Raw genomic sequence first — 58,419 nt, 5'->3', positions numbered from 1 at the left:
CATGTTGTTCAGCAGGCCTTAGTACAGATGACAACCACCCCCACCCCTCCCTTCCTTCCTTCAAATTTTAAATCTATAAGTGTTGCCAGAATTTGATATCATTATTTCTTTATAGGTTTAAACGAATATAGAAATAATATTTTCATATTGTTCTGTCATGAAAGTTCAACGGCACGGTCGGTTTTAGAAAAGTCATTAATAAATCCTTAGGCAGCCCCCCTCCCCTACCCAATTTTATTTTCTGTTTTGAATCTGATAAAGTAAATTGCAAGGAAATTGATATTTTGTAATCATAACTCCTCTAAATGGAGAAAAAAAATGTTTTGAATTTCTAACATGTAACTGGATAAATTACATAAATAGAGCTTAGTAATGTCACATAGATTGGACCATCTCCTGTAGTCTAGTTCACAGTGTTATTTTAGGCGTCAAACGTTACAGAAATCTATTTTATATTTTTGAGAAATTAAATAATCAGTGTAGATATAACTTTCATAAAATCCTTTATTTAAATGGTAACATGAAATTTGATGAAATAATTAGCATGACGGGAGAATTTTTGTTCTATTTTTTGAGAAATTATTTTGATAAAAATAAAACTGTACATATAATTTTTCTTACATAGTAACACGCAATTATATGTAACCATATAATCATTCATCTAAGTACGTTGTCAGTATATTAAAAAATAGAAATAGTGATAATGCTAAGCTACAACGTTTTACAAAACGTTAAATTTTTCAAAAATTTTAAAAATATTTTCTCAGAAAATACGCCTTGTTGCTATACCTAGCGATTTCTAAACGTTGGATTTCAATAATATTTGACGCAGTCTTTTTTAAATCAAAGATAATCTAAAAGCAAAATAAAAGTTTTCAAAAAGATGCAGATAAAAATGTACTGTGTATATTGATGAAAAAGCAAAGTTGCCTTTTAGACTATTTATTTTGCATACTTCTTATCTTTTGCAAATTTATAAAATTTATAAATATTTTTACTGTTGTTTTATTGTTGTATATTGCTTTGTTTTGTGTAATTTAAAAATAAAAATGCTACTCAAACTACAAAACACATAAAAAGAATTTAGGATTATTTATTCAAACATCAAACATAAAAATGGTTGGTGGGGTGTAAAGGGGGGGGGGTGCGGAATCGGGAATATGCAATGCATTTAAAGATTTGTTTTTTAAAAGTTTATGTTCTAAAAATTTGGTTTGGAGTTAAAAAGAAATCTCAAAAGCAGCGTTTCCATTTCCCTTTTTTCAAAGTTTCAAATATACCAGTAACGTGGTTCAATTTTTTAACAATTTTTAGATCCAAGTCAGCAACTTTATATATATGTTTTTTTTAATTAGTAAAAATAAAAGCGATATAATCACAACATTTGACTTCCACACATGTGATAACCCTATTTGGCCTGGGGGGGATGTCAATTTGACACCCCTATGTTTTTTTGTGATAACTCAAAAAGCATTTTAGCTGGGAAGCTTAAATTTTCTGGCTTTTCTAACTAATCTAAGCTGAGCTTTTATATCCACTGCCAGAGTCTCCAGGCATACTGTCTGAATGCCTTATTTAACCTATACCAGATTAAATCTATATTCAGATTTTTTGCTGCATTTTGCTAAATTTTGTGTGTACACATTTTTTGCTTAATAACTTAATTTAGCAATAAATATTTGGATTTTTTCAAATTTGTCATTTTTTTGACAGATTATTGAGGTAGAGCCCAAAGGCATTCCAAAAACTTATCAAATGCTATAGATTTGTGTCAGATTAAATAGGGTTAAAGTGCGAGTTTTTACTTTCAGGGTAAAAATATTCTTTATTTGTACCTTTTCCTATCTTGTCTGCACTCTGCATACTGAATCAGCAGTTTTTAATTGCTAATCTGGTGTTTTTACCAGTAATCTTCTTTTACTAATTAATACTTAGCTTTAGAAGAGCACTTTCACTTGTATTTTTATCATTACTAGCTGATGCAATATTATTAGTCATAGTCATAGTTAATCCAACCGTTTACCCGCACTTGGTATTTAATCATCATAAATTAAAGTACTCGGCGATTCACGTGAAATATCAACATTTCAAAATTTTTTAACCTATAGGCTTAATTTTTAAAAGTCGATTTTTTCATATTTGTGCTTAATTGGATGAAAAATCCGCAAAAATGAAAACAAAAATTTTCCAATTCTTACTGTCTGACATTTGATAATTCCTGAAGCTACGCCCAGAAAAATGGTATACAGAAACAGAGTAGATATTGCTATAGGTTCAATGTACAATTATTGTTTGTGTACATATTCTTAAAAAACAAGTTATTTGTCCAGTGCTTCCTTTGTTTACTTTCTTATTTTTTGTTTACATTTTAGGGGAAAAATTTAAATCTATCTCTATTCTATATTTAGAATTGATGTGTACGCAAAATGCCTACTAAATTTATGATCTAAATATAACCCAAAATTTGAAGTTTAAAACAAACCCGTGCAGACCCTGCAGTATGTGTACTGTATGAATCCCACTTCATCTTGGAATCGAGGTTTTGTGAGATGAGTTGGCAGAGTGTCTATCTTTGTCTATGATTACAGGTTTCCCTGAAACAGGTCAAACAGTGTCAAAAATACGTTTTCTCCCAAAATAACTTTTTCACTATTTTACTATTTTACTATGGATGTATCTTTTACCCCTTAGCCGATCTGTGTAGTAAACTTGTCGCCCTTTAACCGATCAGCTTTTCCTTAGCCGATCTCTTAACCGACTTACAAACTTTTTTTGTAAATCCACGTCAGTTAACCGATCTATCTAGTAAATCTGTCGCCATTTAACCGATCTGATCAAATTCTTACCCGATTTTTTCTTGTTTTTTTTGAAAATGAACTAATCACTAAACCTCTCTAAAAAGGTGGCCGCCAGACCTTTACAAAGTCTTTTTACACTTAACCCTAGTATGATTAGATCCTGGGGGGGGGAGTAGGGGGGAGAAAATAACGGTTCATCAAAAATTAAATTTTACACACTAAAACAAAATATTTTCTTGAATAATATTAAATAAAAAATTCTCGATTTACAGATATTGTTTTTCAAATATTAAAGAAGGGATTCAGTGAACACAATTTTTTTTAGCAGAATTCATATTTGAGGCAAAAAAATTTAAATATATTTATCAATATGCAAAAATACTTTTCGTATAGAGAAAAAATTATCTGCGAAACAGTTTTTAAAATTTTCAATTTTTTTTGTTGTCAAAGATACATAAATTATACAAAAAATAAATAATATGAAGTTATTCTATAATGTTTTGAAGCTGATTAAAACCTAAGACAATCGCAATCCGTGGCGCAACTATAAGGGGGGGGGGGGGGCGAATTAAGTTTTGGCATCCCTCTCAGGACTCTCAGCATATTTAATCCCCCCCCCTTTACTTGACTCCAGCATGATGCTACGTGATATATGGCAGGGGCTACTGCATTTTTTAATAGTTTTGACACTTTCCCAACATTTTTAAATTATGAAAGCATTTTTATACACTCGGCATGTGTAAACTTTGATGTTAAATAAGTTTTAAAATGTAGTAATACTAGAAAAACTGTAAATAACAATATTCCTGATCGAATGTCGTCTTCCTCGCAAAGAATTTAAAACCAGATATTTTAACTTCTATCCCTTGCACATATAAAATTTATGTAACGATAATTCGTAATATCAAAATATGTATAGGAATCTATAAAAAGATTTTGTTCAATTTGTGTTTTCAAGCCGAAATACAGTACCCCGGCCCTTTTTTCACGCCCGGGCCAAATATCACGTCACATGTCCTGCAGAAAGAGTAAGGTACCACTTTTCCTAAACTTCATTTCATTTAACTTTCTTGTCCTAGCCGCAGTGGCGCTCGATCCTCTGGTCTATTCTAACCAATTATTGCCATAGTGATCTTTTTTGTAACACTGTCTATTGAGAATCTTTAACGAGAATCTTTTTTTATTCAGAATCTTTTAACGAGTATAAAATTTTTACTATTTACATGGTACACCGGGTCACCAACAAAGAATGAGATATGCCGTTATTGCCAATAGTTTAGATGGAATACACCTTTCAGGGAAATAAGAATTTAAGAAGACTGAGTAAATTCTGAACAGTCGTCTTTGATGACTCGTCCATTTTAGGCAACCCTGAATCATTTATTAAGATTCAGCCAGTAAAGAAATAACTTATTACAGATAGCTCACTTTTTCTAGAAAATTTTTGCAAAATTCTTCAAATTTTTCTCGAAAATTGCTTCAGAATAATGAAATTAACTAACAACCAAAATTACTACACTACAATGGAGAAGAGTGTCCTAATACAACTTGTTTCGGCAAATTTTTATTTTCTTTCAAAATTATATTAACTGTAAATTAATTAATTGTAAAAAAAACTCAAATAACCTAATGTTTTCTTTTTCCACAAACCAACAAAAAACATTAAAAAAATTTTTTTATTAAACCTTTACAAGTTTACATGAAATAAATTAATATCTTGACAATATGGCAGAGGGTTGGATTATACTCCTTTGCGTGATCCTCTAAACAATATGTTGACAATATGGCAGAGGGTTGGATTATACTCCTTTGCATGACCCTCTAAACAATATGTTGACAATATTGCAGAGGGTTGGATTATACTCCTTTGCATGATCCTCTAAACAATATGTTGACAATATGTTGACAATATACTCCTTTGCATGATCCTCTAAACAATATGTTGACAATATGTTGACAATATTGCAGAGGGTTGGATTATACTCCTTTGCATGATCCTCTAAACAATATGTTGACAATATGTTGACAATATGTTGACAATATTGCAGAGGGTTGGATTATACTCCTTTGCATGATCCTCTAAACAATATGTTAACAATATGTTGACAATATGGCAGAGGGTTGGATTATACTCCTTTGCATGATCCTCTAAACAATATGTTAACAATATGTTGACAATATGACAGAGGGTTAGATTATACTCCCTTGCTAGAACTATGATCTCAAGTATACCCTGAGAGAATTGGTTTCTATCTTGGTGAAGAGGGTTTAAAGCTGACTCTGATTGAGTAAAGATATATTGTTGAACCTTGCTCTGCTCCTGTATAGACTGATAATTGGAGTAAAGACTAGAAACCAACCTAACCGCATCCTCAGCTCTATTTCTGTCGTTTCCGTTTTCTGGAGAGGGTTGGGGTTCCGGCTGGATTTGGGACTGCTCCAGTATCCGTCGTTGGGACTGGAGCTTTCGCACCAAGGAGCTTCTCCAGGACTCCAGTAACTTTAACCCTCTCAACTTAAAAAAATAAACAAATTAAAAAAAGGGGGGGGCGACTTTTTGACACAAAATTTAGCAGAGGCTTGTTTTAAAAAGTAACAAAGAAGGCTGAAATTTTGCCAACAGTTCCCGACTATAGTAATTTACACAGATCACAAAAAAATATAAAAATATTAAATACATCGAAAGAATTTATGAAATGTCGTCTTGACAATTATTCAATGGGTTTTATACTATTTTACGTACATCTCAGTATTTGCAAAAATAAATAAATAGCCATGAATATGCGTTTTAAAGAACTCCATGCAATCAATTAATTAAACAACTAAATATCTACAACATTCCATTATCAAAAAGTGAAGAATGCGACATTTGATAAATTCTTGCGATGAATTCAATATTTAGGGTTAAACAGTATACAAGTCCAATTTTAATAGATTTAATACAGTCGCCGTTGTATATATAAATACAATAAAGACAACTTTCTATTTTAATTTTGATTTCTATAAAGCTTTCAAACAGCAGAAAGAGTCAAACAATTGAAGAAAGAGAAAATGTCTTTTAACAGAGCGTCTCAATTTATTTACTTGCAAACTAGATAATAGAATAGATTGAAGGGAGCAGAGTCACATTTCTAGATAACAGAATAGGTTGAAGGGAGCAGGGTCACATTTGTAGATAATAGAATAGATGGAAGGGAGCAGAATCACATTTCTAGATAATAGAATAGATAGAAGGGCGCAGGATCACATTTCTAGATAATAGAATCGATAGAAGGGAGCAAGGTCACATTTCTAGATAATAGAATAAATAGAAGGGAGCAGGGTCACATTTCTAGATAATAGAATAGATTGAAGAAAGCAGGGTCACATTTATAGAAAATAGAATAGATTGAAGGAAGCAAGGTCACATTTCTAGATAATAGAATAGATATTAGGGAGCAGGGTCACATTTCTAGATAAAAGAATAGATTGAACGGAGCAGGATCACATTTCTAGATAATAGAATATAAAGAAGGGAACAGGGTCCATTTCTAGAAAATAGAATAAATTGAAGGGAGCAGGGTCCATTTCTAGATAATAGAATAGATTGAAGGGAGCAGGGTCACATTTCTAGATGATATAATAGATTGAAGGGAGCAGGATCACATTTCTTGATAATAGAATAGATTGAAGGGAGCAAGGTAACATGTCTAGATAATAGAATAGATAAAAGGGAGCAGGGTCACATTTCTAGATAATAAAATAGATAGAAGGGAGCAGGGTCACATTTCTTGATAATAGAATAGATTGAAGGGAGCAGGGTCACATTTCTAGATAATAGAATAGGTTGAAGGGAGCAGGGTCACATTTCTAGATAATAGAATAGATAGAAGGGAGCAGAGTCACATTTCTAGATAAAAGAATAAATAGAAGGGAGTAGGGTCACATTTCTAGATAATAGAATAGGTTGAAGGGAGCAGGGTCACATTTCTAGATAATAGAATAGATAGAAGGGAGCAGGGTCAAATTTCTAGATAATAGAATAGGTTGAAGGGAGCAGGGTCACATTTATAGATAATAGAATAGATAGAAGGGAGCAGGGTCACATTTCTAGATAATAGAATAGACAGAAGGGAGCAGGGTCACATTTATAGATAGTGAAATAGATAGAAGGGAGCAGGGTCACATTTCTTGATAAGAAAATAGATTGAAGGGAGCAGGGTCACATTTCTTGATAATAGAATAGATTGAAGGGAACAGGATCACATTTCTAGATAATAGAATAGATAGAAGGGAGCAGGGTCACATTTCTAGATAATAGAATAGATAGAAGGGAGCATGGTCACTTTTTTAGATAATAGAATAGATTGAAGGGAGCAGGGTCACATTTCTAGATAATAAAATAGATTGAAGGGAGCAGGATCACATTTCTAGATAAAAGAATAGATTGAAGGGAGCAGGATCACATTTCTAGATAATAGAATAGATTGAAGGGAGCAGGATCACATTTCTAGATAATAGAATAGATAGAAGGCAGCAGGGTCACATTTCTAGAAAATAGAATAGATATTAGGGAGCAGGGTCACATTTCTAGATAATAGAATAGATTGAAGGGAGCAGGATCACATTTCTAAATAATAGAATAGATTGAAGGAAGCAAGGTCACATTTCTAGATAATAGAATAGATTAAAGGGAGCAGGGTAACATTTCTAGATGATAGAATAGATTGAAGGGAGTAGGGTCACATTTCTAGATAATAGAATAGATAGAAGGCAGCAGGGTCACATTTCTATATAATAGAATAGATAGAAGGGAACAGGGTCACATTTCTAGATAATAGAATAGATTGAAGGGAGCAGGGTCACATTTATAGATAATAGAATAGATAGAAGGGAACAGGATCACATTTCTAGATTACAGAATAGATAGAAGAGAACAGGATCGCAATTCTAGATAAAAGAATAGATTCCAGAAATGTGACCCTGTTCCCTTCAATCTATTCTATTATCTAGAAATGTGTCCCTGCTCCCTTCTATCTATTATATTATCTAGAAATGTGACCCTGTTCCCTTCTATTTATTCTATTATCTAGGAATGTGACCCTGCTGCCTTCCATCTTTTCTATTATCTAGAAATGTGATCCTGCTCTTTTCTATCTATTCTATTATCTAGAAATGTGATCCTGCTTCATTCAATCTATTCTATTATCTAGAAATGTGACCCTCCTTCCTAATATCTATTATATTATCTACAAATGTGACCCTGCTCCCTAATATCTACTCTATTATCTAGAAATGTGACCCTGCTCCCTTCTATCTATTCTATTATCTAGAAATGTGATCCTTCTCCCTTCAATCTTTTCTATTATCTAGAAATGTGACCCTGCTCCCTTCTATCTATTCTTTTATCTAGAAATGTGATCCTTCTTCCTTCAATCTATTCTATTATCTACCAATGTGACCCTGCTCCTTTCAATCTATTCTTTTATCTAGAAATGTGATCCTTCTCCCTTAAATCTATTCTATTATCTAGAAATGTGACCCTGCTCCCTTGAATCTATTATATTATCTAGAATTGTGACCCTGCTCCCTTCAATCTATTATATTATCTAGAAATGTGACCCTGTTCCCTTCTATTTATTCTATTATCTAAGAATGTGACCCTGCTGCCTTCCATCTATTCTATTATCTAGAAACGTGACCCTGCTCCCTAATATCTATTCTATTATCTAGAAATGTAACCCTGCTCCCTAATATTTATTCTATTATCTAGAAATGTGATCCTGCTCCCTTCAATCTATTCAATTATCTAGAAATGTGACCCTGCTTCCTAATATCTATTCTATTATCTAGAAATGTGACCCTGCTCCCTTCAATCTATTCTATTATCTAGAAATGTGACCCTGCTCCCTAATATCTATTCTATTATCTAGAAATGTGACCCTGCTCCATAAAATCAATTCTATTATCAAGAAATGTGATTCTTCACCCTTCAATCTATTCTATTATCTAGAAATGTGATTCTTCACCCTTCAATCTATTCTATTATCTAGAAATGTGACCGTGCTCCCTTCTATCTATTCTATTAAGTAGAAATGTGACCCTACTTCCTAATATCTATTCTATTATATAGAAATGAGACCCTGCTCCCTAATATCTATTCTTTTATCTAGAAATGTGACCCTGCTCCCTTCAATCTATTCTATTATCTAAAAATGTGACCCTGCTCCTTTCAATCTATTATATTATCTAGAAATGTGATCCTTCTCCCTTTAATCTATTCTATAATCTAGAAATGTGACTCTGCTCCCTTCAATCTATTCTATAATCTAGAAATGTGACTCTGCTCCCTTCAATCTATTCTATTATCTAGAAATGTGACCCTGCTCCCTTCTATCTATTCTATTATCTAGAAATGTGATCCTTCTCCCTTATATCTTTTCTATTATCTAGAAATGTGATCCTGCTCTTCTATCTATTCTATTATCTAGAAATGTGATCCTGCTCCCTTCTATCTTTTCTATTATATAGAACTGTGAACCTCCTCCCAAATATCTATTCTATTATCTAGAAATGTGACCCTGCTCCCTAATATATATTCTTTTATCTAGAAATGTGACCCTGCTTCCTAATATCTATTCTATTATCTAGAAATGTGACCCTGCTCCCTTTAATCTATTCTATCATCTAGAAATGTGACCTTGCTCCCTTCAATTTATTCTATTTTCTAGAAATGTGATCCTGCTCCCTTCTATCTATTCTATTATCTAGAAATGTGACCCTCCTCCCTAATATCTATTCTATAATCTAGAAATGTGACCCTTCTCCCTAATATCTATTCTTTTATCTAGAAATGTGACCCTTTTCCCTAATATCTATTCTATTATCTAGAAATGTGACCCTACTCCCTAATATCTATTCTATTATATAGAAATGTGACCCTGCTCCCATCAATCTATTCTATTATCTAGAAATGTGACCCTGCTCCCTTCAATCTATTCTATTATCTAGAAATGTGACCCTGCTCCCTTCAATCTATTCTATTATCTAGAAATGTGACCCAGCTCCCTTCAATCTATTCTATTATCTAGAAATGTGACCTTGCTCCCTTCATACTATTCTATTATCTAGAAATGTGACCTTGCTTCCTTCAATTTATATAAAAACTTACCACTGGTTTCAGCAATCTCTCCTCCTCCAACTGGGGCTGCTAGTTGAGTAGATCTATTTCATCCTCCAACTGGGTCTGCTAGTAGAGTAGATCCTTTTCCTCCAACTGGGCCTGCTAGTAGAGTATTTTTATCTCCTGCAACCGGGGCTGCTAGTAGAGTAGATCTATCTCCTCCTCCAACTGGGTCTGCTAGTAGAGTAGATCCTTCTCCTCCTTCAACTGGGCCTGCTAGTACAGTAGATATATCTCCTCCATCTGGGTCTGCTAGTACAGTAGATCCTTCTCCTCCAACTGGGACTGCTAGTAGAGTAGATCTATCTCCTCCTCCAACTAGGTCTGCTAGTAGAATAGATCTATCTTCACCTCAACAGGGCCTGCTAGTTGATTAAATCTATCGTCTGATGCAACTGAGCCTGCTAGAAGAGTAATCTCCTTCACCAACTGGACCTCCTAGCATAGTAGATAATCTACCTCCTGATTCTGAACCCGTAAAGTATCCATCTCCTGTGTCAAAAGTTGCTAAGTATTCATCGCATGTTTCAAAAGTTGCAGTGTTATCATCTCCTTTTTCATAAGCAACACTGTATCTATCCATCTCTTGTTCCAGAAGTAGCAGAGTAGCTATATTCTCGTCCGTAAATCCAATAGAATCCAACTGTGATGTCATGTCATGTGGATGTATGTTAATTTGGTTGCTTGGTTCATGGTCAGATTCTGTTTCTAGATTGCAACAGGCTTCTTCTAACTGGTCGAATTCATCAAAACGCTCAATCTTAAAAATATGATCTATTATAATACTTTTTAACCACAAACATCTCGTCCGTTGCACCCAAACTCGTCCCCTGCGCCCCAGTCTCGTCCCCTGCGCCCAAGAATTCTGCCCTGCGCCCCAGACTGGTCCCCTGTGCCCCAGAGTGGTCCTCTGCGCCCCAGACTCGTCCCCTCTGCCCCAGATTCGTCCCCTGAGCCCAAGACTCGTCCCCTACTCCCCAGACTCGTCCCCTACTCCCGAGACTCGTCCCCTACTTNCATTCAATAAATTTGCCTACTTGAATAAATAGTTCAACCCCGCCAAAAAATAGCTCACAAAAGCTAAAATATAGTTCAAATGTGCAAAAATATAGTTCAAATGTGCAAAAATATAGTTCAAATGAGCAAAAATATAGTTCAAGTGAGTAAAAAATTAGTTCATATGATCAATAGTTAAAACGGCAGTAGTTCAAATGCGGATCCACCGTTTGTGGAGTAGGGGACTTTAATTCACTTCAATTTATATAGAATAATATGAAGGTAAAAATGTGTCTTACCTTATTTACTTGATTAGAGATTAATTCAGATTCTTGATTACAGATTAAGCCAAGGAGCTCAGGTTCTTGATTACATACAAATCCAGGGAGCTGAGATTCTTGATCCAACCTAGAAAGAGGAGTTCAAATGTGGTGTCCAATAATCTTTTGAAAATCTGTGTTGTGCTTGTGGGGGTTGGGGGTTGGAAGGTTTTAAAAAAAATATCGACTTCTGCGAGTTATTTGTTAAAAATGAAAAGTTCTTCTCTTACCCTTTAGAGACTAGTTTTCTCCCACAGTTCTCAAGTTCAGCAAATAAGGTCGTCTTACTAACTGGGACTGGGTTGACTAGTAGTTGTAGTCTACGTTTCTCAATCTTCTTTGAATTATGGTCAGGTACATTATAAAAGTTTTCCTTCTGTGTGTCGTCTTTTTCTACTTGAAAAGTGTTTAAGTTCTTCTCGGAAGAGTTTTCATTTATCATTCGTCCTACTGGTATAGCGTTTTTCTTCCCTGATTTATCTGCAGTTAGTGCAGGAAGAGGATTTAACTTCTTTCCGTTGTCTGATAATTTAGATAAAGCAGTTCTGGCCTTCTTTGAAGGAAGGTCTGGCACAACATTTGCCTGGTTTTCAAACAGAGCCCGCTTTACTCGAGCTTTCTTCCTCGACTTCTATAAAAGAAAAATGGAGATAAAATTCAAGCACAAGGCTAAGAATGAAACATGTACGCCTGAACAAAATCAAGACTAATTAAATGCGAGATCGGCTAAGGAAAAGCTGGTCGGTTAAAGGGAGACAAGTTTACTACACAGATTGTGGGGTAATAGATTTAGGGGTGTTTGTTTTTCAGGTCACTTTTAGTACAGAGATGCAAGGTCGCCAAAAAGTTGCAAAATTTTACAAGATTTTTAAAAATAATCGTTTGAAAATTTTGAAATTTTTTTTTCAGGGCACGTCAATTGATTGAAATTGAACCTTTTCCGTTTTTTTTTTCACAAAAATTGTTATTATGATTACTAACCTGTACAATATGAAATGGTTAGCCAATGTTAGTAATCATAATACAACTAGACCGTTTCTTCTAGTAACAGGTTAGTAATCATAATACAACTACACCATTTCTTCCAGTAAAGTTTAGTAATCATAATACAACTAGACAATTTCTTCTTGTATACAGGTAATCATAATACAACTGACAATTTCTTATTGTACAGGTTAGTAATCATAATACAACTTTTTTGTGTATATTTTAGACATGTTTATCGCTATAATACTGATATGCATGTTGATAACTAAACTAAGGATGGTCATATTACAATTTTTGTGAAAAAAGAAAAAAGGTAAAATTTCAATCAATTGGTGCACCCTGAAAAAAAATTTAAAAATTGTTTTAAAATTATTTTTGAAAATTTTTGATTTCCTGAAAAAAATAGTAGCTCATGGCTGCCGGAAGACAAAAAAGCTAATATGTGGCATGGAAGGGGAAATATTGGTGGCTCATGGCCGCATGCCTTCCCCTGGTCACACTATACGCCAAAATGTGTATAAACTTTTCAGCGTTGCTCATTTTTCATTTGCACGGTTAAGAAAAATATCTTCTATCTAGCCATGATTGATTTAAAAAAGAATACACTGTAGCAATTGGAATTTTTACAAGTACATCCATAAAACAGGAGTTCTCAAAAAAAAACGTTGTTTTGTTAACTTTTCTCAATGATCTAACTTATTATATCTTTAAAACCCTTCCAACCTTTTATCAAATACATTTAAACTTCATGATTTTATTCTGGCCCACCATATAAAACAATACTTTTTTGTATTGAATTATGATACAAAAATACCATCAGAATTGCAATGAAAGATTGAAAAAAATGCACTCAACAGATTTACTCTTACGGGCAGGAGGACTTTTTAACTACAAAAGGATGACATATTTCCTTAATTAATTGTGAGAAAGAATCATTCAGTACTTACAAGTATCTTCAGTGGAGTATTGGGAGACTGCTTCAGACGTGTTCCACTGTGAACTGGCGATTCCTAAATATTGACACATTTTCAAATAAGTTTAGGAAAATAAATGTTACAACATGAGTAAGAGCGCAATTTAAGCGTCACTTTTCGCATTTTTACGTAAATTTTGCGTAGAGGTTTTGGCTCTTTTTACGTCATGAAAGACGTAAAATTGCACACTTAGCTACGCAAATTTATTGGTTTTAGTAGACGTAAAATTTACTTAATAATATTATACAAATTTACGTCGAAAATGCACATTATTATTTTCTCAATAACCAAAAATTATGCAATATTTGATGCATGCAGATAGGCCATCCATCCCTGAGTACCGGTTTAGTACTCTCTCTGAACTGTTTCCATTCATCCAGAATACACGTTCAACATAGAAATTATAGCGTCTAGCTATATACTTGTATGAGAGTTATAAAACTTATATAAAACTTTTTGATATAAAATTCAGTGCATTTTCCTAATAAAAATGTTTTATTCAAAAAAATTTAAAATAATTTAAAACCCAAATCTTGACTTCTAAATGATATATTTTTAGTAAAATATTTAATCTGATCCTTATTACTTTTTTTAAATTTTACGTGAAACAAATAGAGACACCTAGCGGTGAAATTTGGTACTAAAAACCAGTGTGCTATATAGCACTGTAAATTCTCTGCCCAATTATTCCCCCCCTTCTCACCCTTATCTACATATCACACGGCTTTCTACATAATATAACATTGCTGCACTCTGCACATGCACACACACCTGGGCCACTCAATTCTTCAATATTTAAAACACTCAAAACATATGCGTAAAAAGAGCGCAATTTATACGCAATTTTAATGCTAACAAAGACAACTTAAATTCTTTTTGAAAGTTTATTTTTTCAATTTTTTTGGAAAATGCTATATATGCCGTATCGGAAATTATAGATATTTCACAAATAATTTAGATTTAGAGTTTTAGGGAATTACGCAAATTGAGCGTATTTTTACGCAATTTGTATACCTGAAATAAAATGATACACATCTCCACAAATTCATGATATTTTTACTTAAAGCTGGGTTATAAAAAATTTTCTTTAGAAAAATTAGATATTTACACTAATTTGAAATCTAGTCTTACGCAAATTTGCGTTTTAATTGCGTAATTGGAGCCAAAATAATATGCGTTTACGTTGCTTACGCAATTTGGAAAGCTGGGGGGGTGAATTTGTTCTCTAGGACAGACTCAGTCGGCTTTAGATAAAAAATAGGGAGGAAAATACTGGCCTAACAACGCTAGAAAACATTTCCTCTATAGTCTGAAATTAATTCCCTTCAGGTTTAACTGATACATATTTTTAATTACGTTTTAATTACTTTCAGGCTTCGAAAACCGAAATTTTAACCCGTTGGGGATTTTGTTTGGGGAGAGTCTGGACTGAGTTGGAAGAACTTTGGATCGGATCGAGGATGTGCAGTACGAGGTGTACCTGCTCAACCCCACATAACCAACCGACGTCGACTAGACGTCAGAGCGACGTCGTCTTTGGTCGGGCCGACGTCAACCCGACGTCGATCTGAAGTCGATTTAAAGTCGTTTAGACGTCGCCTTGACGCAAAACGCACCGTTTTCGACCTTGTAGCGACGTCAACTTGACGTCTCAGCGACCTCTTTTCGACCAACCAAACCTATACTGGCGTCGTCCCCCGTCTATAACCGACCTGGTACGACCTCTCATGACCAACTGTCGACCTACTACAACCTCTAACGACCTACACAGCGACCTCTCTACGACCAAACAAAGCTATCTGACATCGTCCTCCGTCTATGATCGACCTTCTACTACCTACTGGCAACCTACAACAACCTCCAACAACCTCCACAGCGACCTCTCTACGACCAAACAAACCTATCCTGGCGTCGTCCTTTGACCTTGATCAACCTTCCACGACCTACTGTCAACCTACTACAACTTCCTCTAGACCTACTACAGCTTTCTTTTGACCTAATACAATTTCCTTTGGACACAACTTTCTTTCAACCAACTTATAAAAGTACAATGAATATACCCATCAATCAATTGCAACTATAAACAAACCTTCAGTTAAAAAAAATGTTGTTGCTTTAAAATATTTTATATTAAAATAACTTAAATTGATTAGAAACAAACGTAATTCAAACACAAATTAAAACTCGATATAAATTATTTTTCACTTGGTTTCTTTTGTTACAGAATCTTGCTTCTATGAGTCTATTGAGATTTAATATCTTTTGAAGATTTCTTTTCTAATCACTGCACACATTCATCGATTCAGCCTGCTTATAAAAAGTCTCTTCAATAGATGTTAACTTTGGTACTTAAGAAGAATTAGCAAAATTCTCATAGATTTTTGCTTGATAGCGTGAGGCCTCTAGATCAGTGTGAACACTGAACAACAGTATTATTCATAGACGGCAATGTTATCTGAACTTCATTCTGTATTCTGACTCCAAATTTCCCAGTTCTGTCTGAAATTAAAAATCGATGAAAAAATAGAAAAGAAAAGATGGATGAAAGAAAAGAAAGAAAAATATTTAGAAGAGGAAAGAAGAACTGAACCACAACTTTTTCAAAAAAATTTTGAAAAAATAGTTTTATTAAATAACGAACAATTTTATTGAACAAAGTATTTTACTGAACAAGCAATTTTAATGAAAGCGCAACGTTCAGTTTAACAACTAACCCAATAAATTGTGAAAACAAATTGATTTAATTTTTATGGATTGATTTAAAAGATTAACAAAATGGCTTGTTCATGAATGATGAATGAACAAAATTACAAGTTGAACAACCCCATCTCTATCTATAACTGATATATTCATCAAAAAAGACTTTTAAAGGGACTGTACAAGTAAATTCAAGTGACCCTTTATCTGATCAATAATGTGGAAGATTGTTATTTTCAAGTAAAAGTTGAATTCACAAAATTTCCCAGTATTGAAATCTGCAAGTCACTTTAAGAGAGAGACCACAATTGAAAATAATTAATTTTCAAAGAGGATTTAATTAAAAGAGTCGCTTGAAATTATGCCTACATTCCCTTTAAATAAATAAAAAAATATTTCAAGCCAAGTTTATTTTGAAATTAACGAAAAGAAGCAAATGCATTCCACCATTTAAAATGTTTAAAATTAAGAAATTTTCCAAGAAATTTGGCAATTTAAGAAAATCTTTGCAGTATGAAGTTTTCCAAGAAATTAGTCCACCATTTTAATTAAAAGAAAATAACATTAGCTATTTTTAATATTTCTAGATATAAATCTGCCATATTTTAATTGAAAAATGTCAGCCTACCTGGAAAGGTATGAGAGGAATCTCTCGATCTCCGGCCCTGGTGACCTTCAGCTTGTCCTCCTCAGACAACTCATGATCAACACTCAGGATAGCGATCATGTCCTGGAGACTTGTTGTCCTGAAGAATTTTCTCAACTTCTTGAGCAACTCCTGTTGTGTCCATGCATACATTCGGGTAGATTCCTCTCTCGGAACATCTGAACAATAATTATTTTAAAATCAAAATTTAAACATGTTTTCCAGGTTGTTTTTCTTCCCTACAATTTGTAAAGTTTAGACACTTGCAGATAGGGATGTTAACGTTTTCTTTTTTTTGAAAATCGATCGTTTCGTTATGAAAACGACGACGAAAAATCGAAAATAAAATTATAAAAATTTGGTGTTTCATTAACGATCGTTAACGACAACCCTTCGTTAGCAATAGTTTATGACGACCCCTTCGTTAACAATCGTTAACAAAGAGAGCTGAAACCTACCTGAAGGGCTTCTGTACTTCTCATTGCAGAGTAGTTTTAAAGAAAATATCAAGAAGTTTAAACTTCCCTACAACTGTTAAACTTCATGTAAGAATACATTCAATAAATTTGCATGTAATTTTTTTCTAAAAACGACCGTTTTTATAAAGTTTGTCGTTTCGTTTACGATCGTTAAAGAAAACCCTTCATTAACAATCGTTAATGACGACTCTTCGTTAACTATCTTTTACTACTACCCTTCATTAACGATCGCTAGCGATGATCCTTCATTAACGATCGATAACATAATTGTCAATGAAATTTTTTTTCAAAAACAATCGTTTTTTAAAAACAATTGTATTAACAACCCTACTTGCAGAAGATATAAGCAAAAAACAACATGAAAACCAACCTTAACCAATTGTTTTTAATCATTTTATGTTTTTTTTATTTTTTAAACTTTAAAGATTAAGAATTTTAATTTTTTTTAATTGTTTAGGATTAAGATATTTGGGGTCCATCTTAGAATATGAATTTTGGGGTCTTGTTTGGGGTGGGGTGATGAGTGACACAATTTTACTTAAATTAACGGAAAAAATATTTTTATCAATTTTGAGAAGAGAAATGCTCTTTTTGATAAACCTCAAATTCGAAATAATAGTTTAAAATGTCCTTCTGGTCCCGACTTCATATAACCTATAAATTTACTTAAGAATGACCTTGCAAAATGATGCGACCTGAAATGACTTAACCTGACCAAAAATAACCTTATAGATTAAGGTCATTTAAGGTCGGTTAAGGTCATCTGACCTAGCTCAACCTAAAATGACCTTAATCAATGTCGCCTAAGGTCGTTTAAGGTTGGATAAGGTCATCCGACCTAGCTCAACCTAATTCAGACCTAAAACAACCTAGATTTAAGGTCGGTTTAGGTGGGTGGTTTGCAGGGTGTGTATAACTAGGAAAATTAACCAATTTCAATAGCGTAAGCTTTAGTAAGTTGGAAAAAGTGTAAGGAAGAGCTAATCCCTGGTGTGGATTGTCAGCATGGTTGATTACTGTGACACGGCTTACACTACTGAAGTATGTGAGATGTTATGTACAGCGTAAGCTGTGTATAACTAGGGGAAATCAACCCATTTCAGTAGCATAGGCTATTGGTTAAGTAGGAAAAAGTGTGGGAAAGAGCTCTTTCCTCATTAAGCATAAGCTGTGGTTTGCCAGTATATTCATACTTGTATGGCTTGTACTGTAGCATAAGCTGAATTTGTCTTGAATCAAACGTTGTAAATAAGAATGATCTTGACATCATATTATATTTTAATTTAGCCACTTGGTTGGTTATGTGTAAAAGACAAGGGTTGGTTGTTTGAATGAGCGTTGACTGACAAGCTCTGATAACTGATTGATCAGTTGCTTGATTGATTGGTGTAATGGGGGAAAACCTTGACCAGTAGACGCCATCATTAAAATATTAGTAAGAGGGGGAAAAGTAGGCGGTAAAGAATTGTTGTTGGGAAGATAGGAAGAGCGCGATTTAAAGTGTAAAATATTGGTAAAAATATGTGCATTTTACACATTCTCTAGATGAGAAAGATAGATTTAGATGTGTGAGAACATCTTAGTTGAGAAACTAGACGTTTCTTATACATTCTCTAGAAGAGAAAGCATGATTCAGATGTGTTAGGACATCAACATTTAGAAACTAGACGTATTAAACTTTCCTATACTTTCTTTAGAAGAGAAAGCATGATTCAGATGTGTTATAACATCAGCGTTGAGAAACTAGACGTTTCTTATATCTTTTTTAGAAGAAAAAGCACAATTCAGATGTGTTAGGACATTGACGTTGAGAAACTATATGTTTCTCATAATCTGTCTACAAGAGAAAGCACGGTTCGGATGTGTTAGGACATCAAGGTAGAGGAACTAGACTTTTCTTATACTTTCTCTAGGGGAGAAAGCACGATTCAGATGTGTTAGCACAACGATTTTGAGAAACTAGAAGTTTCTTTTACTTTCTCTAGAGAGAGAAAGCACAGTTCAGATGTGTGAATAAGTTTTGAGAAACATCAACTGAGAAACTAGGTGTTTATTTCACTTTCTTTAGAAAGCACGGATGGCATGTGTGAAAAATCAAAATTGAGAAACTAGACGTTGCTTATAATTTCTCTACAAGAGAAAAAAAAATAATTCGGATGTGTGACAACATTGATAGAAACTAGACATTTCCTATACAGACAAGAAAACACAATTTGGATGCTTTGAAAGAATCAATAGACATTTCTTATACTTTCTTTAGACAAGAAAGCATGATTCTGATGCTTGGATAGCATCGATAAAAACTAGACATTAGAATGGGGCGCAAATTTTGCTGGGATTGAAAAGGAAAATATATTCAGAAATAAGACCTGATTCACAGGGTGTACCACATCATATTAGAAATGAACGATGAACGATGGTTGGGAGACCTAAGCCCCAAGTTTCTAGAAGAAATTCTGCGCGTATACATTTTCGAAATGTGTACTAATAACATATAATTAGTTGGCTAAAGGTCGCCTCCTCCTAGTGATTCTGCGGAAATTCTGATAAAGTATTGATTGGCATAATTCCGAAAATAGTATTTTTTTTAAAAACCAACATAAGAAAATTAGGTTTAATTCAAAACAATAAGATGCATGAAGAGTCTGAAAGTTTATAAATTAAAAAATGAACTGAAATAACAAGACCAAATCAAAAAGGCAAAGTTAACAACAAAACAAGAAAATAAGAGAATGAGGAAAAAAGGAATAAAAAGAAAGAGGATAGAGGGTGTAAGAACACAAGGAATCGGAAAAAGAAACAAAGATCAGAAGCAAAACCAGAAGAATTGTTTACAAACTGTGATCAAAAAGTATAAAGTTAATGTTAGAATCAAATTCAAAATTTTGATTGAATATGTTTCAGAAAAAATAAGTAAACCCTGCAGATTTTTTCTGCAATGGTTTTGTAGAAACGGCTATAACTGCCAGTTTGCTCACCAGGAAGTTGTTACAGAACGAGATGGAAACATGGGCAGAACGTTTGTAAATACAGATAAATACGACTACAGAAGGAATATAGATGTTCGACAAAGGTATATACGTAAAGGGTTCAATAGAAATAAATATAAAAGTCAAACTGAAAGGGTATTACATGGGTCTATATAAAAATCAATAGGGTTAAATTTAGTGTTTCTTTATTCACTCTTTATTTTTTATTTTTTAACTTAGATTATTTTTACTTTTAAATTTATGTAATTGCTTATTTAACAGTTCGACAACAGTAGATTTTTATTTGTAAGTTTTTAATTTTATTTTAAATTTTAGGTTTTTAGTTTTTCAAATAGATAAATGGTAAAACAAAGTTGATATTAAAAGAAAAAGTCGGAAAGAGGTCAATGTACTTATGTTTTTTGGTTTACAAATGTTGGATGTTTTTAACTTTTAAACGTCAATCTTACAATGTAGGGTTTATTTTGGTTTCAATTGTTGGGTTTTTCATTTTACACTTTAAATATTAATTTTGATTTTCAGGTATGAAATATAAAAACAGAAAAAAGAACATAAGAAAAGTAAAGTTTCCCTAATAGTAGACGGAATAAAAAGGTAAATGTAAGGGTTTTTAAGAAGAAGAATGAAATGACTTTTATAAAAAAGTTAAAGAAGATTGTAGGTAAATAACAAGTCATAGAACTACATCAATAAATTTTAAATAATTAAATAATACATAAGGATTGATTCATGGAATGACCAAAGAGATGGGGGAACCAGAAGAAAAACAGATAAAGGAGAAGAAGAAGAAGTTCATACAACAAACAGAAATATAAAAGAAAGGTGATAATGGGTTTAGAAAAACACAAATTATATAACACAAGTTTTAAAACAAGATTATTAAATTAGATAAGTTCATATACTAAAATAACTTGATTAGGTCAAATGAATCCAAAGAGTGGGGAAGAGAAAGAAGCTTTAAAGACAGGAAGGTAGACGAGAGGAGAAGAAATGAAGGAGGAGAAGAAGCTTTTATCAGGAACTCAAGAGAAAGGTTAATTCAATTAAACTGTAATAAAGAAAATGTTAAAATGGAAAACAGATAAGTAATTTTTAATAAAAGAGTGTTCCATGTTAAAGTTTAGACTAGAAAACTGATTTAAATCTATACAAATTAATAAGGAATAAAGTGCAATATTCAGAGATGCTATGGTTATGTGCCTAGTAATAATATGGACGGAAAAAGAGAAATAAACTTAATTGTTTAGAAGTAATAATTCAATTTTGAAATTCATAATATTTATTTTAACTAGGATGGAGAAACTTAAAACGAGAGACAATACAACAAGCAATTGGGATTCAAACATCAGCACGAGGGAGCTTGGACTGAGGAAGAACCAAGATTACAAAGAACAAAGGAGTTATGAAAAAGGAATCTGGAATTCAAGTCAAAATGTAAGAAGAGATACCCAGAAAAGTTCGGAACCAAAGGAGGAATCAGGAGAAAGAAAGATCAATACAGGGAGCTTCAAAAATAAGAGAGAGGTAAAGGAGAAAACCAATAAAGAACTTGAAGTAAAGCTGAAAACCTTAGAGAAAGAATTGTTTGAAGAGGATTATGAACTAGAAGAAAGTAAGAAGAAAGGGAAAAAGGTGGAGAAGTATTCATCATCAGGTTCAGATCATTCAGAGAACGCTAAACAAGGAAAGATAAACTGTTTATGTTTATACCAAACTTACGACAATGATATGGTTAAATGTGTAGGATGCACAAACTTCTTGCATGGAATATGTTATGGCCTACCTTTGGAAGCAAAACACACATGTTTCTCATGCTCAAAACCGGGTACAACGTTCGGGAACCCAGAGATAATGGAATACTACAAGAAGAAACACAGAGAACGTCACGATAAACAATCTTTTGTGTTTAAGCTGAACAAGAGAAGGGTTCTAAAATCGATCCTAAATCAAGAGTTTCTGTTGTGCCAGCCAGGAACAGAACCTACAATCGAATTCCTTAAAATTCGATTCGGGTTTTCTAGCTCCTATGCTTCCCGAATCTCCCTGCAGATTGTAAATGAAGGATTCATTAAATTCTACAGAGGATTCTCTTTTGACGGTGGTAAGATAATAGAAGCTTTGGGACTTCACTATGTAGACAGCAAGGTAGAAGAAGATGAATTAAGAAGGGAAGAAGAGATGCTGATGCATGAAATCGGCGCATGCCTTAGTAGAGAACCTTATATACCAAGAAGAGATCCCAAAGATGGAAACACGAAAACAAAGGAACCTAAAAGGTTGAGCAGGTTAGAGGAGAAAGGGAAGGGGCCAAACAAAGGAAAAGGGAAGAGGAAAATAGAGTCAACGGAAGAAGTAGAAGGATCAGGGAAAAAGACGAGGGAAAATTCACCAATTGATGAATTGAGACTTAGTCTAACATCGCCAGAGATGGTTGATATTTCCGAGGAAGAACGTTTAGAAGATGAGAGAAAACACGAAAGCTTCTACAGCAGGTCTGAAACGGAAGATTCTGGTTCAGAAGAGTTAAGAACAGAGAATAGAAAGGATACAGAAGGAATCAGGGTTGAAACGAATGAAGGAGAAGAGGGAAAACTTCAAGATAATGAAAAGGAAGAGAGTACTTCGTCCGGAGGAGAAATCTCAAGGAGCAACGAACTCTCACAAACCCAAACTATGGGAGCAAAGATACACAGGGATAGGGAAGGTAGAAAATATAATAACAAGTTTATATGGCCTTCAAGATTTACACAAAGTGAATCTCTCCAACCCGGATGGGAACCAGAAAGTGTAGCGTTAGTAGGTAAAAAAACTACGAAACCTATATATGGACAGGTGATAAATAAAAGCGAACCAAAACCCAACAAGGATGATTCAGGTAAATGGAATTTCCATTGTGTTCTTGGGATGGATGGATCTTTGTGTCAAGTTTGGGTTTTCGGAAACAAAAAGGATATCCTGGAGATTGAAGGAAAGATTATAGAAGAACAGTACTTTTTGTTCTGGGGAGAATATAAAATACGTGAGAAGTATTCTTTTAAATTTAAATGCACAAACGACTGGGCAATCTACCTAGACAGCAAATGCAGGAGATTTGATACGGTTAAAAAATCCAGAAAATACATAGTTTCTGAAGACTCTAAATCTGAAGAACGGGAGATTTTTGCAGACTGATTTAAACCCCCTTCCAAGAAGGGCAAGAAGCTAAAGAAGATGAGAGAACATAACGCAGCAAGAAAGAAACTTGAGTTACAACCTGGCCAACGGAAGATAACAGAATTCGGAAAACTCTCAGGTGTTTCCAAGAGTTCGGAGGATTCTAGTAAAGAAAGCTCAGCTCTAGAATAGTTAAGTTTTGTTTTAAGCTCTTGAATAGATAAAATTTTGATTAAATTTGCAAAAGCATTGAAATCAAGAGTGCTATCTTTATTATTTTTTAACATGAAAAACGAAAAAATGAAAAAAAAAAACTATAAAATACTGAAAAAAACAAAAAAATTATTTTTTTAAAAAGAAATAAATAAAAAAACAAAAAAATATATTTACAAATTGGAAAAGGAATGTGTCTTTAAGAAGTAAGAGTAATGTTATACTTGTGGAAAAATTTAAGTTTTATAATGTTACTTTCACTACAATATTTAATGAATTTTTATAAAACCGCAATCAGTTATACATGGTTATCTGGATAAAAATTGATGTGTTTATACAAAAACAATAATTCTAAATAGTATGTCTATGCAATTAATGATTTTTCTTTGTGATCAACGTAAATGGAATATGCTGTTTTTACAATAAATTTTTGTTTAACCTTTATTAATTTTACATTGAATAATTTGATCAAGAGAAAATGTTGGGTAAAACTATAATCAAAACTTCACTGGTGTTAAGATAATTAATTGTTGAAACAGTTATATCGATTAAAATTCTTTCTAAAAGAATTTAAAATGTCATATTTAAATTTAGTTCTTAACAAAAATCAATACTGAGTAAATTTTTTTTTATTTTTTCAGAACAATGAATCCAATAGTAAGCATATTATGGATGAAAATTCAAGGGATTGGACTTGTAAACGCAAATACAGGGAGAATGATAATAGAATTAGCTGGAAAAATAGTAAGAATAATAAATAATGTTTATAAAACAGCCAAGGAATTAATTACTGGAAACAACAGTTTTAAGATATCGTCAGGGATAGATTTTGAACAAGATTGGGTTGTGTTTAAAACCAAAATTAGAGAAAAACTGAGTTTTGAACCTAGAGCGGAGTCTATCTAGCTTAACAAGAAATGGTAACGAAAATGTAATTAAAAACCTGGTAAAAGAGCAAGAACTGAAGTTGTTACAAAATTTATATAAAATGTTGAAAAAGAGACTAGAACAGTTGTTAACAAAGGTAGCCGAAAATGAAAGTATTAAAATTATTGGAAATTTGGAAAAAGAAAATTTCTTTAACATGTCTGAAAAACAAGTCAATAAAGAGGTAACAGAGTATTTAAAGTTGGGGAGGAAATTCACTCCCTTCTGCAAAATAGGGGTGCGAGAAGAACTAAGGAAATTCGAGGAAGAAATCACACAGGTGATTAATAACTTATTCAAGATGGAAGCAAAAAAGATAAATACTAAAAATATTTTTGTCAGGATTAGACTGTTACTTAAATCCAAAACTGTAAAACATTCAAAAGAATCAAAAGAATTATTAAATTCTATTTTGAGAAATTATAAAACAGAACGAATATTTTTTAAAAAATTGTTGCAGCTAAAGAATAAAATGGGGTCTCTTAAAACTGAAAAGCAAATTGTAGACATTTTTAAACCTGGAAAAAGTCAGATAATAGTTGCAAGTGATAAAAATATAGGTTATGTGTGCTTGGATAAGGACGATCTATTATCACAATATTTAAAGATAAATGAGAAACAGCATTTCGGGAAAGCTAACATTACAGAAACTTGGTACATTAAAAATGTTTTAAAATTTCTAAAAGAGGCAAGTCTAAATATACCTTTAGAACTAGAAAATATCGTTAAAAAAAACGATTTTAATTGGATAGAAAAAACAGCTGAAATTGGAACACTGAGATTGATGCCGAAGCTTCAAAAGTTAAAAGAAATTAGTAAAAGTACTGTAGAAAATCTTACGTGCAGAGGAATTAAAAGTTTTATGAAAGATCCAATCAAGAGATTACAAATAACTTTTGACAAAATATATAGTCACTTATTATATTTTGTGGAAAAAGAGTTCTCTAGACTAAATGGAATTCTATCCCCATCTGTTACAGGTATTGATGAAGCAATTGAAAGGATCGAAAAATCAAAAACAGGATTTTGGGGTTTATCTATAGAGATAGAAGGAGACTTCGGGGATTTGTATTCGAATTGCAACAGAAGTTTATTAGAAAACTGTATAAATAAAGCCTGTAAAATTGCGGGTTTAAATTCTGAATCGGTATGTTACATAATTAATTTAATGAGATGCTCAATGAATCATTCGTATTTTAAAGAACCCACAGGAATATTTAAGACTCTATAAGGATTTTCAATGGGAGACAATTCAGCTGCAAGGGGGAGAGAACTTATTTTGAGAAATCACGAACTGGTTATCTTTAAGAAAATATATGAGAAAAAGTAACAAAAATCTTTATCTCGGTATTTAAGATTCAGGGATGATGTATCAGTACATGTTCATGGTGACGAAAAATTGATGTTTAAAATAATTAAGATAATTGTAACAGGATACCCTACAGCAATTCAGTTCAATGTCGAAACAAAAGTTGTTTACGGGAAATTTTTAAATATAAAAATAATTAATTTCCCAGGAGAGAATTACCCATTCACAACAGTACTAAGAAAAGAAAATTCCAAATACGATGTTATCCCTTTTAATTCCAATGTTAGTGATAAATATAAGAAGATGGCAGGATTGTGTTATTTCCGAACAAACAGAACACACACGACCAGTAAAAAAGAATTAGAAAACCAAAATAGAATAGTAGAAAGTTTATTAAGAAAGAAAGGTTTTCCTATTAGATTTATCCAAGATATAAAATTTAAAAACAAAGGAGCAGATCAAGGAAAAGAAAAGAAAAAATTCAGAGGAATAACTGTGTATAACAATGTAAGCCAAAGACATATATTCGTTAAAAATGTTGTTAAAAACTCGATCTTAGACAAAGAAACACACTATCTTCCAGCAGAGGTCCCCGGGAAGAAAATAGAGCAATTTGTATTCACCATTAATAAAATGAATAAACAACTTAATTTTAAATAAACTAAATAAACAAAAGTTTTTTTTTCAAAGAAAAATGTAAAATGAGAAGAGAGTTAAAAGACACTAGGACGGAAAATTAACAACAATGATGTTAACTGGAGCGAGGACGGTGTGGACTGGGCCAAGTCAATTGTATTTAGTTGTATTTAGACAATAAGTTTTTTGGAAAAAGAATTGAAATGCAAGACCCAACATGGGTCCAGTGCCAAAGGGGCACTGGACCCATGTATTTTTACAAAAAGGGTCCAGTGCCCCTTTTACAAAGAGCACATTTACCTTACAGTGGTTGTTGATTTATTTGTTAGTTTCTTGTTTTTTGGATTTATTAATGCAATGCAATGTTTTTGCAGGCGAGTTGGCCCAGACCAGACCATGTCCACTCCAGATCTTGTTCCAACTACTCATCAAAGTGGTTTTTGCTGTTAATGACTTTAGTCTTTCATTTTTTATTTATTTTTTTAGTTTTTATTTTTATTCTTATTTTTTATTTTTCATATATTACGAATTTTCACATTCTTTAAAATTTAATATTCCGAAGTAAACCAGGATTAGAATGATTGTTTTATTTACAATTAATTTATCCCAATAAAAACTAGGATGGCGATTTTAGGTATTAATGTCTGGTATTCAAAAGTTGTGAAATCTAGAATATCCTGGAAAATTGAGTTTATATTGAATTACTATGGTTTTGTGTCATCGATGCTGGATTAGTAGATTCGTGGAACAATCTAAGAGAAATCTTGGATGAATGATGGTTGGGAGACCTAAGCCCCAAGTTTCCAGAAGAAATTCTGTGCCTATACATTTTTCGAAATGTGTACTAATAACACATATCATATTAGATTGGTTCCCACTCAAACTTTCTTGGAGGCTAGTCATGAGTTTAAAGAAATTCATTCTAGATGTCTAAGGTTGTCTTGACAGCTTTTGCACAAAATTACCAGGTTTAAAGATGGGGCACTCTATGTGGTAAAATACTTTTTATCTGCTTGAAACAATCCACAACCCGGACCAGACTGAGGGACGCAAATCAAAATATTTATTTGACCAATGAAAATTTTGTATCAGGAGGTATAGTTAATGATTACAGAGTTTCTCAGGAGAGGAATAAACAAACCTGGACCTAGGGACTTAATTTTAGAAACACAAGTACATTTAGTCAGCTGGCTTGCCAACAGCTATACCAAATATATAGTGCACCGAACAGGGTCAATGTTTGGCAATATTTGTCTGACAATTAAGACAGTACTTTAAAATTTTCAATAGATGAAAGGATTACAGAGAATAAAGCTGTCGGGTAGATTAAAAACACAGAAAGTGAGCGGATTGGAGTCCTGTAGAAACACAATCAAATTTGCAAAATATGATTGATCAACTGACGGACTTTTAAAACCGTCGAGCAAAGATATAAACCATTTACATGGAGACAGGGGACATTGGATTGATTGATCCAGTTAACCTTGTTAACCTTTAGTATTTCTTACCAATCTATACTGAACTATACAGTAACCGGAGGGGCCATGGTAGAAAAGAAACAGCACTCAATTGAATTCCAGACATTCAAAATTCACTAATAAGAGTAGAAAAAAGAATATTTGGTTTGATAGAAACATAATTGGCTGTATTTGTCTACCATCATGAATAATGGACGCCAGTATGAAAATGAAGCTTAAGCAATGATACTGCGTATAATTCTCTACTGTGTACTGTTGTTGTTGTAGCTTTATCCTCGGTCAGGATCTTCGAGTTCTTCCAGTTAAAGGAAATTAGAGGCTTTGATAGGGTGGGTCCATATGCTGGTAGTGGGAAGGCTGGAATCCGTGGTTAACTTCAGATGTTGAAAGGTTCGAAAATGTCCAGAAAAAAGCTCTAAAACAGGTTTATGGATTACAAGAAACCGATTATCTAACAAGGGTAAAAGAACTTGGTCTGACTACACTGGAGGAGAGAAGAAGATACACCGATCTTGTACAAACATACAAAATCATACATGGAATAGATGATGTGGACAGAAAGATTTGGTTTGAGCTGTATGGTGACACTGAAAGGAGAGTAACCAGAACAAGTGAACAGTCCCTTTGTATAGTAGCTTCCAGACCCAATTTGGATATAAGAAAACACTTCTTCTCTAATAGAATAGTTCAGCAGTGGAATGCACTACCTGATAGCATCAAAAATGCAAGAAATGTCAAACAGTTTAAAAACATGTATTTGAGCCAAGTGCCCCTACCCAGATGAAGTAATCTGTCAAACCTCTGCTCTCGGAAATGGTATGGGTCACCAGTAAAGCTGACACTTCTTCCTTGGATCAAAATGGTCCCTTAGAAGTTCCTCTTCAAGTAAACAAGTGGTTGGATTTGTTTGGCAATTAAACAGTTGGGTTGTATCATGAGGTGTGGTTTGACATTTGGGACATTTATTTTCAATTTTATCATCTGATCAGTTGAGGTAGGAATTAAGGAGTCTTGAGAAGCCACTCCTGAGTTAGGAGAGTCTTGATCTGGCAATTCTTGTGAGTTTAATTTCATCAGGATTGATTGGAGGAGGGGGGTTATAATCCTGGACGAGAACAGTATCTGCAGATTATTGTTGAATGGTTTTCCAACCTGTTTCTGTTTGTATGTCTTTGAGGACTCTTTTTTAATCTTGTTTGGTTGGCTCTTGTTCTCCAAATCTGCTAATCTATACCTGCTACAAATGCTGTAGAAACGAACTTCTATTTGTCACAAAATTCACAATTTACTGACATTGAGTTTTCCGAAAACATCAATTAATTCCGTAAAAATCAAAATTTTCAAAAATATTATTTTTTCAAATATTTGGGTATTATATCTTACAGATCAATTCTTTTGAAAAAAATTATAATATTTGAAAATTCTAGCCATCCAAGGTCAAAAAGTGGCTTTTATTTAAATTTCAGGTGGAGACATCTAGTGGTGAAACTCAGAAGGTTCCAATCCGACCTAATACAACCTAAATCCGACTTAAGGGCTCATGGTTAGGTTGTGACCAGTTAAGACCAGTTTGGTAATCCAACCACGTAAGACCCAATCTGACTAAAAGGTCAAGTTATGAACAGTTAGGACCAGCTAGGTAAAGCAACCAAGTCCAACCTAATCCAATCCAATCTAGTTAAGTCTCTTGACTTAACTCAACCAATCTCAACCAAATCCGACCTAAGTGGATTGGTCAAGTTAAGACTAGTATGAGACCAGTTAGGTAACTCAACCTAACCCGACCTAACCTGACCAAACACAACCTAGGGGGACTAGTCACGTTCCAACCAGTTAGGTCTCCTGACATAACTCAACCAATCACGACCAAATCCGACCTAAGTCGATAGGTCAGGTTAAGACCAGTATGAGACCAGTTAGGTGACTCAACCTAACCCGACCTAACCTGACCAAACAGGACCTAGGGTGACTGGTCATGTTCCGACCAGTTAGGTCTCCCGACATAACTCAACCAATCTTGACCAAATCCAACCTAAGTAGATTGGTCAGGTTAAGACCAGTATGAGACCAGTTAGGTAACTCGACCTAATCCGACCTAACCTGACCAAACATGACTTAAAAGAACTGGTCATGTTCCGACCATTTAGGTCTCCTGACATAACTCAACCAATCTCGACCAAATCCGACCTAAGTGGATTGGTCAGGTTAAGACCAGCATCAGACCAGTTAGGTTATTTGACCTAAACCGACCTAACAGGACCTAGGGGGACTGGTCATGTTCTGACCAGTTTGGTAATCTGACGTAACCCGACCTAACCTGACCTAACACGGCCTAAGGGGACTGGTCATATTGCGAGCAATTTGGTAATCTGACATAACCCGACCTAACCTGACCTATCTCGACCTAATGGGACTGGTCTTGCAACGTCGCTGGTTTCTAGGGATATTTTGAATTCCTATTTCATTGAGGTGTTTTCTCTTTTTTTGAGTCGTTTCCGCAATAATTTTGAGGCGATTCTTTTTTTTTTAAATCATATTTAGTAAAGGTGTTGACTTTTTTTTTCAGGCGTTTATTTTGAGAAATTTCCTTATGCCAAAGAAACTTTTAAAACCTCAGTTAATTGAGTTGTTTCATCTTTTTTGAGGCGGTTCTGTCTTTAGAGAAAACTGCTTAAACTCATGTATATATAGTGGAGGAGTTTCTGCTAATTTAAGAGGCGTTCCCGTTTTTCCATAAAAGACTCACTAATTTGGTAATCTGAAAAACCTGACCCAATCCAACATATAAGTGGGTTGGTCAGGTTAAGACCAGTATGAGACCAGTTAGGTGACCTGACCATTTTTGAAGAAATTGAAAAAGGGCATGTTTGTTTTCTCTTGATACTTCTTTTAATTCATCCAATAAAACCTACAAATCAAAACTTAAATAGAAAAGTCGTCTTCATTGTATTGATATAAAATAAGTGGTACTGAAGACAACAAATGAAAATAAAGTGGTAAAGTCTCTGAAAAATAAAATGTTTAGTGATATGACATTTTTACGGCACTCCACATAAACAAACATAACTTCTGTAAAACATGACTTTAGTAATCAAAAAAGAAAAGAAAAATTATTTTTGAAAGGAAGAAAGATTTTTAAAGAAAGAAACTAAGTTTTTCTTTGAAACCTGATGGTGTAAATTTTATTTCAAACTTGGGCTTTTTCAGGTTTCACAGATATAGGGATTAGTTTAAAAATATTAAAGATCTACAACATCAGGTTGCACAGATTAGGGATTATAATTTTGGAGTTCTTGACAAAATCTCATTTCCTTTCCCCCTCTGATATCTAATAAACCAAGCAAAGCTATACGGTTCTCTAATATTGAGAAAAAACTTGTTAGTAATTTTGTCAAAATAGGGATTTTTAGGGGGGGCACAACATCTTCTAGGGGTGTGTACAAAAAATATTAAGGTGCCCCCGCCCCCCCCCCCTTATACCAAAGAGAAGCACCTCAACTAAATTCACTTGTTAAAGGTTTTTGGTAAACGGTATTGCCAACTAAATGAAGTTTATATTAATTGGGAATAAATAACTTGATGTAATGCAAAGAATATTAATGAAATTATAACAAAATTTGTCTGTTTTGTAGAACTTTTGTGTATCATTCAGAGTTTATCACTTTATTTTATAAATATATTTATTTTTGTTTAGAATTCTGTTCCAACTGTTTGTGCCACATGTGGAAAAATTATTGCAACTCTTAACTTATTAACAGGTATGCAAGCCTAAAAAATTTTTTCTATTTTTCAAATAAAAAATTTATTTTCATAAATTATTTAGAGTGTGAGCCTGGTATTGAAGTGGTGGTTTCTAACTCACAAAACTTTATTACTCCTAATGATTCAACGGAAGAAAAAGAAGTGGTGAGAATAATATACTTAAAACATTTTATGAATACAGAATTTAAACCAAATGTATTTGTAAAGCCATTTTAGAGCATGTTATAAATAAATTTTTTAAATCTTTTTTGCTTGATTTGCTGAAAGAATTTGAAAAAATTTACAATTTAAACATAAATCTGTTTTTGAAAGGTTTCTGTCGTGAGGGATTTCCCCCTATTAGATGTAAAACCTAAGCGAGGGAGGGGTAGACCCAGAAAACCAAAACCAGGTAGTAATTCTATCGTTTACCCAGCTCCGTAATTAAATTTTATAAATCAATATTTTTTCATGAGTAAAAAATATTATGAAAATATCAACTATATACGATTGCATCGATAAAAAATCGATGATTTTTACGATCCGAATTGAATATTGCAACTCTATCACTTTTTATCTCATTAAATCGGCAGTCCAATCTTTATTTTATGGCTATAATCATCCTCCCCTAACGTTTTTAACATTTCAACATATTGTTTAGCATATGAAGTACAATGTTAAAACACTTGCCGATTTAAATCGATGTATTTTAATTTTTAAAAACAAATTTACTATCATTGCATGTATCGGACAAATAAAGTATTTTACATTCCTGTAAAGGTTTGAATCATTGATAATTGCTTGGAGATCTTAAGATCTCCAATTTGAAGATGTCATCGTCTGAGTGGTGAACCTTAACCTTATCTGATAACTGAGTTATCACCTATTAAAGAATCATTATTTTCAAGAATTTGAGAAAATGAAAATTTTAACATCAATCGGTAAGTGTTGCTCCGCCTTATTGATTCATTTTACCAATTTACAAAGGAAATATTTGGGGTGAAGATTGGGGAGGAATATTTTTAAAGTAAATATATATCCCAAATCTCTGTATATGGATTATTCTTTGTTCACTAATTAACTGCCAGGAAATGTGAATATCTCAAGATTTCTATTTTTATTTAGAATTAACCACTGATTTCACCAACAAGTTTCTGCTCAAGAGTTCAGGTAAAAGCGTTTTGTATTTAGAAGTATTCTCACTAAATGTATCAGAGCTGGGAACTTTTGATTGGTGGATATCGGGAAAAATGCTTGATCCACTCTTTTTCTTAATCTTGAGATCAAATAATGATAGTTCTGTTAATTAACCGATTGGGATTAAGGATATTCCATTCTAAAGTTTTCAGCTCCGATCAAATATTATGAACACATTCAGTACAGCTGCTGTATTTACGTCACTGGAAACATTTCAATTTCAATGTTAGAGAATATATTCTATAGTGTGGATAAATATAGAATGAAGTGTTTAAGTTTGCAGTGAAATTAGTGCAGTGTCATGTGTTTTACCTTTAATATTGTTTTATTAAATGTCCTCTGCATTATAAAAGTGCAAGAGCATACAAAGAGCATATTTTCATTCCTCAAGTACAGAATAGCTCAGCTCTATTTTTGTAATTTGACGCACTTAAAGTAGTTTACTTTAATTTGTAAACAATTCATTTCTTAAAAGATAACATTTAAAGTTTTTGAAATTCAGGAATAGACGGTATTTGCCAGATATCAAGGAATGAAACAGTAGTTTGTTAGGGAGAATGGGTTTAATCAAATCTTTTTATTAAACAATAATTGAATAATGTTTTAGAAAATAGAACAAGTTAAATGATTTTAATTTTGTTTGCACCCATAGAAACTTGCAGCTTAACGGACCTAAGCGTAATTTCTATTGACCTAACATTCAAAGATGACGATTTACAATGGCAGCCGAGTGAAACCTGTATTTAATCAATAGTTTGGAAGCTATTATTATTTTTCTTGGGTCTTTAACAATTTTTATGAGATTTCCTGCAGTATAAATGCGCTAGTCACTTTTGTAAAGAAACTACAATTAAAAATAAACCGTTTCAAAATTTAAGCTTCGTTATCTAACTCATTCTTGATCAGACAAAGCCTTAAAGGTACCATTGTGAATCGGGCAGTGCAGTTATCTTTGTTTGGAGATTCGCTTAAAATTATGCGTACAGTCCCTATTAATCTGTGCTCTGGAAATTGAGTCTGAGAAATGAAAATATTTTGACTAATGTTTCATCTGTGTCCCTGCAGAAAAAATACCGAGGACCCTCATGACAGAAAAATTCTTATCTCGAAGGAAACTTTTAAATGTTTAAACGTAACAATGAATTAAAGGGATTCTCGTCACTCTTTTAAGGGACCCTAGTATGATCTATAATGTGGAGGAAAATGTCGATTTTCTGGGTTGAAAAGTGTTTATTTCGGATTATTTCTCAATTGTTTCTGCAGTTAGAAATGCACAAGTCACTTCTGCAGAGAAACCACAAACGAAATTTAACCGATTAATAAACAATAAAGTAGATAAATAATTCATTTGAATTTGATATCCCATTCTATTTATGGAGGGTCACTTAAAATTAGGTTAACAGTCCCTTTAAGAAAATAAGTTTCACACGCAGGCTTTTACACTTACAGGGCTTAATTGTGCTTAACCCCTTGGGTTGTCTGGGTCTCCCNGTTTCAGATTTAATCTCTTTATCTTCATCTTTAAAAATTCTGGGATAATAATTTATTTACTTTCTGGGCGAGAGGCATTTCCATTTTTAATTTTTCCTTCATTTAGCCTTTTCTTAAATTTGTTTAAAGCTTAAACTTCTTTGATTTTGATCAGTAGGGGATGGGAAGGAGCAGTATGTCTGAAAAATATTTAATCCTTGTTTTACACAACTTCAAGGGCGTTTACAGGAAATCTAGAGCATGCAAACTTTTCAAATCTTGAAGTGAAGAGTTACAGAAGATTTACAGTTCAATATTTGCCCCCATCCTGGGGGGGATATTTGGCCTTCCCCTAGATTTATTTCTGTATATGCTCTTGCACCAATCAAGAAAAAAGGGTTACATTAAAAGTTTTGAGCAGGAAAATTTTTGTTGGAATTGTAAGTCCATGATATCTTATGGTTTCTGGCATGAACACAAGATAGAAAAAGGTAAGCTTATTTACTAGAAATTGATGGATACATGTTAAATGGAAAAATGGTTAGAAAGGTCAAAGACTATGTCTTTTTAGCTGGTCATACAACTGTTTTCTGTTCCTCTCTTCTTTTCTTTACATTCTATCCAAAGAATTATATTAAGTTATCAGCAGCAGTGCTAAGGATTTATAATCCACAACATTTAAACTCCTTGATTTCGGATCTGGTAAAATATGTTGATCCACTATTTAAAAAATATTTTCTTATCAATGCAGGGTAAAATCAAGTTTTTGTGAAAAATTTGTCAAATCTGCACAATTTCTCCTGACTGATGGGGGAACTTTTTTATATATTTCTTTATTTATTCATAAGCTGTATCCAGATCCAAATCAAAATGTAATATCTAATTATCAAATTAAAATCTGCACTAGGTAAGCTACTTTGCCATGACTGTTTCCAGACCATGATGGAGAGGAATATCAGGAAGAAGCTGCAGAATATTGAGGCAGGGAGAAATTTTATTTTATTAATTTCCCTTCTTTAAAAAAAATGTGAAGTATATTTGATTTAAGGATAAGATTATGGTTTTTCAGGTGAAAAAGAAATGTTTTTTTGTTGAAAATTTGAGGCGAAAGTATGAGTTAAAAAAATTACTAGTTAATGTCCAAAATTTCTTCTTTTTCCCATTAAAATTTATTAGGGAGGGATAATTCTTTATAATATTTAGCCCTGTAATAAGGAGAAAAAACAGGACGAATCCGGAGATCCCTATGATACACTGTCCTGCTCTATTCTGAGTAGAACATCTCTTTATAATGTTGAAACAGGTATTAAGAACTATTCAAATAAAGAACTGTTTACTGAACTGAACAGCTAAATGTCAAACCTTTAATGAAACATTACTATTTTAACTCTTCAAAATATTTGTGAGTTTTCCTATTTTACTTAACTTAGACCCCTTCAAGAGGTTTTAGGTAAATACATCTTAGCATTTTAGCTATCATTTACAGCACAATCATTCATATCATCAAAATCGTTTTCGTTTTCCCCTTTAAATGAGTTGTAATTAGGGATGGGCAGTTTTGACTTATAAAAACGTTTTCTTTCGTTAACGATGAAAAAAAATCTGAAAACGAAACGATCATTTTTAAACGATTGTTTTAAAAATGATCGTTTTTGAAAGGGATGAAACTAAGTTATGATATTTTTAAAGATGAAAAAACGAAAACAATGGTTTTCTTATCGATCGTTTTTAAAAATGGAAAACGATACTTTTCAAAACGATTGTTTTGGAATAAAAACCATAGTATTGAAAACGATCCTTGGGGTGGGGTGAGGGGGGTTGGAAGAACTTAATATTTGTCCAAGCAGGGAAGAAAAAAAATCAAATTAGAAAAATGGTAGAAAATTTAATTCAGATTGTTAAAATTCAAACATATCTGAAACAACATTCATAACGATTGTTATTTCTTCAAAACTATAGTTTTGTCATTTCGTTTTTCCTTTTCAAAAGTTTAAAGTTAACACTTTGTTTGTTCTAACAATTTGTTTCTTCTAAAAACGAATGTTAGTTAGTTTTGAAAAATCCAAAACTAAACTTAAAATGGTTGTTTTTCCGATTGCTTTTGTAAACAATGAACATCCCTAACTGTACTAGACATTTATTATTTTTTATGTAAATAGAAGAGGAAGAGGAAGTAGAGGAAATCGAAGATGGAGACAACCAAGACAAAGTGTCAGATGAAGATGAGATAAAAGGGGGTTCTAATCCATTGTTTCACAAGCAAGTGAAAATTAGGAATGACGGTTGGGATATGCTTTATAGCAAGGACCAACAGGAGAATGTTGATCTTGATTTCGAGGATGAGTCTGATACTGAAACTTCTGCCAAAGATGATCCTAGTGATAATGTTACTTTTAGAAATGAAAAATGTTTATCATTAAATACTGTGCCTGGTTTCAAAAGTTTGAAAAAGCTACCTGTAAGGAGTAACAGAAGAGATCTGAAAAGATTTCCCTTGTCTAGATCTGGGAAAGCCAGCAGGAAGAAGTTATCAAGAGGACAGGATTTTCTCCGCGGGAAAAATATTCCCAGCAACCATTATAATCATGACTCAAAATCTAAGCCCTTTAAAACTTTGAATAATTTGTTCAGCCCTGTCAAAGAGCATTTTTGCACAACTGATAGAAGTATAACTGACCCTAGTAAAAATATCCTCAGCACAAATATTGAAGCTAGTTCTGGTAATGAGCATACTATTAAAGAACTCTTAGCTTCAAATAAAGAGTTGTCTTGTTCATGGAAGGAGTCCAGTGTCTTAAATAGCAATACATCTGGAACTTCCTTCAGCACAAGTGATGAACCTTCTTCTTTAAATAGAGACTTCTCTGGAACAAGTGAAGTTTTGAGAACCAGGAATGTAATTAGCAATGCAAGTACTGATTCTTTCAGTAAAAAACCCACGATTGAAACCAGTAAAGAGAATTCATATGAAAATATTGAGCTGTCTAGCAGTAACAAGGGCCTCTCCTTCACAAAGGAAGATCTTACCGTCAATTTTGAAGATCCCATGGCCAGTGCTAAAGAGATTATGGGAAGTGATGAAAAGTTTTTTGGCAGCATGAAAAAAGATGATAAACTTGACAACATAATGGAGAACTTCAGGTTTATTATTTCTAATTTTACATGCATTTTTATTTTATGATTTTATTTATTTTTAAGATATCATTAATTGCAAAATATTATACTAGCTTGGGAACCGACCTTTGCTCGGAGTTTCCCCTTAAAAAGTCCACTGCACTAAATTAAGAATTTTAAGCAAAGATAAAAACTTTTCTGTGGTTTTGCCGAGTCTGTTTGAGGCAAGTCTGTTATGTGGTTCATGTTATGATTGGACATCAAAGCATACAGAAAATTAACATAGAAATCAAATTTGATAAATAATTACTCCTAATTGTTTTGAATATTATCTATTCTCTTCCCAGGCTGAGCTTCTTGTTAATATAGACCAACAAAAAACTTTTCTGTTTTAAGGTCGAGCAGGGAAAAGAACTTAGAGAATATGGATGATTATAGCGAATCCTCAAAAACCAGTGATAAATCCGTGGACGTGGTTGAAAGCTTTGATAAAGTTGAAAAGCAGGCATCCACTACCGATGAGGTTGAATCTGATTTTTCTGATTCAGAAGACGACCTTCAGTTCCTGGCCAACTTCTCCTCAACTAAGAAAAACAATAACAAATTATTGTCTGAAGAGAATCAAGAACAACCCATAAAATACGCTTTTCCAAAGAATGTTACTATATACGAGAAAGATGATGATAAACGTTTGGTATCTGCGTCAGAAAATTATGATCAAACATTTTCGAAATTTTCTTTCTCAAAATCTGATCTAAAAAACTCTATTTTGATCCATCCTAAAAGGAAGAAAAAGACATCTGTTTGCCATCAGAAACTTAACGACTCCAACCTCAAATTGTCTTGTCAAAGTAATGAAGCTTTCTCCGGCAAAGAAGCTAAGCTGAAACTTCTTCATCAGCCTTCTGCTGAAAAGACCTTAGAACCCTCTCTTGCTTCAAAGACATCAACAACAAACAGACAAACCAAAGAAACTTCTGTCATATCTAATGGCTCTCTGTCCCTTACTCCAAATCTTCAAGAATCTAAAGATGCTGTATCACATGTAGTTGCAGAAGGCACAATTATAGATCAAAATTCAAATAAAAATGATGAAAACCAAGTACTAAACATCATGTGTTCGAATGTAAACACAAGGGTGCCTAAGACGGTATTGGATGATGGTATAAATAAAAGCAAGATTGTTGACACCAATACTGATCAAGGGCTACAAGCCACTTCAAGAAGATTACCTCTGGAACGAAGGAGTAAACGGGGATCAGTTGCTGTCCATACTATAAAACCAGCTTTGAAAATAACGAGGTGAATTTTTACATTAAGAATGAAAATTTCGTAGAATTTACTCATTTGGGCTGGGATGTCAAACTGCTAAAAAATGCATTGGGCTTATATGGCAAAGTTCTATAGAACCCAGATTTAGGTACCCAAGGAAAATAGTACATCCTTGTATCGTCTTATGTACTGAAACAAATATGTTCACTATTTTCACTATGTTCACTGTTTTATTTTAATTAATTTTCCCAGTGAACCTTAATTAGAAATCCCACTGAAGCAGTTATTTTAGGAGTAATGGGTCGAAAATGTTTGTCAATGGGGATGAAGCTAGAAATCAACAACTTTGTAAAATAAGGACAGAAGGAAAATAATTCTATTGAACATTTTTTCCCCTTTGACGACAATGTACTATGTTTCCATGAATTAGGATTGACCATCTATTTTTACTCCAGGTCAAGAAAGCATACTGTGAGTCCACTGGTTTCTGAAACTCACAAAAAGCCAAGACAGTGCTCAAAGACGAAGGCGAACGTAGATGAAGATGAAGAGGGTGCTGCTAACAGGGCTCCACATGTGATTCGTCTTCTTCCTAAAACCGAGCAATAATACTGTTTGATAATTAGTGCATTTTGTCTGAAATATCGAACTAAAAGTAATTTGAAACAGAATATTGGAAATATTTGTGCGAACAAAATGTTTGCAATTTCATAATTTTACTTTGGATAGTTTTTTATTTAATAATTAACAGACAGAACGTTTCTTTGGTCTGATAATGTTGTTCATGGCATTCAAAGAATTTCTTTCAATTACATTTCTTCCATTTAAGTTTCTTACTAAATCTTCAGAATAAGGTAATGTCGACACACATTAAATTATACATTCTTAAAATTGTTTTCAATTTTTTCATCCTGTATTTATACTAAGTAAAGTAATTTATATTTATTATGCATAATATACATTTTTCTTTATTTTTTTTCTGTTAATTTCAGATGAAATGAATTATACTCTAAATTAGATTATAAGTTAAACGCGTGATATTTCTGGTAGACAGGAACACCATTCTGAGGAATGCTGATTCCTTTTTTTAGCATTCCTGGATAGTGAGAATCAGAAAATCATAGAAAATTCATTTTGCTTCAGGACTCAATTAATGCTTTTAATTATGCTAATGTTCAATTGTGCAGTTGAAACTTGTTAAATCGACTTAATAATTTACTGGAATAAATATTTTCTTTGCAACAGCATCAAATATTCTCAATTGCTTTTATGTCGTCCTCTTATTCTATAGTTTTCTGGTTCACGCTGTATAAATCATTTTTAGGAATGTACAGCCCCAGGGTGAGCCACAAAAAGTGTGATTAGCGGCGCCTGGTGCAAAATTGTACATTTATTTTGTAGAAACATCTCCTGTATGGTGTTTTTTCAATATTTATAATTTTTTTATATAGTTACTCATGGTCCAAAAGAAAACGGTGAACATTTTTTTTCTCAAAATCAAATGTGTAGATAAGCAAAACTGTGAATATATATTTTATATTATTTCTATCGAATTCTAAAATTTTTTAAAGATTGAATTACAGAATCACACTTGTAATAAGAAAATTCGCAATTTTCAGTTTTGGTCTCATTTTTAGGAAAAAGTTGTTTTTCAGTGGCTCCTCAGGTTTCAACTGAACATTGTGTATTAGAATATACTAAAAAGAAAGAAACTAGTGGACGTGAAGAACTTTTCTTTAAAAATTAGACCAGAACTAAAAATTTCGAATTTTCTGTTTAGAATTTTGCAATTTTCTGTAATTCAATCTGTATAAAATTTTAAAATTTGATAGAAATAATATATATACACATTTTTGCTTTTCTGAACATTTTCTTCCTTCCAAGAGAGAGAACACCCACTCCTTCACTTTTTAAGTTCTATGTTTTGCAATGGGCAATTCTACGCAGCAACCATTTAAAATTTATTATGGGGCTGAATCTCAATGACAAGTACAATCATATGGCCAAACACATTGGTCCACATCTTCATCAAACTGCAGAGTAGGCTGGCAAAGAATCACTTTTCCCTTAAAAATAAAAGAGAATTAATTTTATCTTTAAATTTTTTGTCAAAGAAAAAAAACTTGAAGCAAATCTTATTTCTATTTTTAAAATGTTGAAATTGGTTTCCTATTCAATGTTAATGTCAATGTTAATGTTAATTGATGTTAATTTTGAAATTTATAGACGGAGAAATATTTGTTGCATACCCCGGAAAAACAAATCAAACCTTGTTAAGCTAAAAATTAAAAATATTGGAGGATTTTAAGAAATATTCGGTTTTTAATCTTTTTATGTTAATTTGAATTCTTAAGTACTTACCACTCCTTGCCAGCATTTGCAAAACCTATCTAGACAGCATCCCATTGCAAAATCGCCATCTCCTTTGCAGAACGGAGTGCAGAAAATGTCTGGGTCTTCAGTAGTACTGGTTGAAGGAACAGAAGCATGGCAATGTTTATCGCAATCATCACAGATAAGTCTAAAATACGGTGATGACAACATTGCTTTCTCACAGCTGACATATAGTGCTGATAATTGTTTTGGTTCTCTTTTTAAATTTTCCAACACTCCAAAACTGTATTCGGTTAAACTTTGCGTTAGTTTTGCATATACTTTCTCTCACGGTCATATATTTTTAATAAAATTATTTTAACATCATTTATTTTAACCGAAACAATCAACAACACTTCTTACTTTTAAGCAAAGTGTTCAAATCCTGTCAAATATTTAGATAAATATCTAGGACTTATGGGGTGTCCCACTAAACATGACAGCTGGTAAATAGTTTAGAATGTCTTCTTCCATACTTTGTGAAGTTGTATAATACCAAAGACAATAATAAAAATATTATATACGAGTCATTTTATAGTAAAATTCTTTTCAAAGTAAAGTATATTTCGAAACAAAATAAACTGCACAAAGCCTTAAATATCTAATACAGTGTATGGAAGACGATATTAAAAACTATTTACCAACAGTCGTGTTTCGTGGGACACCTTGTACAGTGTACAATGTACATGCAGTCAATGACGCTCTTCTTTGTAACAATCCAGGTTCAGATAAACAAAACTCGTAAACCAAGTGAAACTGTTGATAAAAGTGAAATATTCTTATATAAATTGAATGGCGTAAAGTCCGATAATGTTAAAAATACTAAAACAAGCTGGAATTTGTAAGATAAAAATGTCATGTTTAACATGTGTTCACAAGTTGAATTCTGTTCAAATGACGTGGATGGGATTACCTAAAGCTGGCGTGAGAAGTTTTCAAAATATAAAACAAACATTTCAAAATTCAGTAGCTTGCAATCATATTATATATTTGACCATACAATGAGTTACCTGGGGACAATATATTGAAGCCGTCACTCAATGTTTATTTAAACCATTTTTTTTTTTTATACCATTTATTTATTTATTTATACCATTTATTTATTTATTTATTTATTATACCATTTGTTATCTTCTGTGCCAAATCAATGATTAAAAGTTAAAGGGAGTGTTCGCCAGGGGCGGATACAGGATTTAAGTGAGGGGGGGGGGCCAAATTTTTTAGGAACAAAAAAATTCATAATTAGGAACAAAAAATCGCGGCGCAGGCGAAAATTTTTTTTTGACTTAAAAGACTCAAAAAGAGTCAAAATTAATGACTAAAGACTAAAAAACTAGATTTTTAACTTTTCACACATTATAGTTTATTAAGACAGATATTTTTCCTGTTTTGCACTAGGGGTTCTTTCCCTTAAGCATGCTATTGAGAAGCTATTCTGAAAATAGGAACAAAAAATTCTAAATTCAGGGGGGGGGCCTCCGCCCCTCCCTGAATCTGTTAGGGGGGCAAATGTCCCCCCGCCCCTGGTGTTCGCGAAAAATGAAAGGGGGTATAGGCTTAATGCGATAAAAAAGCGCTTTTGATCGCTACTAATCTAACTTCTATCTGTTAATTTTCAAACAAATCATTCAGATATTACAACCTATAGTCATCGATTATATTTCGCCACATTTGTATATAGTTTATATTTTATAGTATTTTTGATTTCGTTTTTTTAAAGACATTTCTCTGGCGTTGGATTTTCGAACATTCCTGGAAAATATGAAAATGTCGTCTTCATTATCAAAAATCCTCGAAACAGGAATAACAGTAACTATAAGATCATAAAAAAAGAAAATATTATGAAATATCAACTAAATACGAATGCATCGAAAAATTATCGATGATTATCGGTTGTAATAGCTGAATGATTTGTTTGGAATTAAATTGATTTTTTTACGATCTGAGTTATATGTTGCAACTTTCTGTATTGTATTGACGTTACGTTCTTCGATAAAGTCTGTTTTAACAATTTGCTCCTTAAAGACGCAACAGATAAAAGTAAGATTAGCAGCGATCAAAAGCGACCAATTTTCGCATTAAGCTTATACCCCCTTTCATTTTTCCCGAACACTACCTTTAAGACATTAAAAGACTTTATTCAAGACTGAAGACTTAATTTAACAGTATGTTATATTGTTTGAGTGTTTCAACTTTCAGTCTCATCCTTTGTGGGTAACCGTGTATTATTAGATAACAATGGTAATACTGCTTTTCCCCTATCCTTATTCCTCACAATCTACTATGCCTGGGAAATTTGAATGTTTAGGGTTGCAAGTTAGAAACGTAAACCCAAACACCAGGGCGTTGCAACATTTCAAATTCGACCCGGTCTTGAAAATTGATGCACACGTTTCCTAGTTCTCTAGATTTATTAATTACCTATCCTTGCAGTCAACTCTGTCTGGGAAATCACACCATTTGTTCTGTTCATCAAACACATAATCTTCATCACACGTCTGCTCAATACCAACCCCATCTTCCACATTCCAATACTGCCTGCAGTTATACGGATCCGCATATCTGAAATTTATCAATTAAGAATATGCCAAAAGACAATCAAATACGTTTCTTATTAATTAAAATTTCTTGCTAATTGTGGAAATACCTAAAAACGAACTAGGGAACCCAACTTTGCCTGGAAGCGGAAACTAAGTTTTCCTTATGAAAGTTAGCCTACTTAAATACAATTTTTAAACTAAGGTATAGAACATTCCTGTGGTTCTCCCGAGTTAGGAGTTCCATAATCAAAAATCGAAAAAAAAATCGGTCCAGGGGTTTTCTTATAGTCAGATATACAGGGTCACCTACAAAGGATGAGACTGTAAAGACGACCGGAAGCTCAACTTAAAATTTAATGATGTATTCTGCCTTTGATTTAGTGATCTTATGGCTTAAATTAAATGAATTGGTTTAAGTTACAGGGAATCATGAGCATAAAACACAGACCATAACAATTCCGTACAGTCGTCTCTGAAGTATCATCCTTTGTGGGTAACCCTATTTAAAAACTTACAATCCGTCTGGATGCCCCTGCCAGCTGATTTCATGTCCACATCCACAATCCACCTTATCCTCATCCTCGCACATCTGGAGATCCTCGTCAAATAGGAATCCGTCATCGCACTAAATTAGAACTTTTCTCATCGATTTATTACATATACTTTGCTTGGGTGTCTGTTTGTTTGTTTGTATGGGTGTTTGTTTGTTTGTTTGCAACCTACAAAGTTTGAACAGATCGGGCCAAAATTTTGTTGTACCACAGGGAAGGTTTATGGATAAAAAGAATTAAAAAAATTCCTCTAAAAAATTTTATTTTCATAATATTTAGAAAATCCACGAAAAAATATTTTAAAATTTGGGATTCATATTGTTTTATAAGGTAAATAAAGAGAAAATATTTACAATTGAAATAGAAAGCCTAGAATTTAAATAATTTGAAAAAATTTGAAAAATTACAGTGATTGCCAGAAAGCTTTGAAATGAATGGCGTCTTTTTGTAATTGCATTTTTGCTACTAATGAATTTCTAATAATGTTTAGAGCAATTTTTTGTTCTCTAGTTGTCATTTTTGTTTTCGAAAATCAATCATTCATAAACATAACACTTTGTTCATAAACTTTAAAATAAGAAAAAATTTTAAATTCACAGTTTTAATTGAAAAGTATGATCATTGTTAAAGGCTGTGTTCACGAAAATGAAAGAGTGGTATAAGCTGAATCCGAATCAAATTCGGATACGATCGCTATAAATTTTACTTTAACCTATTAGTGAATATATTAATATGAAAATGGTTGGTGTCGATTACGCTGCTAGAAGCGAAGAAATAAAACTCTCGGATTTACAAAAGTATGATTGAAGGATGCGATCTGTATATAAGTTGGACAATTCAATTTTTGGAAATATAGTATTTATTATTAAAAATCCGCAAAATTGGATTAAATATTTTTTTAAGTTGCACTCGCGTCCAAAAAATTACATAAAAATATTAAGTTACAGGGTTACCCACAAAGGATGAGACTGTAAAGATTACTTAAATCTTTTAAGATATACGATCCTAAGGTTAATTTAAGTCTTTTCGCTCTCACAAAATCTTCAAATGGGTGATTCAGTTATTTGGCAAAGAAGTCACAATTTTATATAGTTGCGTGAATATGAGGAAACAGACAGTATAAATTTCGCACAGTCGTCTCTGAAGTCTCATTCTTTGTGGGTAACCCTGTAAATTAAAGGTATTCGATTGAATAACAGAATAAAATTCAATAATAAAAGCCTATACCCCCTTTCATTTTTCAAAGCTACACAAATAAAATATGATTTTTAATTTGACGAAAGATATTTACAGAAACTTTCTGTGCACAGCCGTTTATACACTGCCAGAAGTCTGAGCATGAGTCAGGATCAGGATATACACTAAACTTCCCTTCTTCACATTTTCCTCCTGAACAATATTTCGTTTAAAGGGACTGTAGACGTAATTTCAATAGTATAGAGTGGCATATCCTTATTATACAACGATACTCTTACAAGCTTTGTTTGATTAAGTATGAATTATTTGGATATATATATATATATATATATATATATTCTGCAAAAGTGACTTGAGCATTGCTTACAGTGCGAATTCTGGTAAACTCTCGAACAGGAAGACGACTTTATGACATGATTAAATTTTAATAGTGAAATGAACATGAGTCTACACACAGACCCATTTCCATTAAACAATGATTTGAAAAGTTACCAATAAAACTGTTCGCTTTGTAAAGACATAAAATACACTTAATTATTGTTTTATGTCGTCTTCCTATTTCAAAGTTTTCTGGTTCAGATACAATGGAGAACTTATCAAGCTAGAAACCGAAGTTATCTGCTACATTTTGATGAGATTAAGGTTTCAAGGGAACTATTGTAAATCGAGCATGTCCCTGTTAAAATGGAGGGTTACATGAAATTACAACTACAGTCTATTTATAGAGAGTGTTAGAAATTCAAAACAATCTTTGAAATCTAAAATTGTCTTTTTTTATTTTCTAAGAAGGCAGAAATTGAAAGTGGACCCCTTTCCAAGGCGTATACGGGGGGGGGGGGGGGGGCAATGTAGAAATGTAGGCCTAGTAAAAATTTTACCTCTGAAAACTAAAAAATTGTGTTTGCCCTTAAATAAGCCATTTATAAGGGTGGCGGCCTGGCGGGGGGAAAATAATTTTTTTACTCTAAAGTGCCCGGCGTTGTCCGTGAAATAAAAAAAAAAATTGAAAACAAATTTAATTTTTTTAGCCATAGATGTTACCCCATTCAGGGTTTCCCTTAAAATGTTCAACCGGATTGGTCCTACCGTTTGGCCAACTACAGCTAACATACATACAGATATATAAATGAGCAAAGAGCTTTACTACAGAACGTCCCATATCATATTAGATTATCTCTAAGCTTTAACGCCAAAATAAACATATAATATTCAAAAAACATAGCATTTCCAACAAGAATATTTTTATATTAGCCTTATTCTATTTTTCAAAATGATTTATTCTTCTTAAGTTTTCTGATTAGTCCCGGAAATTGTAATTTAGACCCATTGACGATCTAATATGATATGGGACACCCCTGTATATAATATTATTCTTTAATAAATAAACCCTGATCCTACAACTTACCTCCAGGTAGGTCTGGACTGCAAGGATTTAATGAACAAACCCTGATCCTACAACTTACCTCCTGGTAGATCTGGACTGCAAGGATTTAATGAATAAGCCCTGATCCTACAACTTACCTCCAGGTAGGTCTGGACTACAAGGATTTAATGAACAAACCCTGATCCTACAACTTACCTCCTGGTAGATCTGGACTGCAAGGATTTAATGAATAAGCCCTGATCCTACAACTTACCTCCTGGTAGATCTGGACTGCAAGGATTTAATGAACAAGCCCTGATCCTACAACTTACCTCCAGGTAGGTCTGGACTGCAAGGATATAATGAGTTTGAGAAACCAACCAGAGAAACAAGAACAAGACTTAAACTCTTCATTGATGACATCTAAATATATAAAGTTCTAATATATGTTTGTCTGTCTGAATGTTTGATCATAACTCAGGAACCCCATGACTGATTTGCCACAAATTTTGATTAGAGAGCTTGGGAGAACCAGGGTAATGGTCATACTTGGTTCTAAGGTTGAGTTGGTCTACTAACTACTTTAAAAGGAAAAAATAGCTAAAACGCGTTAAAACTGTTGAAATTATTTCAACAGTGGCTAATTAAATATGCTATCTTGAGAAAAATTTGATTGAGTTTTGCCCAAATAAATTTTTTGAAAAAGATTTATCAATTCCAGTGGCGTAAATAAGGGGGGTTATTGGGGTTATTTACCCCCCCCCCCTAGAATCCTGGGGGTAAATACCCCCCCCCCTAGAATCCTGGATTGAATATCTTACAAATTTGCACGAAAATAATTTAAATGTGCAGATACTTCAGATATTTCAGATTTTAAGTCAACATATTCCAAATGATTCTAAATTCTAAAGTAATAGTCAATGTCATTACAATTAGATGTTTTTTTGATGATGTCAATAGATTTTTACTTCTAAATAATGTCATTTCCATATTAGATTTTTTTAAGATTTTAACATGCTACATTGACGACAAGAAAATTTTAAAAATTGAAATTAGAATATAAACAAAGACAATATTTTTTTCAAAGTTTTGCAGAGTAGCTTTTATAAAGATTTACAAAATGTAACATCTTTTTCCACTTAGAGTATTTTTATCTTACTTAAAATAAAGTCAGTTCTTTTACAGATCTTTGTAGTTTATGTAAAATGAATGACTATAATGAAGGATATAAAACAAGGTGAAAGCTGAAAGGTATGAAATGAAGCCTTTATTTGATGGAGTTTGTAAATGCCAAAATAAGTGGAAAATGCAAATCATTCTCTGACCACTCAAAGGTATGGATGGCATGATAGTTTCAGTAGAAGTACATATTTCCATTAACTGTTTAGCGCCGATTTAAAGATNAAAATCCTTATTTACGCCCCTGATCAAATCTGTAAAAAAATTGTAATTTTTAGTCTTAATTCAAAAATAGCCTTTTATTATTTCTGGGATTTCTAGAAAATTGTGTTTATATTTCCTACTGCTAATTTAGACAAATTGATTTAGTTTTTCAACAAAGAAAAATAAATATTTACCATGTTGCTGTATTAATTAGTCTAATAAAACTGATTTGAATATGAGCTTTCTTCATCTTAAATAATTTCTTTATCAGAAGACCTGAAGCAGCGTGCCTTGTTAATCCTATCTAAGCTGTTTAGCGCTACTTGTAAAGTATTTTAATCCAAGGAATTTATATTCAATGGCAAATATAAAAATTTCGTCTTTAACATTTTTTGAATACTTCAGTCCTTTACAAATTGGTATTTTCATGTCATTTCATCTACACAGAATTTAAATTGTCATTTTTTAAAAGTTGAAATTTGCTTTTTTCTGTATGAAACGGATAAATTTCTTTCGATGTGCTGGGGGTGGGGGTATGTTTTCATTCATACCCCTGAATTGTGGTTGATAATAAATATACTTTTGATTACGAAAACATAGAGTTAGAAAGAGAGAATGTGCGTCAGTATTAATTCTTTTATTAACAAAATCTTTATCAGCAGAGGTACATTATTACATTAGCACATTATTAGGGTGAGGGGGGGGGAGGGAGAGTATTAATCTTAGCTTTTTTACCTGCATCACGTTCCTGTAGTATATTTCAAAGTAACTGCAAATGTAAAATAATTATTTGCAGATTTTCAGGAGAAAAAATCATTTTAAGTTTTTTTTTGTAAAGTTATACCTTCTCTGTGGTCATATTACTTAAACCACCAAATATTTGGCCCGACCAATTGAGTCGTTTTGTAAAGTTATACCTTCTCTGTGGTCATATTACTTAAACCACCAAATATTTGGCCCAACCAATTGAGTCGTTTTGACGGATCGGACACATAAACAGACAGGAATATATGCAAAATAACAATATTTGGTTTGGGTGTCTGTTGTGTTCTTTGTTGGTTCGTTTCAAACATAGGTTTAAAATATCGTTCAAAATTGAAAATCATTGACTTAAAACTGTTGTTATTATTGGAAATCCACCATAAAACAGGAATTTATGTGCTATCCTTTAAAATTGTGGATTGATACTAAACAATTTTTTATGTTGTCCATTAAACCATGTTCAAAATTTTAATCTTCTTAGACTTTTGTTTTGAGATAGGTCTTTCAAAAGCCTAAGTTGTCAGAATTCAACATTTTACGGAAAATGGTCACAAATCAGTGATTGTTTTTAACTATTTTTGTATAGCCTTTCTTTTTTCTAATTACAAGCTTACAAGAAATAAAAGAGAAGCTCTTTTAATTGACAGCCTCTCCCGACTCCTAAGTTTATGTGTTATTTCCATGCTGTTCAACGAGGGGAGGAAGGCCAATCACATCAATCTCTAGTCCGAACCACATTCTCATCATTTTCTCGTCCGAACCACCTCGATATCCTCGTCCTTTCAATATTTTTTTTTTAAGTGTCCGATCCTTGAAAATAAATACATTTTTTAAAAATATGGCGACGTTAGGGCATAGATTAAATATAAAATTTTCCCAATTAAATTTTAGATTTGTGTAAAAATGAAAATGCTCCATAAACGATGTTCTACAAAAAAGCGTCTGTATCAAGAGCCCTTTCTTTCGCGGAAAATGCTGCAAAACATTCTCAAACTCGATGTAAACAACTTTTTGTAATATTCCAGCTGAAATTGGGTTAGAGATATGACTTACACTTTTTATATGATTAAATACTGTTTGAATTCATAGGGTTGTTTGTGACCAATTAATTGTAGCAAATGATTTGAATAATATAAATTGAACATTATTTTTTCTATAATTTTAAGCATGCGGCAGGCAGTAGTGGGGACAACAAATCTACCTTATTTGTAAATAAATCAGAAATCAATTAATATTTTGTATGGGTTGAAATGGAAAGATTAAAGAGTTCACGCGAATTCTTTGGCATAAATTTTTATTTGTGAAAGTTATCCATTTTGGAGGCAGAAGAGATTCAATTTTTGTGTTTGACATCATTCTCGTGGATTTGAAGATTCCAACATCTCAAAATCCTTGGAAAACTTTATTCTAGTCATGCTTTATGCCTTAACGTCGCCATATTTTTAAAAAATGTATTTATTTTCAAGGATCGGACACTTCAAAAAAATAATATTGAAAGGACGAGGATTTCGAGGTGGTTCGGACGAGAAAATGAGGAGAATGTGGTTCGGACTAGAGATTGATGTGGTTGGCCTTCCTCCCCTCGTTCAACAGATTGATATAAATCAAAATTAAAATAGAAAGTCGTCTTCATTGTGTTGATATAACCGCCTACCACTGAATGCTAAATAATTTTATGAAAAAAATAACATTATTTAATTAATTAAATACTAAATTGTTAACGTTACTGTTATTACACATCATCAAAATTCGAAACTACTGATAAAATATTCATTTCTGGATTTCAAGTGTATCTATCAAATATATATTTTTGTTTGTTAATATTCTTCATTGTTTGTTTTTATCTTATATATGTCAATTCTCACTCCGTTTTGAGAGGAAGGTAACCTCCCCCACGGACAGTATCGGAACCTCATTTTTTATCTATTTGCGGCACATAGGGCTTCCGATCTCCGCCTAACAGTCTTCCGCGAATGTATTTCCATTTATAGGTTTCTAAACTGACAAAAAATAATGAGAAAATAAAAATTTATTTAAAATGATAGCATAAAGAACATCAAAATCAAATATTAAATTTTCTTTATTTTTAATACCTAAACACGAACTATCCTATAAGTTCATCTCGACTAGAGTCGCAACTGGGGGGGGGGGGGTGAATGAAAAGAAAGAATGGCGAATATTCACAGGAATAAGAAAACCAATTGAGTTATTGTAGAAATTATTCTATATAATTTTTTATCTCAATTTTCAATGCTAAAGGCTATTGTAAACATTTAATGTAAAGAAAGTTCCGAACCTAATTGTAATTGTGTTGACATGTGGTTAGCTTCAAGTACTGTACAAACTGTTCAAATGTACTTAAAATATACTGATCCAAGTTCTAACTTATGTGCACCGGATGGTTTTTCCAGATTTTGCCACAAACTCTGATATGTTAATCCCTTTTATCTTTGCAACCCAATGTCATAGATTTTATACTTTGAATTCTTCTGGTAAATAATCTAAGTTTGAAATATCAAAGGTTTACATAACTTCGGTGTAAAAATTTAGGGATAAGAATATTTGAGTTTGTGGCAAAAACTCAGTTCCAAATCTAGAGAACATTCTGAACCTGGCAAATTTCTAATTGATTATCATATTTCATAACTGATAGGTTTATCTTCTTTTACTGAACTTCTATAAAATCGAAAATGAAATAAGATTATGAATGTTGGTTAGAATGATCAATCTAGACTTCAGGAGAAAACGTAACATTATCTGTCCTTTTTCAATGTAGATGAGTAAAATTATATACATAATTGCATCTGTTTTATACAGACTTGAGACTACTTATGGGTTATACGTAATTTGATGTGTTTTTTTTCAGAAAATATAAATGATTATTTCTTATAATTAAACCATGGGTACTTACTTCATGGGCGCACATTAGACTAATTGACTCGTATCGTTCATTTTACAGCTGTTGGAAGTATAAATCTTTTTTAAAACAAGAAAAAAATCGATTTTAATTGAATACAGCCAAATCTACATGCATAACTGAAAATTTCTTTTTTTTCGACTTCAACCCCTTAAAAACGCACTTTTATTTTGAGACAATTTTTGAAAAAGGGGGGCACGCCCTCCCCTAACCCCCCCCCCCCCGACCATTACAAAATAATATTTTGCCTCCTCTAGCAAAACTGCTAGTTGCGCCTCTGATCTCGAAATCGTTATGTGGATAGTAGGACATCCCTAGAACTCTGATCGATTGATTGATTTACCCTAGGGAAATTCAGAATTGATTGATTCTTCAAGAGAAAGGGCACTGAATAGTTGTTTTTCATTTTAAAGATTATCATTATTTTGTAAAAATACCCCTGAGATTTGAGATTTGTCACTCTCCCTCCCCCCCTTCCAATTTATTTTTTACTCTCTTTTGAAACGATTCACCCCCTCTTATATTCCAGACCTTTCAACAGCAAATCTGAACTTTGCTCCTCCGCTACAATTTTTTTATTTTCACTTGAAACTTCAAAGAAAAAGAGATAGTTTTATTTGCAAGATTAATAAATGATTCATGCGCTGGTCAAAGGTTATTTAATTTGATAAAAAAAAACTATTTTTATTTAAAAGATCAAGCTATTTGGTAATTAAACACAATTACTTTTTGAAAACAACTTTATAATAACCATACATAATACATATATGTATTTGCGTAATTTTCCTTTTGAACCCATTAAAAAGTGCATATTTATTTACTTTTCTACAAGTCCGAAGTATCATGTCATCACAGGGAAAATGATTGTGAACTTTGAACTTATTGTGGATAGGTGCTAAATGGCACAGGTCTATTTCTGGGCGTATTCAGACTTTTTTCTTTTTTATTTCCCCACTCAGTTTTACTTCATTAAAGAATAACTTGCTGACTTTGGACTTGCAGACATCTAAGAGAAAAGTTGTACAGTACACATTAAATGTACCCTTCAAGTGAAACTTGGTGCTTGATAGTGGTGGGATTCATTACTTGCAGGTTTTTAACAATTAGGGTTATTAGGCTTTCAGTATTTTCCCACTAAATTTAGCAAAATGGTGACACTGATTTAATTAATTCAGTAGATTTTACATACTTTGCAGAGCTCACACTAGAAGGGAATTTTTCATTTGGTGTCCTGTACTGTCCCGATTCGCCTACTTAGCCCTATATTTGTACTGTACAGTTTGCTCCAACTGGACAACGATTAGCCCGAGACTTCAAATGAACTGCAGTTTATAGTGGGCTACAGGCTAAATTCTTAAATGTTTTAAAAACTGATCATCTAGGATGCCTAGAACTAGCTCTGGGGGTCTAAAAAGTATATTTGCAATGATAAAAAGTTGAAGAACAAAAACTGGGTGTCAAACATTATGGAAATCCTGCGTAAAGAAATCGCTAGGAGAACATTTTTTTATATTTTAGAGAAATTAAATAATCAGTGTAAATTAAGTAGATATACTTTTCATAAAATCATTTTATTTGAATGGTAACACGGAATTTAATGAAATCATATTATCATTACTGGAGAACATTTTTTGCATTTGAGAAATTTTTGTTTTGTAAAAATAAAACTGTACATATCCTTTTCATAAAATAGTTTTTTTTAATAGTAACACGCAATTTTATGTAATCATATAATCATTAATTTATGTTTTCATTACATGATAAATCTGGAGGGGACCTTAAACAAAGTAGAGAGCAGTACAAATGTACATACTAATCTAATATAGTTGTATAGTGTCTAGGGTATGTTAAAAGAAATAGAAATTATGATAATGATAATGATGAAATACAATGTTTTACAAAAACATTTAATTTCTCAAAAATATAAAAATAAATTCTCCCGGAAAATAAGCCTTGTTGCTATACCTAGTGATTTCTATATGTTGGATTTCTTTGACGCCAAAAACTAAACATACAATTCCAACTTTTGAAAAAATGGATTTTTTTTGGAATTTGAAAATTTTAAGTCATAAAAGTAAGTTAAATGGTAAAAACACAGTCGTACTCCTCAGTGAGAAAAAACAACAATTTTTTTAAAAAGTTGAAGCAATCTTGAGAAATAAAATATAAATTTTTGTTGTGATCAGTAAATTGTGCACAATTTTATTGTTTTTTTTTACTTTGCATTCCCCCACATAAGACAGTAAACATACTTCAATATTTTCTTTACAAAGTTAATTTACTCCGTGAATATTTAATCTCTGTTTTCTATTATTGAAGGTCTTATGGGGCTTAAAAATATAGATTTTGTACATTTTTAGTTTCGCTTTATTTACCCCAAGATTTAATTTCAATAAGATTTTAATCGCTGTACACTTCGGTTCATTTCAAGCACAGGGCCCACTTTTATCCAGGCTAGAGCAAGCTGTACAGTACACATACAGACCAAATAGATTCTAGAACAATAAATGGCAAAGTAGAATTTGTACAGTTGTATTATGACGTCACAAGTGTCAACTTTGTGTCCGACAAAATTATTGATGATTAAGTGATAATTTTTTAAAATAAAGTGCTTCTTACAGTAAAATAAGTGCAATTTTTTGTGTTCTTTATTTTCTGTGTTTAGACTTTTGTATTTAATCTTGGAAAACATGTCAACTAATGTGAAATAATTTCGTTTTCCATGTTATAATTGACACTTGTGACGTCGTGTATAAATGGTCAATTTCTTTGTTGCTACCTAATTTACTGGATAAACTATTTGATATAGTCTATATTAGGCAAAACAGGACGGTACACTGAATCAATTATCTCTTTCTATCGATATTTATGTGTAAAAGGCATGAATTTTTTGGTATAAGTTTTATTTACTACATATAATATTTAAATAAATAAATAACAACAATGAACAAGGTTCAGGCAGTCAGGCAGTCATTTGGTATTCTTCGAGCATAGTATTGGCTGGTCTTAACTAGACCAAGCAATCAAGCTTGATGATTTGTCTTTACTGGCTGGCGGAGTACTGGGCAGGAGCAGGAGAGTAGGCAGGAGCAGGAGCAGGAGCAGGATCAGAGGCGTAACTGGCAGGGGCAGGTGCAGGGGCGTACTTGGCAGGGGCAGGTGCTGGGGCATACTTGGGAGGGGCAGGGGCTGGGGCATAGGAAGCAACAGGGGCGGAGGCGGCAGCATAAGGCTTAGCCTCGGGGTACTGAGCTGTTCCCTCGTAAGAGACCTCAGCAACATATCCACCATCACCGTTGACCGAGTAGGTCACCTTCTGTAATCTGCCATCGGGAAGTGCGACGTAGTAAGAACCACTGGTGGCATATCCCTCCCTGGTCTCTTCTTGACCGTAGTTGTTGTTGGTATAGTCATCCTTAACGGCCCAGTTGAAAGCATACTTGGCGGGCTCATCGGCGTACTGAGGGGCAGCAGGGGCGTAGCCGGGGGTGTCAGGGGCGGGTGCAGCGGCGGAGATGGCAAGGAGGGAGGAAACGGCAAGGAAGACCTAAAAATAGAAAGAGTTTTTAAGGTGGATGTTAATGTAAAACAATAAAGGAAAACCTTTTTTAAGCTGAAACAAATCAAGAAAGAGGTTTGGAAACATTTCAATTTTAGAATGCAAAATCAGAGAATAATGTTATATTTTATTAAAAAAAACCTAGTTTAAGCACCCAGGTTAGCCTTGAAATAAAATTTTCAAATAAAAATTAATCCTCTCTATTAAGATTCTTTAAATCAAGGCAATAACATTCCCGTGGTTCTACCAAGTTCCTCAATCAAAATTTGAGGCCAATCATACAATGGGTTCATGAGTTACACATACTCATGATTTGACAGAATAACAAAGATTACTACTTTATATAGATAAATTAGAAATGCAGGTATAATCTTATTTTTTAGTTATTAAAAAGTTAGACTTTAAGGAAAAATCTCGATGTTTAATAATCAAGTTTACTCTTTTTTTAATAAGTGTTGTAAGCATGCACAACAAGAATTTTGCAGTATCATTAATTGAAATCACACGATTTTTAAAGATTAAGAAATTATCAGAAAGAAATTATAATTTTGGAGCTCTTTTAATTCTCTTAAGACATTTTAGTGCAAGATATCAAATATTTATATTTCAGTAAAACAAATGACTTTTAGTTAATACTCTAATAAATGGCAAGAAAAATTAAGAATTTCAGTTTTTATTTTTAATAAGTTGATTTGGTGTTTTCTGTTTTTGTATAAACAGAGTTATTACTCAAAAAATGAAAAGAACTGTTTAAAAAAATTGTGCGTTTTTGAGTATATTAAACAAATAACAAAGGAATTGAGTCTTTGCAACAAACTCTGATTTTCTAATCCTTATATTGTCCCAACCAAACTTCGTAGACCTTAGATATTTCAAACTATGAATAATGTTAGCTCAACTTATCTAAGTTTGAAATATTAAATGTGTACAACAACATCAGGTCGATAAGATATTGGAATTCGAAAATTTAAGTTTGTGGCAAAAACTCAATTCCTTTAGCTTTAGCTTTTGTTGTACCTTCATGTTGTATGATTGAGTAAACAAACTGAACTGATTAGATCTCATCGCCGAGCTCTATATATACGCAACTCTTTGGGCGTCAGCTGACGTCACACCGGTCAGATTTACGCTTCCGACGCTAATAGCACTGACGCTGCTGCCTGCGTGTCCGAACTTCGGGGGAACCCTGAGTTTCCAACGGACATACAGGGTGATTCGACTCTACAAAATAAAAATCTATAAAAAAATTTTCATTCCTTGATCTATAATAGAAATAAATACAAACGCAACATTTCGCCATTTTGAACTATTTCTAATAATGCGGAAGTATTAAGTTTGACTATCTATAAATCTGTGAACATTGATATAATTTATATCCTATACCGCCCAATACAATTCGATATGTGACATGATAATACCTATAGTCCCATATATTAACAGTTACAAATACAATTGTTAAATAAATGTCGGCTTGTAATTTGATAATAATTATTGATTTAATTTCATACAATAAAATATTCAAATTTTGTATTTATCAAAAAAGGTTGAGACAGTTCCAAAAATCAAAAAAATTTGATTGAAAATTTTTAGTTTCCACAAACAATACTATTTCCCGATGCTGATCTTTGTCTGATCTTGGTTTAAAACAAGGAGATAAGAAACATCCTTAAAAGGCTTAAATGCAACCAAACATTTTTTTCATCTTAAGAGTGTTAAATCCGGAGACTCGAGGTTGCAAGGACACCCCCTTGATTCCACATAAGTATAGTTTTCTACTTTTATAATCGACTGTGAGAACCAGAAAAATCTGGAATATGAAGACGACTTCTAGACTTAATTTATGACTTTAATTAGTCCAATGAACATGTTACACAGCAATTGAGCAATGTGAACAGACCCATTTCACTTGAAAATTGCTAGTAAAACTTATTGATTTGTAACAACATAAAATACACATTAGTATTCCTATTCCACGGATTTTGGGCTTTACTGTTGATTTATCAGTATTGTAGTATTATCTAAAATTGATCAATTTTTCATATCAAATCAAATTATCTAATTCATTTTATAATATCTAAAAATCATCTAACAAAGGTTAGAACTTTTATGTTGTTAACCTAGGGATCAAGCATTGATCTCCATCTTATCCAGAATCCTTAATTTAATTCCTCTTCATATTCCGTGGTGGTCATACTTTACAAGGATACATTTAAAAGAGAGATCAAGTATCGAACTTAAAGGATCTCACACCGGATATCGAGATATCCCGACTCCAAATAAAAAAGTTATTTGCAAGAGTATCAATTATGCTTGTTGTTCTTTTATTAAAAAAGAAAAATTGTCAAAAAGAAAAAATACTGGGGGTAGCTTGTAAATATTTCAGAAGGAAAAGAATATATAGAAAGTAACATTTTACACATTAATCCAGAAGTGTGCAAGCTCTCGCGAAAAAATCGATGACAACTTTGCAAGGTGCAAAATCTTAAGGTAAAAACAAGTGCTGTAGAGTTCTAAAATATTGTGGCTCCTCAAAGACGATCCCATCTTGAAAATTGATGCAATTTTCATAGCAATTTGGTTCTTTGTGATTACAATCTGATTAAAACAGTCACGTTTCCAGAATCCAACTGATATGTTTATAATGCGTTTATATTGTTGTTATTGTTTGCAAAATTAATACACTGGAAAGTGACATTGTGTTAAATACCTGAAAATTACAAGGATTTCTTTAGAAAATTCAATCACGTTAAATTAATGTAAATTCCATGTTCGGTTGAAAATCATGTTCCCAATCATATAACTCCTCTATTTTAACAGTAATTGAGAATAACAAACACGTTTTTAATTTCCAATTTGAAACCAATGAGCACTTAATTATAATTTTATAATCCATTTATCTTTGCAACCTGATGTCATTCCATCACCTACCTCCCCCTTCTCTTCAGTATAACTCATCCCACTTTTTTTACCCGGCCCCCCTGTTTTCATTATATTTTTCCCCTTCCATCTCTTATTTACTTTTTCTCTTCTCCTCCCCTTCCCCCATCCTATAAATCTTTCTATTCCTTTAAAGGGACTGATAAATTAAAACTGAAAGGGGTATAGTCTGAAATCTAAGCATTTTAGGATCGATTATCCTAATATGCTTAGGTTTCAGCTTCCCTTTCATTTTTCCTTTACAGTCCCTTTAATTATTCTCCCCCCCCCTCCTCCTT

At 32.8% G+C, this 58,419-nt stretch overlaps 4 protein-coding genes and 1 long non-coding RNA gene across 5 annotated transcripts; 1 reads left to right on the top strand and 4 right to left on the bottom strand.

Moving 5' to 3' along the window:
• Nucleotides 1–9,921: 9,921 nt before the first annotated feature.
• On the bottom strand, nucleotides 9,922–13,613 carry LOC111701086 (uncharacterized). The gene is made up of 5 exons (XM_023472231.1): nucleotides 13,590–13,613; nucleotides 13,211–13,273; nucleotides 11,507–11,907; nucleotides 11,256–11,364; nucleotides 9,922–10,720 (listed from the first exon to the last, which is right to left on the bottom strand). Exons 1-5 carry the CDS (start codon nucleotides 13,611–13,613, stop codon nucleotides 10,340–10,342), a joined length of 978 nt encoding a protein of 325 aa, XP_023327999.1. The 3' UTR covers nucleotides 9,922–10,339.
• Nucleotides 13,614–15,344: 1,731 nt separating this feature from the next.
• On the bottom strand, nucleotides 15,345–16,796 carry LOC111701074 (uncharacterized). Its single transcript, XR_002765141.1, has 2 exons — nucleotides 16,563–16,796; nucleotides 15,345–15,736 (listed from the first exon to the last, which is right to left on the bottom strand). It is a non-coding gene; the product is annotated as an uncharacterized LOC111701074 (long non-coding RNA).
• Nucleotides 16,797–21,063: 4,267 nt separating this feature from the next.
• LOC111701083 (nucleolar protein NET1) lies at nucleotides 21,064–39,530 on the top strand. Its single transcript, XM_023472227.1, has 13 exons — nucleotides 21,064–21,082; nucleotides 31,460–31,523; nucleotides 31,589–31,671; nucleotides 31,840–31,918; nucleotides 32,632–32,676; nucleotides 33,206–33,233; nucleotides 33,769–33,814; nucleotides 34,595–34,664; nucleotides 35,081–35,154; nucleotides 35,377–35,476; nucleotides 36,333–37,314; nucleotides 37,684–38,589; nucleotides 39,015–39,530. The coding sequence occupies exons 8-13, from the start codon at nucleotides 34,622–34,624 to the stop codon at nucleotides 39,166–39,168; spliced, it is 2,259 nt and encodes a 752-aa protein (XP_023327995.1). The 5' UTR covers nucleotides 21,064–21,082; nucleotides 31,460–31,523; nucleotides 31,589–31,671; nucleotides 31,840–31,918; nucleotides 32,632–32,676; nucleotides 33,206–33,233; nucleotides 33,769–33,814; nucleotides 34,595–34,621; the 3' UTR covers nucleotides 39,169–39,530.
• A 969-nt stretch (nucleotides 39,531–40,499) lies between these two features.
• On the bottom strand, nucleotides 40,500–48,248 carry LOC111701082 (probable chitinase 10). Its single transcript, XM_023472226.1, has 7 exons — nucleotides 48,161–48,248; nucleotides 46,916–47,006; nucleotides 45,315–45,412; nucleotides 43,988–44,097; nucleotides 43,354–43,494; nucleotides 40,921–41,080; nucleotides 40,500–40,625 (listed from the first exon to the last, which is right to left on the bottom strand). The coding sequence occupies exons 1-7, from the start codon at nucleotides 48,161–48,163 to the stop codon at nucleotides 40,539–40,541; spliced, it is 690 nt and encodes a 229-aa protein (XP_023327994.1). The 5' UTR covers nucleotides 48,164–48,248; the 3' UTR covers nucleotides 40,500–40,538.
• A 6,281-nt stretch (nucleotides 48,249–54,529) lies between these two features.
• On the bottom strand, nucleotides 54,530–56,318 carry LOC111701085 (cuticle protein 7). Its single transcript, XM_023472229.1, has 2 exons — nucleotides 56,222–56,318; nucleotides 54,530–55,192 (listed from the first exon to the last, which is right to left on the bottom strand). Exons 1-2 carry the CDS (start codon nucleotides 56,267–56,269, stop codon nucleotides 54,689–54,691), a joined length of 552 nt encoding a protein of 183 aa, XP_023327997.1. The 5' UTR covers nucleotides 56,270–56,318; the 3' UTR covers nucleotides 54,530–54,688.
• Nucleotides 56,319–58,419: the final 2,101 nt, after the last annotated feature.

The sequence above is a fragment of the Eurytemora carolleeae genome, unplaced genomic scaffold (assembly GCF_000591075.1).
Source record: "Eurytemora carolleeae unplaced genomic scaffold, Eaff_2.0 scaffold323, whole genome shotgun sequence".
NCBI lineage: Eukaryota > Metazoa > Arthropoda > Copepoda > Calanoida > Temoridae > Eurytemora > Eurytemora carolleeae.
Note: the sequence above shows the minus strand (reverse complement) of the source record. Positions and strands in the feature narration are given on the sequence as shown.

Excerpts from the sequence above, each read along its gene's own strand:
- LOC111701086 (XM_023472231.1), bottom strand. The coding sequence starts at position 13,613 with ATGAATGGAAACAGTTCAGAGAGA. Across the intron at positions 13,274-13,589 it reads ATGGAAACAGTTCAGAGAGA|GAATCGCCAGTTCACAGTGG; the intron begins GTACTAAACCGG and ends GTCAATATTTAG. Across the intron at positions 11,365-11,506 it reads AGAAAACTAGTCTCTAAAGG|GTTGGATCAAGAATCTCAGC; the intron begins GTAAGAGAAGAA and ends TCCTCTTTCTAG.
- LOC111701083 (XM_023472227.1), top strand. The coding sequence starts at position 34,622 with ATGATATCTTATGGTTTCTGGCATGAACACAAGATAGAAAAAG. Across the intron at positions 34,665-35,080 it reads TGAACACAAGATAGAAAAAG|GTAAGCTACTTTGCCATGAC; the intron begins GTAAGCTTATTT and ends AATCTGCACTAG. Across the intron at positions 35,155-35,376 it reads AGAAGCTGCAGAATATTGAG|CCCTGTAATAAGGAGAAAAA; the intron begins GCAGGGAGAAAT and ends TATAATATTTAG.
- LOC111701082 (XM_023472226.1), bottom strand. Across the intron at positions 41,081-43,353 it reads AGAGTTGACTGCAAGGATAG|ACTTATCTGTGATGATTGCG; the intron begins GTAATTAATAAA and ends ACCGTATTTTAG. Across the intron at positions 40,626-40,920 it reads GCAAATGCTGGCAAGGAGTG|GGAAAAGTGATTCTTTGCCA; the intron begins GTAAGTACTTAA and ends TTTATTTTTAAG.
- LOC111701085 (XM_023472229.1), bottom strand. The coding sequence starts at position 56,269 with ATGAGATCTAATCAGTTCAGTTTGTTTACTCAATCATACAACATGAAG. Across the intron at positions 55,193-56,221 it reads CTCAATCATACAACATGAAG|GTCTTCCTTGCCGTTTCCTC; the intron begins GTACAACAAAAG and ends TTCTATTTTTAG.